The sequence below is a fragment of the Fundulus heteroclitus genome, unplaced genomic scaffold (genome assembly GCF_011125445.2).
Source record: "Fundulus heteroclitus isolate FHET01 unplaced genomic scaffold, MU-UCD_Fhet_4.1 scaffold_793, whole genome shotgun sequence".
Lineage (NCBI taxonomy): Eukaryota > Metazoa > Chordata > Actinopteri > Cyprinodontiformes > Fundulidae > Fundulus > Fundulus heteroclitus.
Window position 1 is genome coordinate 1 of NW_023397245.1, and position 51,119 is coordinate 51,119.

Consider the following 51,119-nt stretch of genomic DNA (forward strand, 5'->3'; position numbering starts at 1 on the left):
TAGCCACATAATATGCTTATTAAAAAAAGAACAAAAACTGTTTGATCACGATAAAATAAAATTATTTAGACCAAGACTCTATCTTGATAGTGTTTTGATAGTCCTTTTTTAGCTGAAAGATAATTTGCTCTCAGGCGCGATGACCAGGTATAAACAGATGTGGCGCCATCTACCAGCAGTATCTCAGAACCATCATAATGCCGGTTTGTTTAAATAATAAATCAATTGTAAATAATGCCGAACCGAGCCTGACCCTCTGAAATGCCTCGCAATAAAGCGGCAGCTCAGCGTGATTGAAGACCAACCGTTATTAATTAAATACACCGATCTACAGCAACTTTAGGATCCTCATATCAGAACATTTACTCACGTCAGTCAACTCTGCTGTCACATCTGAGCAATCGGCGGGTTTAGCGTCGACTTCTGTGAACACCAACGTTGATTCTGTATTCCCAGTGACATTCCAGTCTTTTCCCTCATAGAATCATATTTTTTTATGCGTTTTTTTCCCCCACTGCATCTTGGAACATTCTTCATTGTTTTGCTGGGAGATGCTAATAGCCGTTAGCCGCTTCCTTGTTTTATCCCCTGCTGTGCATGTGCAGTACGTACTTCCGTTAAAATCGTAAATAAACACGAAAGGCTTTATTTACTAACAAACTGAGCAAAAAACAAAGTATAAAAACACTGAAATAGCAACTACGACTCCAGCAGGATGGGATAATCTTTCAGAAAAACTTTGTATACAATTAGAGTGAGCTACTGACATATGAAGAAATAAAAAGTAAAATATTGTGGCTATGTAGCTTTAAGGACATACAGAGGTCATGCTAAACCTCAACATCTCAAATGCGTGTTTATTTGTGGTTTTCAATCTTTCAGAAACAAGTACAGCATTCAAACAAAGCAAAACTGATACTTAATAATACATTGTAACTTTTTTGGAGCAAATGTTTTAACCTAATTACAACATTCTGTTATTTGTTTGTCATGTTTTTGTTGTAATCACACAAAAAATCTCTATGCAGGTAATAGAGAAGAGATATTTCACCAGAGATTCAGGTCAGGTGGGTTCTGCTTTCGCTTTTTTTTTTGGCAGTCAAGAAACCACAATGTCTGACACAAAAACATTTTGGGGAATCGAGAGTGTCACTTTTTAAAAAAAAAAACTTGGTTACAAATGTAGCTTGAGGTGTAAATTATAACAGTGTTGTTGTTTTTTCTTTCATTTCCTTGCAGGATTCCAGGCTTTACAGACAGAAAAAGGTTCAACTTCAAAAGTTTGCACTATGACTGAGTTTTGGTGGGTTTCTTTGAGAGGGGGAATTTCTTTTTTTTTTCTTTTTTTTTTTTCCATCATCACAACTCTGTGGGTTGTCATGCTGGAGATCAACCAACAAAAACAACCCCACCAACACGTTTTCCTGCATGATATTGTATTTGATTGGTCCTAAATGTAAAATAACACATTTTATGTAAATAGTAAATAAATCTTTCAGAAATGATAGGCAAGATCAATTATTAAGAAGTATCGTTTTATTTTGAATGTACTTTTTTTCCTGCTATATGCAAATACTTTACATCTTGTTGCTCTCCTAGAGCGTCTATCAGTTTTCTACACGTAAATTGTATTAAACCTTGCATTTAAAAAGGTTGCCTCAGTCCTGCATCACTTTCTTGATCCACGGCAGAAAGTAATGGACCTTAGTGAAAACATGCGGATACGTTTTGTTTTCACAGTCGTCTTTAAAAGTAAAAGCAGCAATGCCTTGGACCTTGTTGTTGCAGATGAGAGGTCCACCGGAATCCCCCTACAAAAAGGGCAAAAGGAAGAATTGATTCAGACTTTTAAAGGAAAAAGCATTTTTTTCTCTATAAATGAAATGCTTGGGGGGGTCATGTTCATCCGATGTATTCATCACTTGATCACCTGACATATTCCTCCCCTCCTTCTGTCAAACTTGGTGCAGATCATTTGCTGGGAAGTGAAATTTTCTTGCCAGATATTTTTGCACTCAAAGCTGAATTGGATCTTCTCTTCGGCCTCCCTCAGAACATCTGAAGGAGGTTTTTGAGGTCCAGTTTTGCCCCAACCAGCAACTTTACAGTACACATTGGCAAGAATTTCCTCATCTTCTGCTGGTAATTCAATTGTCTTTACATACTGGCTGAGGTGGGCTTTTCTTTCCAACTGTTAAGAGAACACATTGGAGAAAATAACAATTAACAGTAAAAATTTAACCTTTGTAAAATTAAACTTTAATGTGTCCTTTTGTTATATAATTTCGAAAAGAAAAAGGTTCCTTTGGGTCTAATATATATGGTGTCTTTTTGTTTTCGTTTTTAATTTAGATTTTTGGAAAAAAAAAACATGTTTGACAGCCTCTAATGCAGCACAATATGTTTGATTCCAGTGATGCTCAAAGTTCTGCAAACCCCTGTTAAAATGCTAGATTTAAGTAACATAGAAAAATGTGACCATGAAATTATGACTATGAACGTTCTCACCTTTAATTTGATATATAGCTCAACTGAAAGACCGATATTAGTGAAGAAACTACACAAACATAAAATATGCAATTAACTGGTAACAAAGGTGTACACAACCTTAAACTAATATTAACTTTAACCAACTTTTGTTTTGTTTTTATCATTCAGTTTTCTTTAAAGGAAGTCTATCAGTATCCCACATCTTGACTTTGAAATATTTGCACACTTTGTCTCCCATAAATCCTCCAAATCCCATAGTTTGGGAGGATATCTCCTTTCCAGAACAATCTCCAGGTGATTATCTTTTTAATTTATTTTTTTTTGTCAGATTTAGTTCATGACTCCGACCATTTCAAAACTTTTAAGATTCCTAAGGAGACGTTATTTTTTTTATTTAGGGACTTTGAAATATGCGTGGAGTCCTACAAATCTTTATAAAAATGCTCGTTGTCTTCAGCTTTCTAGCGAAAACAAATGTTTTCAGCCAGAATTAACCTCTATGTATAACCTTTTTTTTTTAAATGTTATCCGTCTTGACACAAATGTCCAAATCAAATGATGATTCCCGACAGTAAAACAGGGTGGCAGCATAATGTTGTGGGGTTATTTAACTGCAGGAGTGACAGATCCGTTTCACAAAATACACTGTATTGTGATAAATAAACATCATTTGTTGGAATTGTGTGCTTCTGAGACATAATATTTGACTGAACTTGAATTATAAATGAATTACCAGAAACAATAATCTGACATTTCTTTTTTTTTTTTATGTGGGCAAATTTTAAATTTGAGTTTACCTTGAGTAGCATGATGTCATACACCAATCCCCCACTGGAACTGTATTGTGGATGAACGTGGTACTTCCTCACACCGATCTTTTGTTGACTTTTCTCCCCTTTGCTAATGTTATGTGCGCCGAGTACGACCGTCATGTCTTGGTAACAACTAGTAAGCAAAAACATTTACTTTAAGCACAAATGCTCAAGAATTCATACTTGGCTACATTTTCCTTATTGGGGTATTCTTAAATAAATATTTTATGTGAATCTTTTGTAATATGCACATCTTTATCGTTGCCAAACAGACTCACTCTTTGCAGTGTGCTGCGGTTAGAACGTAGTCCTTCCTGATAAGCATCCCACCGCATACATGCTGTCTTTGAATCTGGAGTGACGCCATATAGGGCCTGGAATGCGGCTTTGCTACACTGCCACCTGTTATACCACTCTCAGTTGCTCCTTAAAATAAAAAAAATGGGTTATTTAGGAAAAAAAACTCATGATGTGCTTTTTTTTATTTCAATGTAACAGCAAAGATGGACACAAAAAAATCTGTAGCTTAAAAGTTGCTTTGTTCGAAGGAAAAAAGATTTCTTACCGTTAAGTTGGATGAGTAGGAGGCAAACGATACCAACTATGCGTACCATGCTTGCAGGAAAAGGATGTCTGGCTTGCAGAGAAAGAATTAACACTTTGGCTTGCAGAGCCCCTTCACCACCTTCAGTGATCGGCCTTAAAACTCACAAACGGAAACTTGGTGGGGAGGTGTTGGAGAGGTTCATGCATGGGTGAAAGCTGTATTCACACCTGCCCCTTCTTTGCAACAGTTTGCAATGATTATCATAAATAGTCAGGAAATGTCCAAACAGGGATGTTACTGTTGTGTGCATTTTCTCACAAAATGTGAATTACTTCATTGTTAATTATTCTTTTATTGCATTTAAAGTTTTGTATGATTTTCAATCAGTTATTTCTTTTAGGTGAGACTTTCGCAATAAAGCAAACGGTTCTGTGATTTCTAGTGTGACTTTAAGGCAGATTATTTCGTCTGATGGTTGACTTTCATGTAGGTACATTTAGGTAAATTAGGTATAGAAATAAAAAAAAAAACACTTTAAAAACTTACATTTTAATTGTGTGCATGTGTGTGTACTTGTTTTTGCAGCTGAGTGAGAACGTTTGTTTGCGGCTTTTACTAGTAAAATGAGGACATTTTTTTTGGTCCTCATTTTTTTTTTGGGCTTAGGGGTTAGGTTTATGACTAAGGGGACAAGTAGGTTTAGGGTTAAGGTTAGGCATATACTCGTAAAAATTAGGTTTAAGGTTAGGTGTATATACTCGTAAAAGTTAGGTGTAAGGTTAGGCCAAAGACTTGACAATGAATGGAAGTCAAGGCAAGGTCCTCGCTTTGTATTTAAAACAAGGATGTGTGCGCACATTTGTGGTAAGAGGTGGGGGTTTCTTGGTCAGAAGAGTTTTAGTTAACGTTTTTTTTTTTTGTTTTTTTTTTGCGGTTGCATTTGAAACTAGGGGAAGATATTACAATGTTTTCTCTTTAACAAGACACAAACAGACCACAGTCAAATAGAAAGTAATGCAAATCATTACCATAGACCAATATACTTAGCATGTCAAGGCTGCATACAAAAAGTTGTTAGGCTATTGAAATGTTGGCGGTTTACCAAATATAGAAATATGTATATTTTACAACAGCAGCTGGAGATTTTAAAAGGTCACTTTGGGTTTAAAAATGAATTAAAAAACAAAAAGGAAATGCTAACCTTAACACAGATTTCAGTGTTATGACACATTTTTGAAGCTACACAATCTTCTCTTCCTGTGAGACAGTTTGCTTTCGTTACCTGATAGGTTGTAAGAATGATGCCTTCAGCTTTATAAACTTTTTAGGACCTGCCTAAATGTTTTGCATCTGAGTTTTGTCTCCTTACCCAGGTTTCACTCATTCAGTGTGAATATTCGGTAGGTTAGTTGAGCAGTCAATTAAATCATTGTAACAACACCAGCAGATGATTCGGCTCCCTAAATAAACTCGTGAAACACCCCATCCACTCTTCTTCCAGTCTTAAGGATTGTGATATTTAGTTCAAACGCATCATTAAGTTTCCTCTGATTAGAGGCTTTTGACCATTGAGAAACTTTCCAGGTAAGACCTTACCTTAAGGCATTCAGCAGTTGCAGCTCATGTTATGAAAAAAGGTTTTTGGGGTAGCTCTTGAAGCTCAACTTAAGCTGCTGTCCATCCCTAGTGAATCGCCCCCAAACTATTGAATGGGCTTTGTTTCCTCTTAATCCTCTTAAATGTTCATCTTTGCCACTTGTGGCCTTGTTTCCCTTCCACTAATAGGAGCAATACATATGATATTTACTGTAAAATCAAACTAAATCAGTCTGATTTCTCAAATGGGATGGAAGTAACATTCCCTATAAACAATCAGTCCTCTCCATCAACAATGTCTTGCGTCACGTTTTTCTCCTTTCAAACCTAAAGGTACGGTCCGGAACTACCTTGGTTCAGAGTGTAGCCCGCGTTTACTTCCTGGTTCCTCGGCCAATCATATGAAAGTTCCCAAAACAGCATTTGTTATTTTATCTTGGCAAAAGCGCAGCAGCCTGTAAACATGGAAGCCAGTAAGGGAAGAGGACCAGAAATAGAACGGAATAAAACATCATATCCTGTCTAAGTAAACATTAAGAGCAAAAACAGACAGTTGAGTAAATGGTGGGTCTCCATGAAAGGCACCATGTATGTGTTGTTCTGATTTTAACCACTAAGTGTCATTCTTAATCATTGTTCCTTTAACATTCCAGTTGTATGCTTTGATACCGCACTATGTTGGCATCTGGAGTTTCTGTTTGACAACTGGCAACAGTACTTTCTCTTTGTGTTAACTTGATGTTAGCTTCCAGTCTCTTCCACCATTGGGTCCCAGCTTTTTTGTTGTTGTACCCTTTAAATCGTAGCCAAGCATTTTAAGGTACCAGGGGCGAGCATTTCTTCTCATAGTTGAGCCTTATCTTCCCAGGATATACGAAATGTCTCGCAAATGCACTTCAGCTGTCATTGCGTAGCACACTAAGTCAGATGTTGTGAATTGCAGAATGAATTCCAAACCCATGCAGGTCAAGGAGCCAGACTATACATCCTTGTAAAATGACTGCAGTAAAAACCATTAAAATTAAATCTGGTTTCAGATTTATAACTGAAACTAAATCCACAATGTCCATTTTGAATTAATCATTAATCCATGATTTGATCCAAATGGGACATTATGTAGCGACAGCTTGCTGTGTTTTACAGTTGTTTGCAGCTTTAATTAAGTAGCTCAAACTCAAAGGTTTTCCAGTTCCATTCAGACTTCTCAGCGAGATAATTATTTTTCACCAGCTATCCAAAAAAAAAAAGAAAAGGCTAACAAATCCAACACTGAAAATAGGGAGGTATTTTGCTCAGGTGTTTCTCGGTAGGTACCTTTTTGTGGTTTATATATGTATGTGTACAAAATCAGCAGCTCTGGTATTCACAGAACAACAGCCCTATGGCTACCCATTCCTGTAACTAGGAAAACAAAATGGTAAAAATGTCATGTATAGTCTAAACTGTTCCATTCCCCCCCCCGCCCTTTTTTTTTTTTACCAAGATCCATCAAAAAATAAACAGCCATATATATTTATTTTTTTAAATGCAGCTTTATTGTCGAATTTCCCAATTGTAGACGGAAGTAAAACATCAAGATTGTTTTTAATTAAAGCAGAAGATTTGTCATGCTCTACATTACAGGCTTATTACACCTTTTTGTATTTATATGGAAGATGAAGTGCGCCCCGCATGGGCCTTATTTCTGCATTATCTTGTTGATCCAGGGAAGGAAGAAATGAATTTTAGTGAAGACATGTGGGTACGTTGGGTTGTCACACTTGCCATCAGCAGTGAAAGCAGTTATGCCTTGAAGCTTATTATTGCATATAAGAGGTCCACCAGAATCACCCTGGAAAAAAAGACAAGAGGACATGAAGGAAATGCTTCAGAAATTCTAATAAATGTTAGGGAAAATTTGGGAGCATTGTCACTTGTTCATTTTGCTGTTTAAATATTTGTTTATATGAATCTTGATGGAGTGGATGTAAAGTTTCAAGGCCATTTACCTGGCATATTCCTCCTTTTTTCTTGGAAAACTTTGTGCAAATCATTTGCTGGGGAATGAAATGTTTCTTCCAAACGTTATCACAGTCTATGTCCGATTGTGTCTTTTCTTTCGCTTCTTTCAGAACAGTTGAAATAGGTTGCTTTGGTCCAGTTCTGCCCCAGCCAGCGGTAAGACACTCAAGGTTGGCAAGTTTTTTCGTCTCTTTTTTCGGCAGCTCTATGAGTCGGACATTTTTATTCAGTGTGGCATTGTTTGCCAGCTGTAAAAGAAAGGGCAACATACATTAAAGAACCTCAGCAGTTACTCAAGAGTGTTAACATTTCAGACAAATATTAATCTTAAACGTCACATCATGTCAGAATTTATTTGAGTAGGCCTTTAAAAACCTTAACTGACTAAAGTAGTTTATCCGTGCATCTCAAATAAGACTATATATACTTAAGTAATTACATTAAAAAGTAAAAGCCATCTAATAATTAGATTTGTCATACTGATTTTTAAGATTATCACAGTATAGCTAATGAAAATAGGGTTAGGGTTAGTCACTTTGTATGAAGTAAAATATATACATATGACTATTATAAAAAAGTAAGTAGTTTTGTTATGACTGACACAATAGTGAGGACTGACTCAACATTTGACACCTCCCACAAGGAGAACAGGCTAAAAAGGTCTTTGATAGGGAAAATAGCTTTTCACAGATTGCTGTAGTCACACATATCAATGGTAAGTTGAGCGGAGGAAAAGGTTGTGGTTGCAAAAGTAACAGACATCACAGCTTGCGGAGGATTGTTGAGTAAAGCCCGTTCAGGAGTGGGGGACATTCACAAGGTGAGGACCGCAGCAGCAGTCAGTGCTTCAAAACCCACCAGACAGGGTTAGAACTGTTTGGCATCGTCTCTTAACCAGAGACGATGCTAAAAGCAGCTTATCTGGGTGAAGGAGAAAATGGACCGGACTTTTGCCCAGTGGTCCAAAATCCTCTTCTCGGATGAAAGTAAATGTAGCATTTCATGTGGAAACCAATGTTCCAGAAGCTTCTTAGGATCCTGGGTGAAGCATTCACAGTCCGTGGTGATTCGGCCATGTGATCTGCTGGTATTGGTTCACTGTGTTTTCTAAACCGCAAGTCAGTGTAGCTGTTTAAGAATACTTTATAGAGTACATCATGCTTATCTTTAGCTATAAGCCGATTTCATTTTCTAGCAGCACTTGCGACCGGTAAACAATTTCAACAGTACCCCTTTAAATGCCCATTACATCACTGAGCATAGCTGGCCAGCAAACTGGCCTGATCTAAACGCCATAGAGAAGCTTTGGCTGACCGAGGAGTGACACCATGGCTAGCAATGCAAATGAACTGAAAGCAACAATTTTCAGCCCTGCTGAGTACTGAGTCCATATCCTGCACACTGAGTGGGAATACATTTAGTATAGGACATTATTTATGTTGATAATTCTCATTTTTATTTGTTGTATGTAGTTTCTAGAAAAACTAAATGTGGGGCATTTGAAATTGACAAAATAAACACGTTAAATATATCACTCTTTGTGTGATAAAATGTATATATAATGACTTTCACTTTAGAGTGACTTACGGATTTATTTAATTTCTGATTTATTTTAGACGCTACTGTATCAGAATTAAAACGAACACTTTACACTGAACAAAATACTATTTTAAAGAAATTTTTGTCTTAGTTTACCTTAAGCAACATAATGTCATAGTCAAATTTTCCTTTGAAATTTGGATGCCTGTAGGACTTTGCCACTTTGATCCTTTGCTGACTTTTCTCCTCCTTGCTGATATCATGGGCTCCGAGCACTACCTGGTCACTTTGAAGGTTTGAAAAATGAAAACAAAAAACGATTATTTAATCACTTAGCACTGTAAAAAAAAAAAAAAACTAAATTGTTTAGTAGGAGAAAATAGGCATTCAAAACTCCATAGTGATTTTCTTCTGATTTCCATTATTTGGATGTAATTGTAAAACTAGAATGGTAATTCTTATTGTAAATCATTTAACAGCAATGGCAGCAATGAAATGCTATAGATTGTGTACATTTTTAACTTAGTGTTACAGTAAGACATACGGTTTGCAGTGTGCTGCAGTTAGCACAAAGTCCTTCCGAACAAGCATCCCACCACATATATGGACTCTGTTCTGCTGGAGTGATGCCATGTAGGGTTTGGAATGGGGCTTTGAAACTTTGCCTCCAAAAATCCCACTCTCAGAAGCCCCTTCAATAAAGAGAAATTGTCAAATTAAAAAAAGAATACTGCAAAACCTCTAAACTTACTCCTTGTGAAATTACATGAAAAAAGCGCCCCCTCCCATATACACATGTCCTAAATAGAAAGAAAAATACCTTTTAAAACATCAAGAAGTCAGTTTATTTAAAATCTAGACTTACCAGTGAGACCAACCAGCAACAAGATGCAAATGATGCTCCCAGTGTCTATCATGGCTGCCCTGACTGAAAGGTTGCAGAGTCTGCTTTGCTGGCTCCCCTCACACCTTTTTTATATAGCCGACCCCCAAACTGTCACACATGTGGGCAGGTGTGAAAGATGTTTTTGCTCGCGCACAAATCTTGCTGTTGCATGTCTGAAGAAATTCATCAGGAAACTCTTAAATGTTTTTTGTCTGCCATTTGTCCAAATTTAAACAGTAATTTTATTTATTTATTGTAAACAGGAGTTTTATTGCATTTAAAATAATTTCTGGTGTAAACAGCCTGTTTAAGGTTATGTCAGATAATTCGAGTTCAGACTTTGACTGGGCCATCTGAAACCTTTATCTTGGTGGATCATCATCCTGTAGCAATACTGAGGTTTGTTTATTTGTTCTCTAATTTCTTTCTTTTTTTTCTTTTAAATGTGTCCTCTCTGGCTGTGTAGCATTAAGAAATGCTGTCGTAATGCCAAACAGAACCCATTACTGCTCCATTTTACTGCATTACTGATTTTTTTTTTTTCTCTAATTTCATTAGTTTGGGGCATTATGTTCTGGCAACCTGTCTAGTAGGTACCCTGACCCTCGCCCAATGACCACTGAAAACAGACCCCCACGGATGGAAGGATGATAAATTGATTTTTGGGATCTTTTAACTTTCATCATGTTGTTAGGTTATACAATATTTAAATGATTTCTTGATTCTAAAGGTTCAACAGTTATCTTGCCTGGGTGTCATTTGTGAAACTAAGTTTTACTATTGCAGTTAATCACATTTAGTAATAATTTGGGCCTCTTTGGGCCTGGATGGCTTTTCAGCTTTAAACAGAAACCAAGTGCTCTTCACAGTTTTCAGCGACACTGTGAAGTTTGCTAAGCAAGGCAAGAGTGTGAGGTTTCTGATTTCTTTTTCAGCATCTAAAAAGATAATGGGAGACATTATTGTCTCCCATTATCTTTTGACTTGTTTTCTTCTTCACAAAACTTAAATGACAGAGTTGGATGCCATTCAGTGCAGACCAGTGAACTTGTGTGTAGGCTACTTCAATATCAAAAAGCAGACTGGAAAATATTTGTGTGGGGAGTTTTGTGGAAAAAGAAAAAAAAAATAGGACACACACTTGCTCACATTACCCAGGTCACTCGTCTATCAAAGGGAAAATTACTATAAACAAGCAATTTCTTGTGTTTTACTTTTGTGAAACAAAGAGTTATACACAATTGTGTCCTCTAGATGGAGCTAATTAGCAACACACTGTTGCACTTCACAATCAGCCCTGTACTCATTAAAATCAGTCCATACAACACGTGAGCTAGTATTACTCCCTTTTGTGTCTCTTGCTCATCATAAACCAAGTTTGCTGGATTGTGGCTCTGTCTGGAATACAAAGTTAGAAGATATGGTATTATATATATATATATATATATATATATATATATATATATATATATATATATATATATATATTTAGAAGGCGACTGTGGCTTGATTAGTCGTCTGGCAATCAGAAGGTTGTGGGTTCAATTCCAGCTTCCCCTTGCCACGTGTAGATGTGGCAAGGGGAAGGGCAAGGCACCTAACCCCAAATTGCCTACCAAGCTGCAGAGCTGCATCTCGGTGTATGGGGAGTGTTGGCCTAGTTGTTAGAGCAGTGCGCTTGCACTCAGAGAAGGGTGCAAGTACCCGGTTCCATCCCCAGCGCCTGCACTCTGGCTCCCTGAGCAAGACCCTTAACCCCTGATTGCTCCCCGGGCGCCGCACATGGCAGCCCACTGCTCCCCAAGGGTGATGGGTTAAAAGCAGAGAACAAATTTTGACTATACATCCTAGTAAAATGACTAAAACCAATAAAATTAAATCTGGTTTCAGATTTAAAACTAAATCCACAGTCCATTTTGACTGAACTGTCGCGCTTCTCGTTGCGTCACACCTATACCTGCCTCAAAGCCAACGCTGATTGGACGTTCGTTTGGTGAACTGCTCCAAATTTTCTTTAACGGAAAGTAGCCAGACTGATCTGCGAGTGAAACCTTGAAAGCTCGCGACATCAGGATGGTCTCAAGAGGCTATGTGATCCATAGTTCAAATGTGAGAATGATGAGAAATCCCCACTGACCTGTCACACTGGCTCTTATAGCATCTCTGTTGTACCTCATGAATCTTCCATTTAGCAATTTCTAATATCCGAACATTGAGTCAAAAGTTGTTTCTTAAGGGGTTCAGTGAATCTTATCAGATGTTAAGCTCTTTTTCATCAGACTTGCTTGTTTATTGAGCAGCATAGCTTAATCTCTGTGTCCTGCTTACCATAAGCAGAGGTCGCTGGAGGTTCCTCTAAAATAGCTGCATAAAATGTGTTTTGTGAGGGGGTTTGTGGTTGGATTTGTTCACCTGAAATAATAATAATAATAATAATAATAATAAATATAAATATATTTATATAAAATCAGCAGCTCTGGTACTCGCAGAACAACAGCCCTATGGCTACCCATTCCTGTAACTAGCAAAACAAAATGGTGAAAATGTCATGTACAGTCTAAACTGTACTGTAACCATTCTTACCCCGCCCCCCCCCTTTTTTTTTTACCAAGATCCATCAAAAAATACACAGGCATATTTAAAAAAAAATGCAGCTTTATTGTAGAATTTCCCAATTTTAAACGGAAGTAAAACATCAAGGTTGTTTTTAATTAAAGCAGAAGATTTGTCATGCTCTACATTACAGGCTTATTACACCTTTTTGTATTTTATATGGAAGATGAAGTGCGCACCGCATGGGCCTTATTTCTGCATTATCTTGTTGATCCAGGGAAGAAAGAAATCAATTTTAGTGAAGACATGTGGGTACGTTGGGTTGTCACACTTGTCATCAGTGAAAGCAGTTATGCCTTGAAGCTTATTTTTGCATATAAGGGGTCCACCAGAATCACCCTGGAAAAAAGACAAAAGGACATGAATGAAATACTTCAGAAATTCTAATAAATGTTAGGGAAAATTTGGGAACATTGTCACTTGTTCATTTTGCTGTTTAAATATTTGTTTATATGAATCTTGATGGAGTGGGTGTAAAGTTTCAGGACCATTTACCTGGCATATTCCTCCTTTTTTCTTGGAAAACTTTGTGCAAATCATTTGCTGGGGAATGAAAATTTCTTTCCAAATGTAATCACACTCTTTGTTAAATTGTGTCTTTTCTGTCGCTTCTTTCAGAACAGTTGAAATAGGTTGCTTTGGTCCAGTTGTGCCCCAGCCAGCGGTAAGACACTCTAGGTTGGCAAGGATTTTCTTCTCTTTCTTCGGCAGCTCTATGAGTCGGACATTTTTATTCAGTGTGGCATTGTTTGCCAGCTGTAAAAGAAAGGGCAACATACATTAAAGTGTCAGGGTTTTGTTTACCGATGAACTCAGGATGCACACACGGGACTAAAAGTTTGAGTTTTTATTGAAGGAAGTATGCTGGGTGGTGAGTGATGAAGACCGGAGGTTCAGGACTGCAGAAGGTCAGGGATGAATGTGATGGCAGGAGCTGACGGCCCGGAGACAGAGAGTCCACACTTGCTAGGTGCTGCTCGGCCAGCAGGCCTCATAGCACTCAGGTTAGCAGTTCATAGGAGACACCAGGGCACAGAGCTGAGCTTCACCAGGGCGGCTAGTCAGGTTAGCAGAACTTGAGAGACACCAGTGCTCAGAGCTGAGCTTCTCCAGGGCGGCTAGTCAGGTTAGCAGAACTTGAGAGACACCAGGGCACAGAGCAGAGCTTCTCCAGGGCGGCTAGTCAGGTTAGCAGAACTTAGGAGACACCAGGTCACAGAGCAGAGCCTTTCCAGGATGGCTAGTCCAGTTAGCAGTTCTCTTAACAACAGGAGCAAACCAAAGCTTCCAAGGCAAAACGGGGACTGGCATGGAGAGGTGTGGAATGATGACGGCCCAGTGCTGAACTGAAGGCAGAGGGAGGTTTAAATAGAGCACTTCACAGGTGGAACAAGGGTCTGGCTAATTGACTGGTAAATGATTATCAGGTGTGACTGACTGCTGAGGAGGTGAGGTGAAAATTGACAGAAAATAACTGATGACTGAAAACTAACAATAAATAAAGTCAAACCTAACCCAAAAGAGATGAAAAAATGAAAGTAACAGAAAAACAAAGCCAAACCAAAACTCAACCATGACATAAAGAACCTCAGCAGTTACTCAAAAGTGTTAACATTTCAGGCAAATAGTAATCTTAAATGTCACATCATGTCAGAATTTATTTGAGTAGGCCTTTAAAAACCTTAACTGACTGAAGTAGTTTATGCGTGCATCTCAAATAAGACTATATATACTTAAGTAATTACATTAAAAAGTAAAAGCCATCTAATAATTAGATTTGTCATACTCAGTGACATATTTCAAGCATTTATTTCTGTGGACTTTTAAGATTATCACAGTATAGCTAATGAAAATAGGGTTAGGGTTAGTCACTTTGTATGAAGTAAAATATTACATATGACTATTATAAAAAAGTAAGTAGTTTTGTTATGACTGACACAATAGTGAAGACTGACTCAACATTTGACACCTCCCACAAGGAGAACAAGCAAAAAAGGTCTTTGATAGGGAAAATAGCTTTTCACAGATTGCTGTAGTCACACATATCAATGGTAAGTTGAGCGGAGGAAAAGGTTGTGGTTGCAAAAGTAACAGACATCACAGCTTGCGGAGGATTGTTGAGCAAAGCCCGTTCAGGAGTGGGGGACATTCACAAGGTGAGGACCGCAGCAGCAGTCAGTGCTTCAAAACCCACCAGACAGGGTTAGAACTGTTTGGCATCATCTCTTAACCAGAGACGATGCTAAAAGCAGCTTATCTGGGTGAAGGAGAAAATGGACCAGACTGTTGCCCAGTGGTCCAAAATCCTCTTCTCGGATGAAAGTAAATGTAGCATTTCATGTGGAAACCATGGTTCCAGAAGCTTCTTAAGATCCTGCGTGAAGCATTCACAGTCCGTGGGGATTCAGCCATGTGATCTGCTGGTATTTGTTCACTGTGTTTTATAAACCGCAAGTCAGTGTAGCTGTTTAAGAATACTTTATAGAGTACATCATGCTTATCTTTAGCTATAAGCCGATTTCATTTTCTAGCAGCACTTGCGACCGGTGAACAGTTTCAACAGTACCCCTTTAAATGCCCATTACATCACTGAGCATAGCTGGCCAGCAAACTGGCCTGATCTAAACGCCATAGAGAAGCTTTGACACCATGGCTAGCAATGCAAATGAACTAAAAGCAACAATTTTTAGCCTCACTGAGTACTGAGTCCTTATCATGCACACTGAGTGGGAATACCTTTCAGTATAGGAAATTTCTTTGTTGATAATTCTCATTTTTATTTGTTGTATGTAGTTTCCAGAAAAACTAAATGTAGGGCGTTTGGAATTGAGAAAAATGAACACTTTAAACATATCACTCTGTGTGTGCTAAAATGTATATATTATTACTTTCACTTTGGAGTTACATAGGCTTTATTTAATTTTTAGTTTATTTTAGTTGCTTCTGTAAAAGCATTAAGACGAACACTTTACACTGATACTTTTTGTATACTTTAAAAAAAAAGTGTCTTAGTTTACCTTAAGCAACTTAATGTCATAGTCATATTTGTCTTTGAAATTTGGATGCCTGTAGGACTTTGCCACTTTGATCCTTTGCTGACTTTTCTCCTCCTTGCTGATATCATGGGCTCCGAGCACTACCTGGTCACTTTGAAGGTTTGAAAAATGAAAAAAAAAACAATTATTTCATTTTGTTTAAAACGATCACTTATCACTAAAAAAAACACAATTGTTTAATAGGAAAAAGGGCATGCAAAACTCCATTGTGATTTTTTTCTGATTTCCATTATTTGGATGTTATTTTAAAACTATAACGGTAATTCATATTGTAAATCATTTAACAGCAATGGCAGCAATGAAATGCTATAGATAGTGTAAAATTTTAACTTAGTGTTACAGTAAGACATACGGTTTGCAGTGTGCTGCAGTTAGCACAAAGTCCTCCCGAACAAGCATCCCACCACATATATGGTTTCTTCTTTGCTGGAGTGATGCCATGTAGGGTCTGGAATGAGGCTTTGAAACTTTGCCTTCAAAAATCCCACTCTCAGAAGCCCCTTCAATAAAGAGAAATTGTCAAATTAAAAAAAGAATACTGCAAAACCTCTAAACTTACTCCTTATGGAATTACATGAAAAATCCCCCCCCCCCTCCCTCCCTCTCCTATATACACATGTTCTAAATAGAAAGAAAAGAAAAATAACTTTTAAGACATCAAGAAGTCAGTTTATTTAAAATCTAGACTTACCAGTGAGACCAACCAGCAACAAGATGTAAATGACGCTCCCAGTGTCTATCATGGCTGCCCTGACTGAAAGGTTACAGAGTCTGCTTTGCTGGCTCCCCTCACACCTTTTTTATATAGCCGACCCCCAAACTGTCACACATGTGGGCAAGTGTGAAAGATTTTTTTGCTCGCGCACAGATCTTGCTGTTGCATGTCTGAAGAAATTCAACAGGAAACTCTTAAATGTTTTTTTCTGCCATTTGTCCAAATTTAAACAGTATTTTTTTTTTTTTTTTTTTTTTGCAAACTAGAGTTTTATTGCATTTAAAATAATTTCTGGTGTAAACAGCCTGTTTAAGGTTATGTCAGATAATTAGAGTTCAGACTTTGACTGGGCCATCTGAAACCTTTATCTTGGTGGATCCTTATCCTGCAGTAATACTGAATTTTGTTTACTTGTTCTCTAATTTCATTTTTTTTTTTTTAAATGTGTCCTGTCTGGCTGTGTAGCATGAAGAATTGCTGTCGTAATGCCAAACAGAGCCCATTACTGCTCCATTTTACTGCATTATTGATTTTTTTCTCTAATTTCATTAGTGGGGCATGACATTCTGACAACCTGTCTAGTAGGTACCCTGACCCTCGCTCAATGACCACTGGAAACAGACCCCCATGAATGGAAGGATGATAAATTGCTGTTTGGGATCTTTTAACTTTCATCATGTTGTTAGGTTATACAATATTTAAATGATTTCTTGATTCTAAAGGTTCAACAGTTATCTTGCCTGGGTGTCATTTGTGAAACTGAGTTTTACTATTGCAGTTAATCACATTTTAGTTATAATTTGGGCCTCTTTGGGCCTGGATGGCTTTTCAGCTTTAAATGGAAACCAAGTGCTCTTCACAGTTTTCAGTGACACGGTGACGTTTGCTAAGCAAGGCAAGAGTGTGAGGTTTCTGATTTCTTTTTCAGCATCTAAAAAGATAATGGGAGACATTATTGTCTCCCATTATCTGTTGACTTCTTTTCTTCTTCACAAAACTTAAATGACAGAGTTGGATGCTATTCAGTGCAGACCAGTGAACTTGTGCGTAGGCTACTTTAATATCAAAAAGCAGACTGGAAAATAATTGTGTGGGGAGTTTTATGGAAAAAGAAAAAAAAATAGGACACATACTTGCTCACATTACCCAAGTCACTCATCTATCAAAACGGAAATTACCATATACAAGCAATTTTTTTGTGTTTTACTTTTGTGAAACAAAGAGTTATACATAATTGGTTCCTCTAGATGGAGCAAATTAGCAACACACTGTTGCACTTCACAATCAGCCCTGTACTCATTAAAATCAGTCCATACAACCACTGAGCTTTATAATCCACTGGAGTACTGATTTAGCCGCAAAAACTGAGTCACTGGCCGCCTAGATTGCCTATCCCTACTCTCACAGAATCCATAGGATTTGGTTGCAAACAACAAGCAGTGTTCGCTGCTGTGTGAAAAACGGGTCATAGGTAATTGTAGAGGTCAGGTGGATGTACGAACACTAGCAACGACTAGGAAATTAGGGGCTGAAATATTGGACGTTATTCATATTAAATATCTATATATGTATATATAACTATGTTACTGTTTATGGTAGATATATGTATAGCATATATATATATATATATAGATTAATATATATATAATATATATATATATAATATATATATATATAGTATATTGTCTGATATATATATTTTATATAATATATATCTATAGATATAGATATAATATATTTAGATATCTATATATATTTATCTTTCTCTCTCTCTCTCTAGAAGACAGAGACACAGAGACACAGAGAGACATAGAGAGAAGAGATCTAGAGATCTCTATATATATCTCTAGACACACATATCTCCATACTAGATATAGATAGATAGATAGATAGATATAGATAGACATATACACACACACACACACAGACAGACATAGATCTCTATATATACTATACATCTAGATATCATAGAATATAAGATATATAGAGATATAGAGATAGATCTAGAGATCTCTAGATCTCTATATATCTGATAGATATCTATATCTCTGAGAGAGAGTCTATCTAGAGATCTCTTCAGACAGAGATAGATCTCTGATCTAGATTCCTATATATCATAGATATATATATATATATATAGATATATACATACATACATACATATATATACATATATATATATAGATAGATATATATATACACATATATATATATATATATACAATTATTAACATACATATATATATATATATACATATATATATATATATATATATATATATATATATATATATATATATATATATATATATATATATATGCTGGAATTTGAAGAAAGAAAAAAAATACATAAAAAATACTCTTACCAGTGAGTGTGATCAACAGTACATGCATGATGGCGCCTGTATGCATCATGGTTGCACAGTGAGAACGTATGAAGTGTATGGTTCCCAGAGCCCCACTCGAATTATTTCAAGCGGAAACCTTGTGGTATAGGTTTTGAAATAATAAATGTTGGTTGCCTACTGGCTTTGGTTGATTGGACGAACATGCTGATCATGCAGAACGCTCTGCAGCGTCTCCCGTTGGTGAACCACCGGATGCCACTGTTTGCAAGTCTTACGGTCATGATGCGTTTAAAGATGGCTCGGAAAATAACGTTGCTGCATGTTAGCAACAAATTAAACTGTTTTAACGGCAGATAAAAGTGCGGGGGACAGAGGGAGCAGATATGCTACGTGCGGGGAACATTTGCCACGCGGACTATGCGTCTTTTACGTCCATGGAAACTTGTATTGGTTTTAGGCAGAGAACAGAGTTCTCACTGTCTAGCAAAAGTATACGTACCCACCAATACTTTTAGTGGGAAAAAAGTGCCAGTACCCCCCCCCCCCCCCCCCCCCCCCACACACACACACACTTAATGCCATACAAATATGGGATAGAAACATGGGTAGTATTTTTATCTAGATATATCTATTGGTCTATAGATCAATAGTTTTATGGCACAGAAATTAAAAAGAACAAAGCCAGTTCTGAATCAAATCCATATGTCCCAAATTCAAAGTTTCCCAAACCCATTTTTTTTAACTCAAGCCCCCTGGCATTAACATTGACATGAAAATAAAGTTGAAAATAAATGAATAAAGATATAAACAAAAGATCTTTAAAAACATAGATAATTATATAAGATTTCAATTAGCTTATTTCTGTTATGTTTACGTATGTCTTCTCAGTGTTAGGCTTGGCCTCTACAAATCACACTACAAAGCATGTGCTTAGGAGACCCAAATAGCTAGAAGCGCCCCTGATCTTACCTTTTATCTGAAGATATGTCCCAGGCTTTTGTCCAGCATCAGATTATCCTGTGGGTGCCCTAATGCTAGCTTGTGGAATCCAACCGCCATGTTCTTGTGTAGTGAAGAACTGTTCAGAATGCTGCTGTTCTCATTCAACTCAGATTCAGTTCATGTCATCTTTGAGCCCTTTTGGAGCCAGGTCCACATCATAGCAGTGATTGTTTTCCTCCATTTTTTTCCTCTTTCATCCAAATATAAATCAAGCATTGTGCAACAAAACCATGGGTTTCTTTTGAGGCATTTAGTTTTTAAATCAACAAATAGGCTACAAGATGTAAACCATGGAGAGGTCAGGAGGGTGGGGATGCTAGTAGAAGTCCCAGTACCCACTTGATCTTTATTCACAGTGTGTAACATCACAGCCAAAAATGTTCAGTGTATTATTTGGATTTTATGATAAACCAGCGCAAAGTAGCACATAACTATAAAGTGAGAGAAAAATAATAAAGTTTTCTTTAACATTTTTTTTAAATAAAAAACTGCATGGTTTGACATGCATTTGTATTCACTTCCCAACACCATACACTCCCTTTAGTCTAATAGACCTAAATGGAGTGACATAACAATTAACTTCATAGATTTTTTTTTCTTCCAGTTTACAGTTGTGTGCAACTTTGTGTTGGTCTATTACAAAAACAACTAGTAAAAAACATTTAAGTTTTCAAATGTAACATCAAAAAATGTGAAAAGGTAAACACGTGTTTGATCTTAATTTAAAAATATGTTTTATATCTGCATGTATTTCATGAATTATATTAAATTAAGATCTACAAACCAGACTATTAAAGGAATACGTTAGGGATTAATGAATAAAGGATCAAGCTCTTTTTATTTTTTCCAACTTTATAAGCCAAATCACGTTTATCCAAATGCATGTCCACTAGGTGGTGCTTCAGAACAATAAAGTGGGACACTTATTAAGCCATCTCATTATCACTCCCTACTCGTCATATGTGTAGGGTGTCCTCGTAGAATACCAGGGGCGTAGGAAGGTTTTAAAATGTGGGGGGGCAAATAAGATAGATAAGGTATTATAGTGAAATGCACCATTAAGACAAAGAAGACCTAGGAAAGGTGAAATGCACCCCTATTTAACATGTTTAATGAGCATGCTGATTAAAGAAGCAATCAGTACATCTACATCTATGTCAGCACTGTAGGCTTAAGAGTTATTTTTTCGAGGCGCATCATTATCTTAGGAGGTATTTACCAAACAAAGAACTACCCCAAGAGGCATAGGTAACCACAGGTCATTAAACTCAAGGTTGTGCATAAAATGTAATTGAGTTACTCAATTTTGGATGATAAGGGAAAACAACAGATATTGACAGATTTAATTTGGTATTGTCTCAAAGACAAAGAACAATGTTTAAATATACAATTATTACATACTGTTCAATAAATGATAAGCTTTTTTAATTAAGAGTAATTTTCATTTGAAGGTCCTTTTTATGGGGGCCGCCATCTTGGTGAAGAACAGTACTGCCCCTCCCAGTTTGTGACGTCACTGTGCGGTATCGGCTGTAGAGCAAGTCCCAATGTCCTATCTGTCCCCTTGTAAATAAATATCCGTTTTCATGCCAAAATATTTTTTTAACCTCTTAAACAAAGATAGACGTGGTATTAAGCATTTAAATTTAAATTGATACTAATTTTACATTTTAGAGACATAAAAAGACAACAAATAAGCATTAAAGTACGGTTTATGGTTTGGGTTCTGCAATGTTATAAGATGAGTATAAAAATCATCTTTAGAATCAATCTCTGCTCAAAATGGTGATCTGCATCGCCTAATCTACTTCCAGCAGTTATCATCAGTTATTGCAACTGTAAACTGCAGAAAATACGGCCAGACCGGCTCTTTCTGAGTTTCCTCTCTGTTCCTGTCACGATGAGCTGCAGTGCGTTAAGAGGCGGAGGGATATTTCGGCATCACTTAGTTTAGACCCCAAACAATCAACTTCACTTTCAGAAACAAGCCCAAAGTTTAAGGGGTGGGGCTAGGCCTCGAATTTGAATTTGACCTACAAAATTCCATGTTTTAAGTTTCACATTTAAAAGGGCTAATTTTTATTTTATTTTTTCATTTCAAGTGTTTTATAAATGAACATAACAACAAGGTTATGTGGCCTGCATGCTGTCTGGCTCGAGACAGCATGCAACCTGTCCTGGGCGGGAAGGTGGAGAAATCGTCTGCTGCAGCTTCTTGTCTTGTCTTCTTGTCTGCCTGCAAATCATCATCATCCACCAAAGTTCGTCCTGCAACATTACCATGGCTGCTTTGTCCGTCACAGACGTGAAGGACAAAAAAAATAAAAAGGGCTAATTAAACCAAACTTGGTATTATTGATCCCTGTCAGGTCACCAACAGTTCTATGTGGTCAAATGCTGGCATCATCAAAGCCACCCTCCCCTGGGAAGAGCAAGTCATTTTTTTTTGGGTTGGAAATGTCCCCTATTAACCTCATCAGCTTGAAACTGTCAGACAACAGTCGTTTTCATTGGAAGGCATGGCAGTGGCGGCATGGCAGTAGTGGCAGGGCGAAGTGGGGCGCCATGACATGGCCATACATTTGGCTCTAGTTTCCATGTAGATCATCAGATCTGGACCAAGAACAATGTGAGTGATCCTTGTCCAACCCCACACAAGAATCCAGCACCCCCTAGCATCTATCTATCCATCTATCTATCTATACATATATATATATATATATATATATATATATATATATATATATATATAGTCACATTCTTTAAGTGACAAAAGTGCAAACAAGAGAATGTTGTAATTTCATTGCTGATTTGCAAAAAGGTGGCCAGCTCCTATGAGACAAAGAGATATGCTAAGAAATATTTTTATTGCAGATATTAAAAATACATGCAGTTGCATTTCAGCGCAAAGAATCCTCATGCTATTTTTTGACACTTCAATAATAGTATACCTTAATATTTCACAAGGACGAAAAGAAACCATGCTCAGCATTAGTAATTAGTATGCAACATCTTGTCGATCCAGGGAAGAAAAAAATCAACCTTCATGAAGACATGAGGATATACTGGATTGTCACATTTTTTGTCAGTGTAAGAAGTTATGCCCTGAATCTTATTTTTGCAAATTAGAGGTCCACCAGAATCACCCTAGGAAAAAAGAAAGCAGAAAAACTTGATGGTAGTTTCAGAAAGTATAAAATGTTCCCAAAAGTAATGTAGAATACATAAGCAAGGTCACTTGTGTAATTTATTGATTGATTGACAGCATGTATTAGTTCCTTACCTGGCATATTCCTCCTTTCTTCTTGGTAAACGTGGTGCAAATCATATGTTCTGAATTGAAGTCTTCTTTCCAAATATTTTTACATTTAGGGATGGACAGGGTCGTTTCAGTCCCTTCTTTCAGTACATTTGAAATAGTATCATTTGGTCCAGTAGTCCCCCAGCCCGCAACAACACAACTAACTTTGTCAGAGATTTTTTTGCCTTTCTTGGGCAGTTCAAAGGGCTTCACGTACTTATTCATTGTGGCATTATTGTCTAGCTGTAAAAGAAAACAGAGTACATCGTCAACCCACAGCAGTTCAGTTTTTATTACTATGACGCAATTTAAGAAATTATTACCATTAAATATGTCAATACATAGCTTATTAGGGCATTTGAAACAACCATAGTTGACCAAAGTGCTGAATCAGAAGAGGAACATTACAGGAAATGTGGTTTTAAGAGCTAGAAACATAGAAAATATATAGAACATAAAATTAACACATTTTTAACAGTATTTGTTTACCTTCAGCAGCATGATGTCGAAATCCAAATTTCCAGTGTTTTGTGGATACTTAATGAACTTTGCCACTTTGATCCTTTGCTGACTTTTCTCTGCCTTGCTGAGGTCATGTGCTCCCAGCACCACCGTCATGTCACCTTCACGTCTTAAAACATGATTGTGTTTTTGGTTTTAATGAAGCCCAATAAAAACTTTTTTTTGCTATTTTCATGTTTTGTTTAGAATTATAAGCAACATTATAATTAGTTGGCTATTAACTATTAAAATATTATTTGTTACAGATCAGCTCGACTGTAAAACAATGTGTTGCATGTAAAGAACTGCATCGTAGGTAAACATACTCACAGACAGTGTGCCGCAGTTAGAACAAAATCCTTCCGAATAAGTATCCCACCACATCTATGACTGCCTTGGTACTGAAGGGACGCCATGTAGGGTCTGGAATGGGGCTTCGAAACTTTGCCTCCAAAAATGCTGCTTGCAGAAGCACCTGTGAGATGGATAAATTGTCCTTTGAGATGGGTATAAATTCTCAAATAACTTAAGAAAATGCTGGAACGATTTGAAGAAAGAAAAAAAAAATACATAAAAAATACTCTTACCAGTGAGGGAGATCAACAGGAGAACATACATGATGGCGCCTGCATGCATCATGGTTGCACAGTGAGAAAGTATGAAGTGTTTGGTTCCCAGAGCCCCACTCAAATTATTTCAAGCGGAAACCTTGTGGTATAGGTTTTGAAATAATAAATGTTGATTGCCTACTGGCTTTGGTTGGTTAGACGAACATGATGCTGATCATGCAGAACGCTCTGCAGCGTCTCCCGTCGGTGAACCACCGGATGCCACTGTTTGCAAGTCTTACGGTCATGATGCGTTTAAAGATGGCTCGGAAAATAACGTTGCTGCATGTTAGTAACGAATTAAACGGTTTTAACGGCTGATGAAAGTGCGGGGGACAGAGGGAGCAGATATGCTACGTGCGGGGAACATTTGCCACGCGGACTATGCGTCTTTTACGTCCATGGAAACTTGTATTGGCTTTAGGCAGAGCACAGAGTTCTCACTTACACTGTTTAGCATTTGTACCCACCAAAACTCTTAGGGGGAAAAAAGTGCCAGTACCCCCCCCCCCCCCACACACACACACACACACACACTTAATGCCATACAAATATGGGACAGAAACATGGGTAGTTGTGTGCAACTTCGTGTTGGTCTATTATAAAAACAACTAGTAAAAAAAAATGTTAGTTTTCAAATGTAACATCACAAAATGTGAAAAGGTAAACACGTGTTTGATCTTAATTTAAAATATTTTTTTATATCTGCACGTGTTTCGTGAATTATATAAAATTAAGGTCTACAAACTATTAAAGGAATACATTAGGGATTAATTAATAAAGGATCAAGCTCTTTTTAGTTTTTCCAACTTTATAAGCCAAACGACGTTTATCCAAATGCATGTCCACTAGGTGGTGCTTCAGAGCAATAAAGTGGGACACTTATTAAGCCAACTCATTATCACTCCCTACTCGTTATATGTGCAGGGTGTCCTCGTAGAATATTATAGCAACCCAACCTACATTAAACATTTAAACAAAACAACTACATTTACATGCATTTTAAAGACATTTCTAGAGTGAAGTATTTATATATATATTTTTTTAAATTCCTCGTCCAGGGATGGGAGATTTCATTCATTAGTTTAGCCAAAGATTTGAATGCGTTCTGTCTCAGAAAGACGGGAGGAAGTGACGTTTTCTGTCCACAACAAGAAACTTTTAAGTAGGAATCTGCTGTTGTGTGAATGTTGATGATATCTGGAGTGAAACGTATGCACGATAAATGTATAATCTTTGTTCAGGGAAGGGAGGCAGCCTTTCCTTTTTTAGCTTCACCGAGGATGTTTTAGTACAGTCTTAGAAAGATGTGAGACAGCTATGCTCGTTGCCATCATGTCTATGGTTGCCATTGCCAACGACACAGCCTTATACGTCCCTGACGAGCACCGGCTTCCGCACCATAAGAAAATATATATTTAAGAATACATCGCAGTTCTATCAATTTTGATGACATCTCTTGCGAAAAGTATGCATATAGGTATAATTTCCATTCAGGGAAGGTAGACAATCTTTCCTTTATTAGTTCTGCCGAAGGTTTCAGTGTCACGTGTTCTACGGCGTGTGGTCTAACTAAAGCAGTTATTCTTAACCCATCCGCCGTACTTATAGAGGGAAATGCATCATTTAAAGACAGAATCTGTAATTCGTTACATTTTGATTACATTTCTTGCAAAATAATGCATAATATTTTCATAGTATTCTTTCAGAAAGTGTAGATAATATTTGTTTAGTGGTTTTCCTAACCCTAACCCCTGACCCGTTTGCTGTTTGCAGGCTACTGCTTTTTTGTCATCAAAACTTTTATTGAAAATTATAATAAATACAGACCAACATTCTGTTCACGAGTCTCCAAGAACATCAATCAACACACAATCATAGCACAAACTAACTATTACATAACTATTTAAGGAGCTGCATATTCTTTCTTGTGCTATTATACACCCTGTTGCATGTAAATTGGAGGTTCTGATAAATAAAATATGATGTGCAGCATCAACTGGCAAGCGAGTATCTATCTGACATATTATTTAAGGAATAAACACATAACTTGATACATTTATAGCCCTGGGGTGGCCAAGGGTTCTATTTCGTATATAATACTATCACATGAGCCACACATCAGTCTATTGCTCATGCATTCCTTGATGGGAAGCCTCATTAAACTTTTCCTGACACAAAGTAGTCTAAAGGTTATTTAAATATAGTGTCTACAAGAAGGGACAGAGCAGACGGGACATCTTGAAGAAACTGTGGTCAGTGTCTGTAGCGAGATACCGCAGATCTTTTCTGTTGTGTAATCTGTTATCTCTTCTGCCATTATCTGTTGGGGTAGCGTCAGATGCAATTGATTTGAAGCATCAGAGTAACTGACTTGAAGAAAGCTTCGTCTTCTAAATAGAAAGCTGACTGTTCTGGGGACTCCTCTAGAACCTCAGGAGATGGTTTTACACAGAAATATTCTTCATAAAACAAAGAACTTTATGGACAACTCTGAGCATCCTCTTCATCAGATTGTCATACAACAACAGAGTGTCTTCAGTGAGAAGTTTCTCTCGATCCACTGTAAGATAGACCACTACAGTAGATCCTTCCTGCATGCAGCCATGCACAGCTCATTGAGGAAACTCTAATAACAGTTATAGCAGCCGTCAATTTCCCTTTGGAATTCAGAATGTATTTTTTAAATTCAATCTAATTAAGAAAGAAGAATAAGTACACATTACAGTGATAATATTATTTTCTCACAATAAATTATTAAAATGTATCCTTAATTCAAAATCTCCCTGCAAAAGTGTTGAGCACAGATTTATCTGTTGTAGCAGCTGTCGAGCTGACTGCACTTTCACATGTTACCGTTTCTGTTGTTTCCTGGTTTCAAGTAAACATTGAAGCACAATCCTGCTTATAAAGTTATACCTCAGCTATTTTAGAAATTAGAATCTAATTTTACACATTTAGCATATGTACCTGACATTCATAAGCCTAAAACAAATGCACAGTTTATACTCCAGCTTGTAGGCTGCATTCCGAGCCTCTCTGCCTCTCTCCCTTCCCTGCGCAGAATGATTGGTTTCACCTGTCATGCTGCAATCAACCTCCAACTGTTCCCACCTGTTTCCACCACTATTTCTACTCACCTCAGTCTGTTCTTTCTCGCCGGTCCGTAAGTGTTCTACTCTTGTTCAGTCGCGGCCAGTAATCCTCTGTCGGCTCTGTTTTTTGCTCAGTCAGCCAGAGACTTTGCTTCTGCTCTGTTTTACTCAGTCTTAGCCAGAATCTCAGCTTCACCTCAGTCACAGTCAGAGACTTTTCTCCAGCTCAGCTACAGCCAGAAACGCTGTTTCAGCTCCGTCATTGCCTGAGACCCTGTTTCCAGCGCAGCCCACAGTCAAGGACTCATCAGCTCCTGGTGCTCTTCCTTGGTCTCCAGTCCTCCAGCTCCAGCACTCACCACCTGCTCCAGCCCTGTAAAATCTCAGGTTTTCATCCTCCACAACTCACCTTCTTAAATAAACTCTAATTGTGTTCAGTTTGTGTGGTCGTGCTTGGGTTCATGAAGACAACTCATGACACAAACTCCCAATGGTAGTTGGAAAGCCTTCACACAGACACCAAATGAGAGCCAATACCACATGTTTATATATGAGTGTATAGTTAGACGTAAGGCTCTCCTGACAGGAATTAAATAGATCCGGGCCTAGTATAGGTAAAGGATGATTTTGGGATCCATCTGCTTGCAGATTACTAAAAACTGTTAAAACCCACTTTAAAAGTCAAGGGGACAGGAGAGCATGAGAGTCTAGGTTACTCACATGTAAAAGGGTCTACAAGTTAGCCAAATTCAAAAAGTCCACACACACACCAGACAAAGGCTTCCCCCGCCAATCTAAATAATGGAATTAGGATGTTAAAACCATTCTTATGGCCACAGGTGCATAAACTAAAACACCAGGTATGCAGACTGTTTCTAAAACTCCTTACAATTTTCAATTAGTTTTGAAGACAATAAAGATAGCAGCCTCGAAACAGCAAACAGGGTTAGGAAAACCACTATAGAAATATTATGTACATTTTTAGAAAGAATAATATGAAAATAGTATTCATACTATTGCTAGAAAAGTCATTAAAATGTAACAAAATGAAGATCTTGTCTTTAAATTATGCATTTCCCTCTATAAGTACGGCGGATGGATTGAGAGTAATTGGAATGCGGCCTGCTTTTAGTCAACCTACACACCGTAGAACACATGACACTGAAACCTTCAGCAGAACTAATAAAGTAAAGATTGTCTACCTTCCCTGCACGAAGATTATACCTATATTCTGCATACCTTTCGCTGGAGATGTCATCAAAATGCACAGAACTGCGATCATTTCGTTAAATATTGTTTTCATGAATACAGAAGTCGGTGCACGTCGGTGTCGTATATGGCTGAGTCCCCCCCCCCCCCATATAACCTTTGTTTAACATTTTACAGCTCAAATAGGTACCATTTACAGTGAAAATCAAATCTTGCATTACAATGGACGATTTATAACACATAATAAAATAAAAATAAAATTATATACATTAATACTTAAACAAAAAAGCCAAGGGCCAGTGTTATGTAAAGCATTACATAGAGAAAGTCAAGTAAGAAGGGCACTAGTCAAGAAAGTTGAAATTAATCAGAAAACAAAGACATTTGCCAGCATTTTCTTTTATACAGAACTTACAGATTTCAGTTAATTTTTCTAGTGGGTCATATTGGGCCTACATCTAAAGGAACGACATTTATGTAAATAATATTTGCCCAGTATATTTATATTGTTGACACCACATTCATTATTAACAATCTTATTAAAAATCCCAAATTTTTTTTATCTGCCTTTCCGCCCGCTCGGACACTTTCTCCTCTGTTACCTGCTTGCTTGGATTTTCCTGTCTTTAACTTTTTAATCTCCTTTTTATCTCTTAGCCAAAACTACTGAAAGTTGGATTTATTTATTTTTTACTGTGGACTATTTTAGTTTTCAGCTAAACCACACAAGATGCCTCTTTACACCCCAGGGGAGTTAGAAAGACTTCTCAGAAAAACACTGTTATATAAATAATTCAACATGAGGTGCATATGGAGAAGAACCATCCGATAACAGCTAATCAACAAAAGATGCCTGCCTTCACCAATGAGGACTTTGACACGCTTCGACAGACAATAGCTGTTATGGAGCTGAAAATCTGACGACTCGAAGTGAATTTTGACATAAAAGGTGTGTATGGAAATGAAACAACCCTGCCTGTGAATTCAAACTGTGACCACCAGCCCAGCAACTCAGTAAACAAACGTTTCCCTGAGAAACATGGGAATAAACCCACCGGCAGCCCCCATGGACCATTCTGGGCGCAAGGCCATAAGATCAAGGAACCCCACACCTAGACAAAGAAAACTGGCCGCCATTAAAGAGAAGTGTCCCAAGAAAAGGGTTACAACAGGCTGTTCACACACCAAACTATAGGCGTAAATCTGCTGGAAATGTTGGAATTCCGCTACAAAACAGATTTGCTCTACTCCAACAGAATAGCTAGGAAGATCGTTACAACAATCAAAGGTATGTCAACAATCTTTGCTCTAAGGTACCACAGTAAGAAACAAGCCACAGGGCCAAGAAAACTAATATTGTGCAATGGATCTCTGAGTGGGATTGAACATTTCTGTAACAAGAAAAACACAGCGGTGTATATATATTACTCTTTGAACTATGGCCTGGTGTTTAATGTATCAGACATCCTTCCAAGGATCATGGAAGTACGTAGACCCTGGAAAAACCCATAGTACAAGCTGAAGCCTTGGGCGACGATGTCTGGATAAGAAAATCTGAAGTATAGAAAGAGGATTATAGTCGTCTGCTAAATTTAGTTGATGGCCTTAATGTCAAGGTGTTTCTCAGTGGACCTAATGTACCCATTAATTGTGTGTGTTGAGATTTTTTCAAGAGTTCTGATGCTAAACAAATGGCTGAAAAAACATGCAAACAAACAGCTGTAACCTCCATAAACAACTTTAACATCTTTAGGGAAAGGAGAAATCTGTTCAGCAGAGATGTTTCTCTCTGAATAGGTCAGGTCCAAAATGCCTGATTTCAAACATTTTCTATTCTGTGAATCAGCTTTATCCCAAAACAAAACTCAACCAGTGCTAAAAGAAATTATAAGCCCAGTACAGCCCGAATAAGCCAAGATAAAGATGGCCAGAAAGATGACACAGAAAGAGACTACATCAGAATTACAGGAGGATTCACTCCAGATCTCAAAAGAACAAAAATGGAACTCCCCTTTAACTTCCAAAGAGAACCCCAAATCTCCATCCCCACGGACCCCAGACCAGACCGCACCCACCTCCACTTTTTCTCCGCAAAGCCCAGATGTGTCCTTCCTGGATTTCACAATTTTTTTAAGATTGGCCTACAGTTAACATCCTCTCCGCATAGCCATTCTGATTACCCCAGCTCTGTGACTAAACCAGCATCTTCCTAAGGCCACAGAGCTCCCAATCCTCCTTTTCTATGATATACACCAGGCCCTAGAAGCAACCTTATCATTATCTTGATGTTATGTTTATAACAGAAACATGTTTACATGAATTTAGTGAAGCCCCTATTCTGATAGAGTCGACTCCTCCAAACTACAATTTTCTTTGTGAGAGCAGACAGTAAAGGAAGGGTGGAGGAGTGGCAACATTGTTTTGTGATTCACTAAAGGGTAAAAAGGTGTTTCTGGGAAAATTCGACTCTGTATATTTGAATATTTGGCACTCCAAGAAAGGGCCCGTTACAAACTATGTTCTTGAATGTTTACAGGCCTCCTAAGTCCAAATCAAACTTTTTTAATGATCCTAGTGACCTCTTGTCTGTGATATGTGTTAATTATGACTATTTAATTATTGTGGGAGACTTCAAATTTCACGTTGAAAACCCTGAAGAGAGAGGTGCAAAAGAACTGTGTGACACTCTTAGAAACTTTGTTTTAACTCAACATGTTAAACAGTCAACACACAAACAGGGAGATATTTTAGACTTAATCATCACAAAGGGTCTAAACATTTCAAAAGTCAATGTAACTGTTGTTGACCTATCTGATCACTTTTCTGTTACATTTGAAAGCATCATTTCGAATGACTTGTTTAGCCAAAGGGACATCATAAGAAAACGCATCTTTAAGGACAATGCCACGCAAACTTTTATCCAAGCTCACTCTTCTACTTCAACCTTGTGCTGCAACTCAGTAGATGAATTAGAAGATAACTTTCAGTCTAAAGTCTCAGACATCATTGACTGCATTGCTCCAATTAAAGTGAAGGTTGTTTCTGCAAAGAAAAAATCTCAGTGAAGTGCTTCAGCATTTAGAAGTGAAAAGAGGGAGTGTTGAAAAGCTGACTGGTGAAAGACTAGACTCCAGGTTCACCATGACATCTACGTATATCGAGATACTTTACACATAGAATTTAAAAATGCAAGGGAATCGTTCTTCTCTGAGATTATCAACAAAAACATTAATAATACTTGCACCTTATTTGCCACAGTTGAAGGGTTAACAAACCCTCCTGCATCTGTGGCTTCATGCGAGGGACTTATTTTCATTAACAACTTGTTTTATTTGCACAATGCAGTGTTTGTCTTAACACGCACAGCCTGTTGCTTCTCCCTATCTCATTCATTAAAAGCCCAACTTCCCCGGTTCTGAGATTTTGTAGGAAAAGAGAAACAAATTATCAAACAAACATTTAAAATATGCACATTTATTACCATTAGAATTCCAAGGAAGACAAAAACTTACATTACCATAACACCACATTTAGTATATGTGGGGGGGGGGGGGGGGGGGGTGAGGGCCCAGTTATTTAGGCTCCAGGTTCTACCTGCTCTGAAACAAAGGAAATCTGTTCTTCCCTTCCCTTCAGGAGGTAAGGCCAAATGTCCTTTTAGGGCTCAACCCAGATGACCTCAAGAACCATAAAATAGCTTTCAAACCTTAGAGGCAAACACCCTGTGAATTGTGTCTGTTGTCCTCCGCCTGTGTAGACTCCCAGCTAGTTGTAATAATTGTATGTCTCTTTGGGTTTTAAGAAAAATATGTTAACACAAACATTGTATATTTCCATAACAGTCTACACCAAGAGACAGCTTACTGTGATTCAGAAAGACTTGTTTAGTGCCTCAATAAATGGGTTTTTACCCACATGATCATATCTTTTCTTGTTTTGTTTGTTATTTTTATCTTATTTTATTTTTTGCAGTAAGTCTTGAGCAACAGAGATAAGGTAAATGTCACCATGTCATGTTTCTTGGTAAAACAGGCCACTTTTTTCTTTGTAGCAACAGGTCATGTCGCAGCTTGTCCCAGACTGGATCCTCCAAATCTCATCACTTCAATCTAAAGTTTTACAGCGTTGGTTATATCCCATTTTTTAAAAACCAATAAATACAGCAAAGGTTGGGTAAGAAATGACATTTCCTTCTCCCTTACCAAGTTTTTTTTTTTTGGCTCTGCTAAAGTGAATATACTCAGGAAGAGTAAAATACATTTGGCTTGGTGCAAACAGTTTAATTAAGTTAACTTTTATGATGCAGGCAGGGGCATCTATTAATGAAACAGTGGCTGTTTTAAAAGTTGCTCCTTTAATCGTGCCCAAGGTCTATGAATCATTCTCAAAGGCATTCAGAGTAAGCTTCCTAGACTTGAAGATGCATTAAAGCTATGAGTTAGCTGCCATCTCAAGCTACATAGCAGCAACTGTTTAGTTGTCATGGGTTGACCCATGATCAATTACAGAAAAAAAAAGGCTTTTGTATTCACATTGGGTTGTGCCCGCGTCATTTCTTATCATCCCTAATAAAAATGTCCTAAAAGACATAAAATACACTAATATTTTATTGAAATTGCAAAGTGTTACGTATAAATAAAAATCCAGCCTTGAATTAAGAGTACTGCTTAATTAAGTGAGGTGAGGGAATCAACATTAAGGAATAAACTTTTTTTAACCAACTCATAAATGCCAAGCTTGTTGATACCCTCAGCACATTTATTGAATGGAATACTTCCCTCCTTTTTATGTTGTTCAGAGTAGCAAACTTTTAATGAATTTCTTTGGATTTCATGTATCTGTGACACATGAATATGGTTTCCTACAGGAGCCAAATAGTTTTTGCTATTTGCTACTTAAACTGGACTATGTGCCATTAAAAAGAATCCGGTGTGTCTTGGTTTTCATAAAACAGGAAATGACTACAAAAAATAGCAACAAATGCAATAACAGTAAAACAATTAATACAATGGAATGATGGCAAATTATATATTGTTAGGTTTTTTTTTGTAAATCTTCCAATAATGTGGAGGTCTACATCAGTAAAAGTTAACAACTATTAGAAAACAAAACCTGTCTGTGTATTCAATTCCACCAATATACCTGTGAAACAGAGACAGAAACTTGCCTCTTAATCAAACTCTGTCAGGAGCCATTCAAGAAACTCCCATATATGATTCCAAAATGTATAAATGAATTTAAATAGGTCTTGATATTTTTATTCAAATTGAATTATTTGGTGTTGACTTAAGAAAAAAATAAACCAGTGCCAGCTTTTTTCTTTTTTTTTTAAACATGTTCTGGCCAAATACAGACATGGCTTAGAAAAATACAGTCACCTATACACACTTTACAGTACGCCAGGCAAAGAAACTTCACAGCTGTGTTCAAACTATTTACTTTATGACAGACACTATTCAGATTTCTTCTTGGCACTTCTCTTCCCGCAACACTTGCGAGTGCAGAACAAGCAGGATTTCAGTGTCACCCACAAAACGGTGACAAAAATAAAAACTAGAAAGCCGATAACGTCCAGGCTGTGGTACTGAAACCAGTTCAAGTCATGCGCGGCTACTCTTAGATGTGGCGCTCCCTTGTGTCTCATTACAAACTCGGACCAAAAAACCGCCAGGTCCAAGGGCTCAACAGGTCGGTCCAGGTGGATCTGGGACAGCTTCACCATTCGTTCTTTGTATCTGCAGAGAAGACATAATTTGTTGAGTTGGGAGGGTTGGACGGGATAGGGTGAAAAGTCTGTAATTCACGATATTTTCTCCATTAGTTGATATTTTTCATTCTCATTCCAACCTTGAAAATACTTAAATTCGATTCCTGGATTCAAGCTTTTTTTTTATTTTGAAGTGGGTTTGTGCATTATTTATGACCAGAAAATCTCCCCTCCAGTGGTCAGTGAGCAGCATGCTTTTAGTTTAGAGAGGCAGATTGGATGGCTTTGCTAGCCATGCTAAGCACAGGGAAACAACATTCTCCAAGAGTGGAAGGAGCAAAAACGACATATTATTTGCAATAGATTACAAAATAAATCACACCACTTGAGCTCTTCCACATTTTTACCATAACAGCCACAAACATCAGAGTATTTTATGTGATAGGCCAACTCAAAGTAGTGCATAATTGTGAAATTGAAGGCGTATTATGCATTTTTAACCAAAAAAACAGAAAACTGTAGCCTGAATTTATATTCTGCAACTCAATAAAATCCAGTGCAACCAATTGCTTTGTAAGATTGCCTAATAAGTAACTAATCCTGACTTTGTGTAATTTAATCTCAGTTTCAAATATATACGCAACTGTATTCATGCTATAAATACACCTGTTTGGTGAAGTCCTCAGAGGTTTTTTGCAGAACATTAGTCAGCACATGGCATCATGACGGCTAAGGAACACAATGCACAGCTCGGGGTAAAGATCTTTGCAAAAGTTTAAAGAAGAACTTGGTTGTAAACAATATTACAAGATTGGAAAATTATGGAGCAGTGTTCCATCCATTATTTTAAATTCAAAAGAATCTGGGTAAGAGTAAATAAAGAGTTTCCAATAATATCAAAAAGTTGATGCTCATATCCATTCTGTCTGACCGAGTCTGAACTATTTTGCAAAGAAAACTTAAATAAGAAAAATCCTTCTCCAGATGTAAAGTTGTTAGAAGCAAACTTTAAAGGACTTGCAGCCGTAACGGCAGCAGATGTTGGTTAGAACTTTGGTTCTAACTAATTGAATTGAATTGAATTGAATTGAGGGGGTTGAAACATATGCATGCCACACTTGGTCAAATCTTAATGGTAAGAATTTAGAAAATCAGGTGTGGCTTTCCTTCTGCTTTAAAATGATGCACTTCCTTGTATGAAATGGAAACGTGTTCTCCAAGTTAGTTTCTTACCCTTTGTCGTAGATCACTTCTTTCAGTGCATCCACCAATTTTTCAGTTGTCATATCAAACACATTGAGCTTTGCAGCAACACCGCGAGACACCATTCGGTGTACATTGTCCCCCTGGTCCCCAAAGAGTGGAAACATCAACATGGGAACACCATTACAGACACCTTCATAGATACCATGGCTCCCACCATGAGTCATGAAGACTTTAGCCTTGGGGTGGGCTGTAGGGCAAAATAAATCACAACTAGTTTATCCAGTCGCCAAATACCATACAATATGTTTTTTTTATTATTATTTTAAACTTATCTGTGTCCCATCAAACACACCTAGGAGATCATTCTGAGGCAACCATTTCATAAGTTTGACGTTCTTGGGCACATCTTTGGGTAAATCGCCTGTGTATCTCCAAACAACCTGCAACACAAATCAGACCAGCTCATTAACCTGTGCAAACCGCTTAGCACCGGATGATCAGTCTAGCATGTGTGCAGCAAAGCAGGGAACAAAGTCCAATAGTTCAACTGGATACAACCTCCAGCATTTGTGCTGTATGTGAAAATTTCAGGGCACTGTAAAGCCATTGGTTAAAATGAAACTTTAGAGTGTACATAGATTGAACCGATGTAAAATTGTAGGAATCATGTAAAATTACCCTCTGAGGAATTTTTCGGAAGGCGTCAAAGAACAGCTTGGCCTTATCTTCGGGCATGTTGGACACCATTGAGCCCAGCGTAAAGACAATGAAGCCATCGTCTCCTGAGCCATCCACAAATTCCTTCAGGTCCTGCAGCAAAGTTGGAGAAATCAGAAAAATGATCACAAAAACATTGAGACATAAGAAAAGGCCTACGTGACTACATTGTTGCATGCATAAAAGCTGCATGTATCTGATAAAAACATCAAAGAACTGTCAGCATAACTGTTTCTGTGCCTAAACAAATACACCTATTGTTTTTGCAAACTACTTGATCCCTGTTGACACAGCGAGGCCCCTCATCTCCTGTTTGGATATAGTCCAGAAATCTGGATTACGTCGCTCTCAAACATTAGTGCACGAGAAAGCAAACCATTCTGCCGCAAGCATAATTCCTAAAACAATCAAACCTATCTGCAGAGTTTAACCGTGTGTATCAGTTTGTTTCTGTGGCACATTAGATTTGGGTGCGATTTCTATTTTATTTTGCCATTTAGAAAATTAATTATACAAAATTATGTATAATTACAGTAAAGTTTAGCTGAGATTTGAGCATTTTTATGACTATCTCCATGACTCATAAAAACATGTAACACGGGGAACAAAACTGGAATGCGAAGGTTTAAGGTGTGGAAAAAAAATATTTGTTTACAGATATAAAGAGGTAATGTCTGGGTATTAAATAGGGGTAAGATTCAGCTTAATAGAATCTTAACGGTCCCGTTAATTGTACAAACATATGTTGGCAGGACGCACTTTTACCTCGACTTGCTCAAAATCAAAGCTTGTGTTAAACAGTTTGGCCGTAAGTGGATCCAGATGGATTAGATTATTTTTCTTACACATAAATCTGGATACTCACTGCTGGAAGAGGAGCTGTCTTTCCGCAGTTGATCCCGCCTATTAAAACCATGTTTGGCATGAGAGGTTTAGGCCAATCAAACACAAAGTCATATCTAAGAAGCCAGATGGCCCCGTGGCTTATGAGTTCCTTGTAAGACATGCCATCCTGGATGCGTCTGCTGACAAGGTCGTCAAAGTGTTTGTACAGGACGGTGCATACGTATGACTCGAGAAAAGACATCAGCATGTTTTTCATCCTCTGCGGGAAGTTCATTTGGTCTGTGTTACCAGAGAAAAACTTAGGGACGTAGGAAACAGGAGAGGGGCACTTGTTAGCTTTAATGTCCAGCTCGCAGGGAAGCCCACGCAAAAAATACACAGCTGGGATGGAAAACAGATGAGCCAGGACGGATCCACAAGGAAGGAAAGGGTCTGTAAGCATGACATCAAATCCCTCTCCCCTGAGCTTATCCATCAATGGCTTGTTGTCCAGTAAAGCGTCACATCCTACTGACTGGAGAGACGTAAACTGCACCAAACGGTCAATATTGACAAATAAATCTCCGATTCCAGGCTGCCCGTCGAAAAGTCCTGCCCTGAGGTTGTTCATGTTCTCATCCAGTTCAGCTTGAGTATATGGTACTTTGTAGACTTCAGTCGTGTAGCCGTCAGAACCTTGGATCAACAGGCTGCTTTCGGGTACCAGGACCTTGACCTCGTGGCCTCTGCGGCTCAGCTCCTTCACCAGTATCTTCATGCTTAGCCAGTGGCTTCCATCCACGGGCATAACCAGCACCTTCCCCCCCTGAACGGGCCCCAGACCAAGGCAGCATAGCCAAGCCAGCAGTCCCGCTGCAGGAAACCACACCCCGCTTCTCATTGCCTCCTCTCTGCGCTGCAAGCGGAGCTTTGTGTGAGAGTCGGTGCTGCCTGTTGTTGAGGGGTGGCTCTCTGTGACGGAATGAGGGTTTGTGTGTGTTGAAATTCTGTAGGAAGTGTGGGCTGCATTTTAAGTCAAGCTGTTATATAACCCCAGGAAGAGACGGAGTAGATTCCCTGCGCTCTGTAGGGGAAGTGTCAGCCTACAGTGTGTGTCTTCAGTTAATCATTGCTTTCCATGACTTGTACATGACTGTTCCCCATGGATTCTCATTATATCCCATTGATCATAACACAGTAAATGCTTTTTTATATATATAAATACATTTGTGTTGTAAGTCTTTCTGCTGTATTTTGTGGTGAAAAGTCTTGAAACTATTATGTTTTAGAAGTTGCAAGTCATCGCGTGACTTCATGCACTGCCTGTAAAGTTGAGCAAAGTCCTTTGTTTACTTTATCTGCTCCTGTAGCTCGTAAGCATTAGAAGCAGCAATACCTGTCTTTCGTCTCACGCAGACTGGTGTAGCCGCTGGTTTTGTTGCGAGAGAGGTGGCGTGCGAAGCCACATGTAATAGGAAACCTACTCCCCTCTTTCAAGAGGAAGTTGATACTATCAAACCAGTAATTCCTGGAATTTTAGCATTGGTTGCTACTTGCTTTAACCCAGTGATCTAATTCTGTGGGTAACCAGTGTTCCTGTTACATTTTACAAATCTGCCAAAAGCTCAGTCAGATTTTAAAGGAGAAGAGGACAATGTTTGTGGTTTCATTGTTCTAGATTGCAAAGTCAGCAGATCTGTTCCACACCATTTTATAAACTGTATGACTATAAAGTCACAGTATTTCCCCCAAAATCTTAGTAATGTGAGCAAATAATATTTCATGAAGGTTAAAACAGCATTGAGATTTCTATAAATTAAAATCTATGATTATTTACAGTTAGGACTAAATTGTTCCACGATCCATAAAAAAATCCTCTCTGGTAAACATAATTCACTAAATAATTATTCAGTAGCTTTTTAATGGACATGTAAAGTACTGATTGGTATTAATTTGTGCCGCAAGGTCTTGTGAATTTTAAAAGCCCACAAAATAACTTTTTAAAATGAAGTTATTTGGTTTCCGTCTTATGGTCCTCTTAAAGGTACAGTCGGCACTTCTTCCGGAAATGCAAGTAAGAAATCTCCCAGTTACAATCTGGTCTTATTAATTTCTTCTGAGGCCTCTTTCTTCTTATCATAAACTTGTAAAAGAGTTTGCCTCTTGCGATGTTATATATGGTAAGAGCAGTGGAGCTACAATGAACGGCTAACACCGAAGCTAGCTGGATGCGTAAACACTAGAAGTGCGCATGCGCAACCAGCAAGTGGAAACGAAGAAGGAACATGGACACACATTAGCGTTGTGTGAGCGCGTCACAATGATTGGCATGGGGGACAACAAATAGATATGATGATACCCCAGGAATTCGAGGGACCTAGGGGGGCGTGGGCAAGATCAATCCTCTGACCAAGATTGGTCAGTTTTTACAGTCCTGCAGCTCTCACAGAGGTCTAATTCTTTTGTTCCCTTTTTTGAATACATTATGTATTGACTGCTCTCAGGAAGGAAGGACCATTTAACCCAGTATAATAAAGAGTGTTTCTGAACACGATTACGAACTATACCTTTAAGAGCCTACAAAAACAACAACAACCCAGTAAGTTGCAGCTTTACACATTTGCAATTGCAATTTGTTAGCATTTCAGACATGAAGGGGTAAATTCTCCTGCGACTGCTGCTTGAGGACCGTGCTTTTGTACAGCAAGTTACAACTCCTCTAAATAAGCAAGTACAAGCTAGAGCTGCCCACAATTTGTTGGTCAAGTACAAATCAAGCTGCACATTAGTGACCCAAGTCTGAGAACCAGTTCCCCTGGCTTCCACCGGCAGCAAGACCTCCCGGTACCAAGCAGGGGAGACCCCCACCTCCACTGCGCCAGCCAGCATCAGGAAGGACCAAGGTAGAGGGGGCAAGTTACCATCCCCCTTAGTGTGGTAGCCCCAGAGGGGTCAAGAGGGAGGGGTACCCACCAGAGCCCAGCGAAGCACAGCCAGGTCACAGCCAGTCCAACATCCCCCTGGGAGCCATAGAGCAGGCAGAAGCCCACACCCCTTTCATGGTGCCGCGTTAATGTGAAATAAAGAAAGAACACAATACTGCCCAAATGATTGGATTGTTTCCAGTATGTCAAACAGGTTAAACTCAACCCTTTATATGTTTACACTGCATCTCTTTTTTTTTCTTTATTAAAAAGTGATTATACACATCTTCATTCATTGCAGTATTTCACATTAATGCAATTACAGTAACGCAAATAACAATGATATATTACTTGTACAGTGTGGGATGTATACTTTCTATTTATTGTTTTTTTTATTTATTTGCTTTGTTATTGTTTTTTTGATTTGTATTGTGTTCACTGTACTTCTGATTTACAGTGGATTTCTTCAATGTTGTGCAATTATACACTGTTTAAAAGTGTATTATTCATCATGGCGTTATTATAGCATAACATCAATGAGGGACATTTAAAGGATTATTATAATCTCTTGTGTTGTATCCAGGTCCATTGTGTTGTGTTTCTGGTTTGTAACTTTACTCCCCTTAGTCCTTCATAAAGTTTCTACGGATTTCGATTAAATCTGGATAGGTTCTTTTTTGGTAAAAACAAAAAAAGAGAAGCTGATGCAATATGGGGGAAGTGAAAATACCTTCATTGCAAGCTTCCTCCCTTTTGAGATGATGCAGTCTGAAATGTTTTAGTTGAAGCAGCAGAGAAATGACAGGTTCAATTTATACACCTAACTCAGACAAGTGAAACTTGATCCAAATCCTCTAACAATACAAGACTAATCCTGTGCACAGCTGTTTTTTTTTAAATTTTATTTTCATTTAAACAGATTTCACATTATAGTTTTATGCAACATCTAACCTTGTAGCTACATGTGGGCCATCTTTGGTTGATAAGTCTATAAAATAATTAATTAACAAGTATGCCAGTAGTGTGCCACGTGCAAAAAAGCATACATCTCCTCCCATCTGCACACAATACTTTGTGATAAATAGCAATTTTGTAAAATCCAATAAAAGCTCAGCATGTAACATTTTTTTTTTTTTTGTCGGAACGAGACAGTGATTGAAGACGGAAAGACTTGCATTCCTAGTTCCACCCATTTAATGGCAATTAATCTGAAACATTTCTGTTTATCCAGCAAAAAAAATACAGGTTGGGCACATACACACCTAGCTGTGTACACAGTCCTAATCAATATTTTCTCCATAAAGGAAAAGCTCAGTTGAAAACACTATGACTCAGCTTTATTTTCCAGGTGCCACTAACCCTTCTTTTGTTAATTTTTTTGAATGTCCTGTTAATTGCAAACAGGAGCTTACGGCGTCACTGTGTGCACTCTGTCCCTCTGTCCTGACCTATGAACACACTAACAAGGTGCAAAGATGTGTTTTGTCCGGATTTTGGCGGTTTTATCCAACACTACTGATGACAAAAAAAATAAAATAAAATAAAAATAACGATGGACTAAACTTACCCTATTGATAGGCAAAAGTTGAATATTGAGTGCAAGAATGGACAAAATAAAATAAAAATTACCACTGCCAAAGCAAACAGGTCAGCAAGGACACATTTTTTTTTTTTTAATGCAAATGCATTGGACCTTTTTTCCACATGCTTGTACCGAAATATGCATTGTTTCACTCTGATCTATTAGATGCACTAAACCTATTGTTTTATTGGAAAACATGAGATACACTGTAATGTGTATGTACTGGTTCTGTCATGTGCTTTTTGTACCTCTTGGACACTGATGGCTTAATGATGGAAGTTCAGTTCCACTGAGAATCGACTACGATTAAACAATGTCTAATTGAATCCAATGGTTTGTAGCATAACGTTTTGGCTAGTCTCTGCAGGTGCATAGCCATAAATCCTAATGTTCATTTATGTTCATCTTAATGACAGTGGCTCACAGCCAGTGAGAAGCAAAATTCATCAGAAAATTAGATTACATAAGACGCATTTAAAAAGAACTTCAGTACAGAAATGTTACGACTATTGTACGACCTACATAACAATGGGGACGATTGCTGACTTGAACTAACGGACAATTAAGTGGAGGAAATGTTGAAGCTTTTCTGTGATGTTGCAATTTATGAGAAGCACTTCTTTTGTTTCCCAATTCAAAGACTCTAGGGAGCCCCCTGCTGACCTGCGTGGCTCGAATCAGAAGCTATCAGTCAGGGGTGTGTTTTTCCAAATCATCTTACTTGCCATTTGTGCCTATTCATGCCTGTGCAAATTCTCAGTTATCATGGCAACAGCATCTAATCCCTCCCCCATAAAAAAAAAACCCAAACGTTTTGACACCTATCCAGGAGTCTGTCAATTCTGGTGGCTCGCATTTGCTCATCCTCCTAGACACATTCCAAGTGAGATGCAAATAAGTATCCCACCTGATCTGTCATGTGTTGTTTGTTTAGATATCAATGACTTAGTGATGTGAAGATCCATTGTGTTTGCAAGCAGTTCAGCATTCCATCACATGACAGATGCCACAAAGTCCAACATACAGCCAATGTTTTGGAGCACAAGGCTTTGGTTAAAATTTGCACCCTGAAGCAACTAAATCTGCTTAACTACACAAACTGCCATGCAACCCGTCAGGCTTGTAGTAGAGTTATATGCTATGTATGCTTTTACAGGGATGAGGAATTGCTAAAAAAAAAAAAAACAAAAAAAAACAATGCAATGAGCAAGTTAGAAAAATCAGTGGCTATAACTGTATGATTATTATTATTATTATTATTATTATTATTATTATTGATCCAAGTCCAATTAAAGAAACACCAACTGGCTGCATTTTTGATCAATTTGTATGATTTGATTGAATTTGACTTTGTAAAGTGCCTTGAGATGACATGTGTTGTGATTTAGCACTATATAAATAAAATTTAAATTAAGTTACATTAAGAAAACAAAGAGCACTTTAAAAGTGTAGGTAACAAGATGATTATACTGTATTGATTAATCCATTTATCCACATGATGGAGCCAAACACCCAGAAAGTAGAAATTTTCTGCGATACTGTATGCCTATTTTTTTCTCTCTCTTTTTGTGTCAGAACCATAACACTGAGGTGTACAAATGTAATATTGGTACAGAATATGTATATAAAATACACATTGGACATGAAGTTTGCAGCTCTGCCATTCAAACTGCTTAAATGATATGTTTCAGTGACTGGCTGGTGCTAATCTGTATGTTAATGATTTGTCTTAATATGTGACAGCCTTTATCAAGTAATTCCAATATGTGAATCTATTTTAATGTCTATCAGGTTATACTGCAGACTCAGGCAGTATAACCTGAAAGGGTAAGAGTTAGCCTGCTTTGTAAAGTCTGGCCTTGGTCATGTGCACTTACACATACTTAGTAATGCCTCATATCAGCAGTCAAGCAAAGACAAATGATTAGCTTTTGTTGTTTAAAGGCTGAGGTACTTCAGTTATATTGAAAGTGATAAGTTAAAAAGAATCAAAAGTAACTTGTGTGTACTTTAAACCTTTGTTCCCTCTGTTATGTTGCTTGTCAGATTAATTGTGACATTTGTATAGGGATATTATCACATAGCTGCAGTTATTGTGCTGGTCTTTGATCTTCTTATCGCTGTAGATCTGGGTCAGTTAGTGGTGCAAAGGCACACCTGCTACATATTTACAGCTTTGAATACTGGCACTACTTTTTCTTTATTTTGCAACTGTATATTTTACATTAGTACACAGCTTGAGCTGCTTCAGCCAGTAACCACTAATCAGGCCTGAAATCTGGTTGCAGTGAAGGACTCAGACATGAAAGGTACTAGAGACAATTGCAAAGCCGGCCTTCTATCACCTGAAGAACACTTTAAGGGTTAAAGGACTAACGTCTCAGCAGGATCTCAAAAAACTAATCCATGTGTTTATCTTTAGTTGAATTGATTACTGCAGCAGTGTCTCCTCAGGTCTGCCAAAAAAGTAAATCAGACTGCAGCTGATCCAGAATGCAGCTGGCCGCGTCCTCACTAAGACTAAGAAAGTAGAGCACATCACCCCAGTTCTAAAGTCCTTACACTGGCTCCCTTTATCTCTGAGAATAGACTTTAAAATACTTCTGTTAGTCTATAAATCACTGAATGGCTTAGCACCTGAATACATCACAGACTTGTTATCAGTGTATCAACCCTCCAGACCACTCAGGTCTTCTGGCTCCAGCCTGTTCTGTATTCCTAGAACCAGAACCAAACACGGAGAAGCAGCATTTTTTTCTTATTTTCCACTTATCTGGAACAAACTTCCAGAGGACTGTAAAAGTGATGAAAGCTGGAGTTCTTTTAAATCAAGGTTTAAACCCTATTTGTTTAGAGTTGCCTTCAAATGTTAATGTTCAATTCAAACTGCTGTAGTTCACTGAAACATCATTACATTAAGTTTGTAGTACAGCGTATCTTGACCTCTTGCTACTATTCCACTGTAATGTACTTTGCTCTGATTTTTGTCCTTTTTTCATGTTCTGTTCATAAACAGCACTTTGACTTGACTTGTAACTGAAATGTGCTACACAAATAAACTCGCCTGGCCTTTTCTACTTCTACTTTGTTGCATTCTCTATGTTCATGTTTGATTGCTTTGACTTAACAACAGTTAAGGATATTGTGCAAGGAGTTAAAATTTTCAAATACAACATGTCATCCAGGATCTGGATCAGTTCTTTGTCCTTCTTTTTTTATTTCTATGAGCAGGTGATTTATTTTTGATTATTACTTATAAGTAACATATCAAAGCCAAAAGACTAATAATAATTTCCTTTTCTAACAGAAAATGTTTTTGCAATACAAGTTTCTTGTGGGGTAGATTTGCTTCAATCCAATGTACAGTGCATATTTGTGGATTACATATTGATACAGTCTACAAAGAGCCAGATTCAGGGGCAAGCTGTCTACAACTATCAGTCAGGCAGTCCCCAAATGCAGCCTTAATAAAAGAGTGGCAAGGGGAATGACTTTGATAAAAGTTAGTCTTGACGAGGTTTTTATTGCACGTTGCCACAAACCGTTTTAGGGAGCCAACAAACATATGAGTAAAGGTATTCAGGTCAAATAAAACCCAAACTGAATTTTTTTTTTGTCTGCATGTAAAATGCCACGTTTGGTAGACAAGATTGAACATTAGGCCGAACTTACAACGCAACCGTCCATTGTTTATATACCTACCTATCCATGCAGGGTCACAGAGGGGGGCTGGTCTCCCTGCAGTCCTTGGGCGAAAGGAAGCCAGAGTACCCGGAGAGAACGCGCAAACTCCATGCAGGAAGAAAAGCTGGGAATGGAAGCCTGGTGTCATGATTTAGGTTTTCGTGTGTTTTGTTTCGGAGTGTTCCAGACTTTTCTTGAATCAGCCACTATCCACTCTGCTCAGTTTCCTCAGTGGCCAGTTAATTAGCCCAGATCAGCTCCATCTGCTGCCAGTGATTACTTCCAGCTCTGCTCACCTGTTTCCTTGTCCATATATACCCGCCTCAGCCAACTCATCCCTGCCAGAACGTCTCTTCTCGTCTTTTGTGCTCTGCCCTTCCTCTACCAGTCCCCGTGTGTTCGGCCAGCTGGACTCTTCCATTAAAGTTGTCTGGCTCTGCGTGCTGCAAAAGTCTGCCTGTCTCCTTGTGAGTTCCAGCGGCTCGCTCTGCACGTTCTGGTGGTTCCCCGGTCCACATGGCCTGTTCTGGTCTGTCACTACCTGCATCTTCTGGTCACCTGCTCATCCCTGCCATTACTCATCTGTCATGTCTGGTTCTGCTATAGCCTGCCTCAGCTGGTACTATTCATCCTCACAATAAACCTTTTAAAAACATAACTCTGTGTCCGGCTTAATATCGGGTTCACCAGCATTATTCATTACACCTGGATCTTCTTGCTGCAAAGCAGCAGTGCTTCCAACTGTGCTACCAGCAAATTCACTGGCTAAAATTGTGGTAAAAGCAACATAATATGGGGAAGGGTGAGGGAAAGATGAATGAAGCTCAATAGAGGGCAATCCTGGAAGTAAACCTGTTTTTTTTTCCACAGACACTCTCAGGAAAAATTGGCCACAGCTCAACTATTTTCCATAGAACTGGCAAAAGATACTAACATAATATCCCCCAAAACGTACTTCGTTAGCTGTACAAATAGTGTTTTTGCACTCTTTTGACTTGAGAGGATTGGCAAAACAGAAATGCACTGTTTTAAAAAAAAATAAAAAATACAAAAAAAATCTGAAAACCACATGTTGCGTACCACATAGCCTGTATTATTTCTCTTCTACTTCAAAGATTTATGAGTATGTTTCCATGACACTGGACATAAATCAAGTTTTAGTTTTCCATTTGCAGTGAATACTTCTGTATGTCTTATTCAGTAAATTACAAATATGTGTTCCAATGGTGCTGGCTTGTCAGATTAAAAGTACGTTTTGCAAATAATCTTTTTAGCAGGCATTAAACATCAACCCTACATTGTGGTATTGTGTTTTCTATTGATCTCATGTATCTTAAACATGAAATTTGTGTTTTCAAAGCCATTGAGCCGAAAATATTCGGAATAAACGGAAATAAAGTCTTGGACAAAGTCACTTTGTGTGTTGTTAATCTATGCATTGTGTTTCCCTTTGTGAATTTCGATAATAAACTGTTAAACTGTTCAATTATATTCTAATTCCGTGAAGAACTGTTTAGTGTACATTTTTTGTTGCGCTGTTGCAACCACATGGTGGAGCCAAAGTTCCAGGAATCCCCCCAGTCCCGTCTTGTCCACTGTAGAGAGACCTAAAGCTTTTTGCGCACCAACATGCTGTCCGAAACCATTTGCTATCTTTTCCCCGTATGCTCAGAACTGCAGCTTCAGCTGTTTCCCAAACGACAAAGTTTTACTCCCCATCTCTGTTATTAGGAATATCCCAAAAGCCCCGTTCGGGGGTACACATTGCAAGCGCGGCATGCAAATATTCCACAAATAAAACCTAAATACGTTTTGTTCCTTATCTGGGGACCTTCATTAACGTCTCCCGGTGATCATTCCTACGTGCTCCTCAAGTCTATGAACGTGTCCCATTCTCCATTCGTCCTGTCCTAAATATTCGAACTTAATCGCTTGCATGGTATTTTCCTTCTTCACGTTTAAAGGGTTAAAAGAGAAAGAAAAGCGCGCACCACTGTGACATCAAGCCTCTTACTTAAGTCTTAAATAAGGAGGGAGGGAGACTTTCAGAGGGAGATCTTCAGGTGCTGAGTCTCTGAGCAGATGCGCGCCGACCTCGGAGTCTCCAGGCGCGCAGCGGAGGATTTTGCGCACTGGAATCAAGCAGAGCTGAAGGAGCGGTCTGCTTGACCGACCGCAGTCTAGGCGCCGGCGATACGGAACTCAGTTGGTAGCATTCCACTGCGGACAGAGGCAACTTCCAGCTCACGTCGCTCCGGATTAAACAGAAGAAAACTGCTCGCTTGGATTTGAAACTTAGAAAACTAAGTCGCCGTTTGAAGACATCTCATTAGAGGAGATTCCAACACCCTGAGAGACGGGGACGTTTAAAGAGGATTGTAGAACTCTTTGCAGGATTGGACGGGGATGGTTCCAGCTTGAAGTATCAGTAAATCTGCAGAACAGTAAGGAAAAGTTTTTTTTCTTCCCCTCTTTTCAATTCTACGACTAAAACCGCGTATAACTGTGGCGTTTGGGTGAATCTTTCCACTTTCCTTGCAGGTGATGTTCCAGCGGTATGCGTGTCTTCTCCTCTCCAAGTCTTCCAGAGGGGATTTAACCGCCGCTCATCTTTCCTAAAACCGTCAAGTCGCTGAAGATGAGAGCCCTGCAAACCTTCTTGTTGTTTTTCCTCCTGCACCAGGTGAGGACTGGGGTGACTGCAAACAAACTGTTTATTTCTACTCGCAGAGAGCTGCAGTTTAAAACTTAACCTACCAACCAATCTCTCATCGTGTAGCATTACTTTTCATCGAAAGTAAATACACATTTTCCTAAATATCACTTAGTAAAGTCATACCACAAGATCCAGTTCAGTTTTACAAGTTATACCGATTGTTAGCCTTGCACTCCACCTTCTCAGTTCATTTACAGTGAATGCATTTTTTTCTTCAGTAGCATTTTAGAGGAAAAAAAAAAGAAGAAGCAAAATTACTATGTTTCAGTAGCTTTTTTTCCTAGATACATATTACATATATATTGTATTCATCAGTGGCTTATAAAGTATTGGAGATATGGATATTACATTTCATTAAATGGCTTTCTCTGCTAAAGTAAATGTCTTTATATTCAGAATTATGCTTGAATTTATTTCCATTTAATTAGGGTATACACTTTTAATCAGGTGATATTTAAACCATATGCAACTGTATGGGTGTCTATATATACACATGTGCAACCACACTATATATATATATATATATACATATATATATATATATATATATATATATATATATATATTCAAATATCGATGTTACTGGAAACATGTCATGCCAACTATTTGCCTTTTTTCCTCATACTTGCGGCCTAACCTAGTACACATCCTTCATTTCAGTACAATTTTTTTTTGGAACCAAGTGACATGAAAGTGAACCTCTGAGTTGAACCCGTAACATTTGGTAAATATATTTTCTTCAGCATACAACAAAAAAGGCAGAGTTTTGGAAAGGACAATTGAAGGGATTTTCTTTTTTTTTTAGAAAGCTTTTGTCACTTCTTCAAAATGCTTAAGTCCGTGCATTGGGAATTTTATTTTGGCTTTGCTAGAAATTCATTGTGTTAAGCTTTTTGATATAATCCTCCTTTAGTGTAATTTTATTTTTATTGTGGTAATCTCTATTTAGAAAGATTGTGATCTTTTGGGAAATTGAAAGGATTTTTTTTCTACTTTGATGAACATCTGCTGATGTGTCCTCTTCAGATTTTTTTCTAATACTGTTGGTTTTATCCTGATTATTCCCTTTCCCTGATCGGACTTAAATGGTAAATGCCATCGGATTGAAGAAGTTCCTCACATCTGTGCTCAATCCTCAAAGAGGGCTTCTTTTAAAGATAGCCTTGAACTGTGCAGCTGCAGCAGCAGCATAAAGCTGTCTGTTCTGTTGTAATCAGCACTGAGCCTGTTGGGAGCTGTGCCTCCAGAGAGAAAGAGGCAGGCCACCTCCCCGGGGAGGCTCTCTTTATATGCCTCGGTGGCTTCCCTCCCAGCACACCCACAAACGTCTGACTGGGGACATTTTAGACTTTATCAACATTACTTCAAATTTGTAGGCTGAGGAAAGGCTGAAATCCGCTCAAAACATAAAATAAGTTTCCAGGAACCTTTCCGAACTTCAAAGAGGTTGGTGTTTATGGATTATAAAAGTAAACACAACAGCTAAAACATAAATCCGAGAAGATACAAAAATGGCCAATGTAAAACGCTTGAAATTTAGTGTTTTCGGTTGGAAAGGCAGGAATTCATCCATATCCTCCCACCCAGATCATGTGCACTTCAGGTGGTGAAGAAGTAACCCCCGTTCCCAGCATCTGTGCCAAACCCCAGGGACAAATAAGAGGGTCAAAGCCATCCTGGGAGAATCGGTCGTACCCTGTGACATCTGCTGCCGTTATCCCCAGCTCAATGACAACAGGACAATGTAGATGAAGACGAAGCATTATAAAGCTCCTCCGCTGTCTTCCTTCTCCCAGTCTTGCCGTGACTCTACTCCCACAGAGTTTCACGCAGCAGCATGTGTAGCTTTTTAAACTCAGATTAGGATTAGGAATGAAGAGACGTCGACAAAGACTACAACAGTTTGGGAATTTATAGCCAGGGTAGCTCTGTGGTTGTATCTTGTTGGGACAAAGCCTCAAAGAGGCCCACGGTGATGGGATCAGCGACAGTGTTAAACTTCTGTGACACCGTGTGTATGTATATATATATATATATATATATATATATATATTATATATATATATATATATAAATATGTGTGTGTGTGTGTGTGTGTGCATGTTTAAAAAGGAAATAAGGTGTTAGATCAGAGAGTGAGCCTGAACGCATTTTATTTTCAGAATTGTGACACGCCTGCGGTTCTTCCAACAAACTTTGATGTGCCTTGATTTAAGGGATTACCAGTGATTTCTCAAAGCTTCTGGCAGCAGTTGTGATCTTTTTTTAATTTATCTACCAACGTGCGCCACATGCTGTGGCAGCTACCGCAGTTATTGGCCCTGGGCGAGCCCGTTCTTCTGCACCCTTTAACCTTCTGGGTTTTCACACTTGTGTCAATCTAAGGTGGTCCTGATGCAAAAATAAATAAATCACACTAGAATAATGCATTTACTGCTCTTAAACTACGCTTTAAACCCTTGTAGATTACTGTTGCAAACCACACTCGAACCATACTGTAAAGATAGCGTAGTTGCATTAATGCCTGATAATGCATATTCAACACATACCGATCAGCATCCCATCATGTCACAGTTATACCCATATATGACAAATTTTGTTCATCTGAAAACTAAGTCTCTGGATATCTATCACTTGTATGCGCAATATTCAAATTAACAACCTCTACTTCACTGAGAATCAGAATTGTTATGCGTGCACAACAGCATTTAGTTTTAGGGATCACAGCTTTCACAGCAGTAAAACCACACAAGTAAAAACAATAACAAGAACATTTTGATAATTTTGGATAATTTGTGATTGAGAATGTCTTTTACAGCAAAAACACAATTGATTTTCTGACATAATGGAAAATAAATTTGGGTAGTAAAAGGTTCAAATTTTACTGCTTCATGTAGAATTATCACATCCAGGTTTGAGCTGTCTAAAGTATTTTAGTATTTTAGATTTTGAAAACAGAGGGATTAAAACACTATTTATCTTCAACATAGAAAATAACAATAACAATGATGATAGATTAACAGATAAATAGATAAAATATTAAAATAGCTCTTTAATTCGTTGTCAAAATAGAATCCGTGAATCAGACGTTCATTTTAGAGTATGGGGTCTTTACGCTGCTCCTCGACAGAATGCCGCCCCGGGCGTTAAAGCCATGTAGAAAATACCACCGGCTGCGTGATGATTTATCTCTCCCATCAGGGGAACAAAAGAGTCAGAATGTGAACCCAAAGTAAATATTGTCGCTAGACTCATGTAAAGGGCCATTTTTCCTCATCATTTTCTCTGTAGCGGCAGAGAGAGCGACGCTCTTTCAAAGTCAGAAACGGCTCCAGCAAGGACAACACTTTTATCCCTGTATTCGTAACAAAAACAAATTCTACACAAATTCCCTCTCTAAGGACCTCTTAACCCTCTTTCTCTTGCCCATGCTCAATTA

The 51,119-nt window shown here is 38.1% G+C and overlaps 4 protein-coding genes across 4 annotated transcripts; all 4 read right to left on the bottom strand.

The window, feature by feature from the left end:
• Nucleotides 1-1,551: 1,551 nt before the first annotated feature.
• On the bottom strand, nt 1,552-4,399 carry LOC105919139 (mast cell protease 4). Its single transcript, XM_036134312.1, has 4 exons — nt 3,581-4,399; nt 3,288-3,435; nt 1,931-2,191; nt 1,552-1,811 (listed from the first exon to the last, which is right to left on the bottom strand). Exons 1-4 carry the CDS (start codon nt 3,667-3,669, stop codon nt 1,659-1,661), a joined length of 651 nt encoding a protein of 216 aa, XP_035990205.1. The 5' UTR covers nt 3,670-4,399; the 3' UTR covers nt 1,552-1,658.
• Nucleotides 4,400-6,957: 2,558 nt separating this feature from the next.
• On the bottom strand, nt 6,958-9,906 carry LOC118562017 (mast cell protease 1A-like). Its single transcript, XM_036134313.1, has 5 exons — nt 9,851-9,906; nt 9,530-9,677; nt 9,142-9,271; nt 7,434-7,694; nt 6,958-7,276 (listed from the first exon to the last, which is right to left on the bottom strand). The coding sequence occupies exons 1-5, from the start codon at nt 9,900-9,902 to the stop codon at nt 7,124-7,126; spliced, it is 744 nt and encodes a 247-aa protein (XP_035990206.1). The 5' UTR covers nt 9,903-9,906; the 3' UTR covers nt 6,958-7,123.
• A 2,608-nt stretch (nt 9,907-12,514) lies between these two features.
• Nucleotides 12,515-24,365, bottom strand: LOC118556052 (transmembrane protease serine 3-like). Its single transcript, XM_036134311.1, has 10 exons — nt 23,995-24,365; nt 23,738-23,882; nt 23,396-23,537; nt 22,889-23,149; nt 22,598-22,752; nt 18,622-18,716; nt 15,893-16,040; nt 15,502-15,631; nt 12,980-13,240; nt 12,515-12,823 (listed from the first exon to the last, which is right to left on the bottom strand). Exons 1-10 carry the CDS (start codon nt 24,044-24,046, stop codon nt 12,674-12,676), a joined length of 1,539 nt encoding a protein of 512 aa, XP_035990204.1. The 5' UTR covers nt 24,047-24,365; the 3' UTR covers nt 12,515-12,673.
• Nucleotides 24,366-33,333: 8,968 nt separating this feature from the next.
• On the bottom strand, nt 33,334-37,675 carry LOC118556375 (UDP-glucuronosyltransferase-like). Its single transcript, XM_036134310.1, has 5 exons — nt 36,815-37,675; nt 35,911-36,042; nt 35,585-35,672; nt 35,260-35,479; nt 33,334-34,054 (listed from the first exon to the last, which is right to left on the bottom strand). Exons 1-5 carry the CDS (start codon nt 37,673-37,675, stop codon nt 33,772-33,774), a joined length of 1,584 nt encoding a protein of 527 aa, XP_035990203.1. The 3' UTR covers nt 33,334-33,771.
• Between the last annotated feature and the right edge of the window lie 13,444 nt (nt 37,676-51,119).

Coding starts and splice junctions, on each gene's coding strand:
- LOC105919139 (XM_036134312.1), bottom strand. CDS start 3,669: ATGGCGTCACTCCAGATTCAAAGACAGCATGTATGCGGTGGGATGCTT. Junction 3,436..3,580: donor ACCGCAGCACACTGCAAAGA/GTGAGTCTGTTT, acceptor TTTGCTTACTAG/TTGTTACCAAGACATGACGG. Junction 2,192..3,287: donor ATGACATCATGCTACTCAAG/GTAAACTCAAAT, acceptor TTCTCTTAACAG/TTGGAAAGAAAAGCCCACCT.
- LOC118562017 (XM_036134313.1), bottom strand. CDS start 9,902: ATGATAGACACTGGGAGCATCATTTGCATCTTGTTGCTGGTTGGTCTC. Junction 9,678..9,850: donor GTTGCTGGTTGGTCTCACTG/GTAAGTCTAGAT, acceptor TCTTTATTGAAG/GGGCTTCTGAGAGTGGGATT. Junction 9,272..9,529: donor ACTGCAGCACACTGCAAACC/GTATGTCTTACT, acceptor AAACCTTCAAAG/TGACCAGGTAGTGCTCGGAG.
- LOC118556052 (XM_036134311.1), bottom strand. CDS start 24,046: ATGATGCATGCAGGCGCCATCATGTATGTTCTCCTGTTGATCTCCCTC. Junction 23,150..23,395: donor TCGACATCATGCTGCTGAAG/GTAAACAAATAC, acceptor TTTCTTTTACAG/CTAGACAATAATGCCACAAT. Junction 15,632..15,892: donor ACTGCAGCACACTGCAAACC/GTATGTCTTACT, acceptor AAACCTTCAAAG/TGACCAGGTAGTGCTCGGAG.
- LOC118556375 (XM_036134310.1), bottom strand. CDS start 37,675: ATGAGAAGCGGGGTGTGGTTTCCTGCAGCGGGACTGCTGGCTTGGCTA. Junction 35,673..35,910: donor TCCGAAAAATTCCTCAGAGG/GTAATTTTACAT, acceptor TTTGTGTTGCAG/GTTGTTTGGAGATACACAGG. Junction 35,480..35,584: donor GCCTCAGAATGATCTCCTAG/GTGTGTTTGATG, acceptor TTTGCCCTACAG/CCCACCCCAAGGCTAAAGTC.